Raw genomic sequence first — 61,925 nt, 5'->3', positions numbered from 1 at the left:
CGGACTGGGGACACGCACTTCAGGGCGAGTGCAGGCACAGGACATACCGGACTGGGGACACGCACTTCAGGGCGAGTGCAGGCACAGGACATACCGGACTGGGGACACGCACTTCAGGGCGAGTGCAGGCACAGGACATACCGGACTGGGGACACGCACTTCAGGGCGAGTGCAGGCACAGGACATACCGGACTGGGGACACGCACTTCAGGGCGAGTGCAGGCACAGGACATACCGGACTGGGGACACGCACTTCAGGGCGAGTGCAGGCACAGGACATACCGGACTGGGGACACGCACTTCAGGGCGAGTGCAGGCACAGGACATACCGGACTGGGGACACGCACTTCAGGGCGAGTGCAGGCACAGGACATACCGGACTGGGGACACGCACTTCAGGGCGAGTGCAGGCACAGGACATACCGGACTGGGGACACGCACTTCAGGGCGAGTGCAGGCACAGGACATACCGGACTGGGGACACGCACTTCAGGGCGAGTGCAGGCACAGGACATACCGGACTGGGGACACGCACTTCAGGGCGAGTGCAGGGTGCAGGCACAGGACATACCTGAGTGGGGACACGCACTTCAGGGAGAGTGCGAGGAGGAGACACAGGACGTACCAGACTGGGGACACGCACTTCAGGGAGAGTGCGAGGAGGAGACACAGGACGTACCAGACTGCTAACCGGATCCTCTGGTCGGATGTTGAGCAGAACACACTTGCACAACATCGCTCTCATCTCACTCTCTCCCAACTTCGCCATTCCCTTGGTATCAAGGAAGGCTCCTGCCATGGAGCGGAACTGGACACCAGATCTGGACTGGACATCAGTGCAGAGGAAGGCTCTGGCCTTGGAACTGGACTGGACGCCGTGCTTAGACTGGGCATTGGCGCAGGGGAAGGCTCCCGCCATGGAGCAGGACTGGACGGTGTGCCTGGACTGGGCACCAACGCAGAAGAAGACTCTGTCCTTGGAGCTGGGGCCGGCACAGGTGGCACCGGACTGGGGACACGCACTTCAGGGAGAGTGCGAGGAGCAGGCACAAGACGTACCGGACTGGGGACACGCACTTCAGGGAGAGTGCAGGGTGCAGGCACAAGACGTACCGGACTGGGGACAGGCACTTCAGGGCGAGTGCAGGGTGCAGGCACAGGACATACCGGACTGGGGACACGCACTTCAGGGCTAGTGCAGGCACAGGACATACCGGACTGGGGACACGCACTTCAGGGCGAGTGCAGGCACAGGACATACCGGACTGGGGACACGCACTTCAGGGCGAGTGCAGGCACAGGACATACCGGACTGGGGACACGCACTTCAGGGCGAGTGCAGGCACAGGACATACCGGACTGGGGACACGCACTTCAGGGCGAGTGCAGGCACAGGACATACCGGACTGGGGACACGCACTTCAGGGCGAGTGCAGGCACAGGACATACCGGACTGGGGACACGCACTTCAGGGCGAGTGCAGGCACAGGACATACCGGACTGGGGACACGCACTTCAGGGCGAGTGCAGGCACAGGACATACCGGACTGGGGACACGCACTTCAGGGCGAGTGCAGGCACAGGACATACCGGACTGGGGACACGCACTTCAGGGCGAGTGCAGGCACAGGACATACCGGACTGGGGACACGCACTTCAGGGCGAGTGCAGGCACAGGACATACCGGACTGGGGACACGCACTTCAGGGCGAGTGCAGGCACAGGACATACCGGACTGGGGACACGCACTTCAGGGCGAGTGCAGGCACAGGACATACCGGACTGGGGACACGCACTTCAGGGCGAGTGCAGGCACAGGACATACCGGACTGGGGACACGCACTTCAGGGCGAGTGCAGGCACAGGACATACCGGACTGGGGACACGCACTTCAGGGCGAGTGCAGGCACAGGACATACCGGACTGGGGACACGCACTTCAGGGCGAGTGCAGGCACAGGACATACCGGACTGGGGACACGCACTTCAGGGCGAGTGCAGGCACAGGACATACCGGACTGGGGACACGCACTTCAGGGCGAGTGCAGGCACAGGACATACCGGACTGGGGACACGCACTTCAGGGCGAGTGCAGGCACAGGACATACCGGACTGGGGACACGCACTTCAGGGCGAGTGCAGGCACAGGACATACCGGACTGGGGACACGCACTTCAGGGCGAGTGCAGGCACAGGACATACCGGACTGGGGACACGCACTTCAGGGCGAGTGCAGGCACAGGACATACCGGACTGGGGACACGCACTTCAGGGCGAGTGCAGGCACAGGACATACCGGACTGGGGACACGCACTTCAGGGCGAGTGCAGGCACAGGACATACCGGACTGGGGACACGCACTTCAGGGCGAGTGCAGGCACAGGACATACCGGACTGGGGACACGCACTTCAGGGCGAGTGCAGGCACAGGACATACCGGACTGGGGACACGCACTTCAGGGCGAGTGCAGGCACAGGACATACCGGACTGGGGACACGCACTTCAGGGCGAGTGCAGGCACAGGACATACCGGACTGGGGACACGCACTTCAGGGCGAGTGCAGGCACAGGACATACCGGACTGGGGACACGCACTTCAGGGCGAGTGCAGGCACAGGACATACCGGACTGGGGACACGCACTTCAGGGCGAGTGCAGGCACAGGACATACCGGACTGGGGACACGCACTTCAGGGCGAGTGCAGGGTGCAGGCACAGGACATACCTGAGTGGGGACACGCACTTCAGGGAGAGTGCGAGGAGGAGACACAGGACGTACCAGACTGGGGACACGCACTTCAGGGAGAGTGCGAGGAGGAGACACAGGACGTACCAGACTGCTAACCGGATCCTCTGGTCGGATGTTGAGCAGAACACACTTGCACAACATCGCTCTCATCTCACTCTCTCCCAACTTCGCCATTCCCCCCCCCCCCCCCCCCCCAAAAAAAAAACTTGGTTGTCCTTGGGCTTTCTGTAGCCGCGAGTTATACCAATATAGGACTCATTTTGCTGTGGATATAGATACTTTTGTACCTGTTTCCTCCAGCATCTTCACAAGGTCCTTTGCTGCTGTTCTTGGTTGATTTGCACTTTTCGCACCAAAGTACGTTCATCTCTGGGAGACAGAACGCGTCCCATTCCTGAGCGGTATGACGGCTACGTGATCCCATGGTGTTTATACTTGCGTACTATTGTTTGTACATATGAATGTGGTACCTTCAGGCATTTGGAAATTGTTCCCAAGGATGAACCAGACTTGTGGTCTACAATTATTTTTCTGAGGTCTTGGCTGATTTTGATTTATTTTTTCCCATGATGTCAAGCAAAGAGGCACTGAGTTTGAAGGTATGCCTTGAAATACATCCACAGGTACACCTCCAATTGACTCAAATTATGTCAATTAGCCTATCAGAAGCTTCTAAAGTCATGACATCATTTTCTGGAATTTTGCAAGCTGTTTAAAGGCACAGTCAACTTAGTGTATGTAAACTTCTAACCCACTGGAATTGTGATACAGTGAAATAATCTGTCTGTAAACAATTGTTGGAAAATGTACTGTGGAGTGGTTGAAAAACGAGTTTTAATGACTCCAACCTATGTGTATGTAAACTTCCAACTTCAACTGTATGTGACCCAGACCAGGTTCAAACACTGTCAGACACACATATCTATGATGCACTGCTTACTCTTTGAGGAAAAGAGACTAGTCGAAGACGTCACTTTAAACTACAAAGATGCAGCCCTGCTTTGGGAGATTCTCAGTTGGGAAAAATTATGTCCTCCCCTTGACCCCTCCGTCCTCCTCTCCTCCGTGTCCCGGAAACCGATAAGTGGCCGAGTGGTTGAGGAAAGTATCAATTCAAAGGAGAAAAGCATATGCACACATTTCAATACGGTATTTTTGGTTTTATCTAAAACATGTCTTACACAACTAGTTACATTTGATATAATCACTTTACACGTTTATTTTGGTATTCCACCCCTGTAAACATCATTTGCTTGATAATGTGGGCGTGGGGAAGGAGAGTCTCATTTCATACAAGCACATTTGTTTCTATGTTTACTGTCCTCGCCTTTGCTCCTTGATTACCTTTGAGGAGAGGAGGCAGGCAAAACCCATTGAGATTCTCCCCTTGACTTCTCTCCAAAGGGTAACCGTCTCCCTCTCTGGTGGTCTCTGGCTCAGTGTCTGTTAGAAAGCACTCCACTAGATGTCACCCTCCAGCTTGACTTGTAGCAGATATCTTGACAATTTTGCTATGAACAGCTGCCACAGGCCCCTTGCTGCATTAATAAATCACAACATTCACATAATGCCTGGGAAAAGCTTTCATGTGTAAAGGAGAGAAAAAAGCTTTGAATGCTCTGAGGGAAAAGGAGGAACATTATTAGTTAAGGTACGTATGTCATTGCTTCTTGAAGAGCACTGGTTGATGAGTGCATTCTTTTTTTCAGTCACACTGTATTTAGCCTACCGTATGAATCTTTAACCCACATCTCACCTATCCAAACCTATTGGATCTCATCCCATAACTGCAAAGGAATGGCACACCTAAAAGCAGTCATCATTTTGAGATAAAATGGCCAGGTGACAAGAAGTGGATGTGTAGTTAAACAATAAGGCCCAAGGGGGTGTGGTATATAGCCAATATACCACAGCTAAGGTCTGTTCTTAGGCATGACGCAGAGGTGCCTTATTGCTGTTATAAACGGGTTACCAATGTAATTAGAGCAATAAAAATACATATTTTGTCATACCCGGCTGTCAGCCAATAAAATTTGTTTTGATTTATAAGCAGTTTCAATGACCTGTCAAGAAAGAAAGCTATTAGCAAGTTTCACCTTTTTCCCCTGTGCTAGAAGAACTCATCATTGAATGGCCATGATCTACAGTATCTCTATATACAAGCCATGGGTTTAGATACATAGTGATCACCTTAGCTCTGTATAAAATATTATACACTGCCTGATCCAATGCACAATAGAAGCATCCCTCTCAATTGTTGTGGGCTGCGCAGGGAAGCCATCTTCCCATCTGAAATGAGATATATCTGAAATATGGAGTTCATGGACAGGTTTCTAGGAAGGAAAATTTGACGTGGATGCTTTTTGAACTTTTTCCCAGTGATATTTCAATTATAGAGTTGTATTATTTTCTCTGTGGAAAATCTTGACATCTTGACATAGGGAAATGTTGACTTTATCTACACTAAATTAGTCTCCTTGTTGATTTAATATATTTCAGACTTGAAAGTATATTAATTTGTTCTGTAGTTTTATTTCATGCAATGATGGCACCTGAAAGCAGACATCATGTATTCACATGGAACTAAAAGGTGTGTAAAAGAAGGAGCAAAAAAAATCTATAAAAAAAACCCAGACAGTAAAACGTCAGGTGAATGTTCTGTTTTTATATAATACGATATACTTGATTGTCCAATTACATGGAAATGAATTTGGTGACATCAGCATACAAATACTCAAAACAAAGTATCACGTGCTGTACGGAAAACTGGAAAATTTGTACACAATTTACTTTCCACATATTCAAAGTGTCTGTGGCCTACTGTCCCACTGTTCCACTGTTCAGCAGCCAGCTGGCTGATGGAATGAAACTTGCCCTGCTCCTATTCTTACTCAACAGTGGGACCCTTAATCTCCTTCCGGAGGGCAGCACCTCAAAACATTCGGGCAAGATTGTGTGTGGGGTCCTCTGATGTGTTTGGCCGTGTCCCTTGCCCGTTTTATCATAGAGGCCCTTAAGCCCCCTGCAATGCAGCCTGCAGAGCTTGGACCCCAGGTTCACAGTCTGCCTGAGGATACCCTTATCAGCAACTGACAGCCTACTGTACCAGGCAAGGAAACAGAAAGTCAGCACACTCTCTATATGGCAGGTGTAATAATTGGATCCGGGTGTTGGTATTAATTTGTCTCAGTCTGCGCATAAGGTACAGTTGTGGTTGGCATTTTTGATTGATGTTCTCTGAGTGTTGGCATTAAAAGAGAGTGGGCTATCCATGATAGTTCCCATACACTTAAAGCTCCCCACTCAGTCTACCTCTTCACCACCCAGGACTAGGTGGCTCACTGGGTCTGCCTTCCTCTGGAAATTAATGAGCAATTCTTTTTTGGGGTTGATGTTGAGTGTGAGGTAGTTGTTATTGCACCAGACATGAATCCTGTTTACTTCTATTTGGAAATGCATTGTGTCATCTGAGAGGTTGACATGGGTAGTGTCATCTACATATTTCGTTGCCAAGCAGTCTCTGTCGGAACATCTCAGGTCATTGGTGTATATGGAGAATAGCACTGGAGCGATGACCGTTCCTTAGGGGTAACTGGTAGGAATGTTGTGCTGTTGAACTTGACATATTGTCCCCAATCAGCAGGAAGTCCAAGACCCAAAAGGTAATACTGGGGTCCACCTGTAAGTGGGAGAGCGTGTCACAGAGAAGGTGAGGCTGCATGCAGGTAAAAGCCAAGGAGAAGTCCAGGAAAAGGATGCACACCAATGGAGGCTGGTGCGAGGACCAATAGAAAGACTGACTCATTGTAATGGCTGGATAGGAATGAATGGAATAGTATCGGACGTATGGAAACCACATGTTTGACTCTGTTCCACCAATTCCATTCCAGCCATTACAATGAGCCTGCCCTCCTGTAGCTCCTCCCACCAGCCTCCACTGATGCACACACAAGAGTGAGGCCTCTCCATGTGTGTCAATGCACTGTGCACCTCCATCAGGACTGCATCCTCCACGGATCTGTTCTTTACGTATTCAAACTGCATTGGGTCAAGGGCTCCATCCACATGAGATCTGAGATGTGTGGGTATGAAGCGCTCAAGGCACTTCACAACGACTGACGTTAACGCCACAGGACGATAGTCATTCAGCTCCGCTGGATTGTTCTCCTTTGGAAATAGTCGGATCTCAGACGTCTTCCAGAGTGAGGGAACCATGTGTTCTGATAAGAAGCTGTTAAAGAGCACGGGGAAGATGTCTGCCAGCTCATCTGATCATTCCTTCGGTAGCTGTCCCTTGATGTTGTCTGGTCGGGGTGCTTTGATAGGTCTTCAAGAGAAAAATCCATCTCACCACCTCTTCTCGATGGTTGACGCCTCCCCTCCATCCAGAGCCTGGAACTCCAGATGTTCCCTCACGCTTCTGTTACAGTAGAGAAGTTGTGATTATCAAAATGACAGTAAAAAAGTGTTGAGTTCATTGACAAACTGTCCCTAGTCATTTATGTTTTTTTTTTGGCTTGCCCTGTGAGGGTTGCCAGACCCTGCCAGGGCTGCCTGAGATTCCCAGGATTTACACTTTTTTTTTGTAGTTGTCCTTAGCCTGATCTATTTGTTCTTTCACTGTCCTCTGCAGGGTTTTCACTTCCTCTTGGTTGCCAGCAGAAAAGGCTGTCTGTTTCATCTTAAGTGTCTGTTTAAACTCTGCAGTAATCCAAGACTTGTGGATAGCATTTAACCATCTTTGTGGAGACTAATATGCCCTCACAGAAATGTATATTTGCAGTCACTGCTGATACTGACTCCTCAAGGGTATGGTCCACTATAAAAATGTCCCAGTTTATACAGGCAAAACAGCCTTGCAGGCTTTCTACAGCTTCCTATGACCATATAAGGACTGCCCTTTCCTTAATATTTTTCTGTTTCAGTTTCAATGTTTTACTATCTCCCCCTATGCTACAAGTAACATACTGTTCATAGTTTGGTAGGACAGTGAGCGAGAGTTAAAATAAACGGGTATGGTTTTGGGTGCATCAGGGGACATCTTCCAGCATGTTGATGCATTGGTAGATGGTTTGAGCAGCAGTTGTAGTATCTGCTGTGGGTGGTAAATAAACAGCTGTGATAAACACTTGTCCAAATTCCCTTGGGAGATAGTGCATAATAGTTCAACATCTTTTGTGCAGATAGTGCTCTTGATGGTAATGGAAGAAAACCAGCATTTGTTTACGTAAAAACACACCCCTCCTCCTGTTGCTTTGCCGGTGATTGACGGGTCACGATCCGTGCGAATGGGACCATAAAATCCATTCAATTTCAGCACATCATTAGAAATGTCATCAGATAACCAAGTCTCTGTAAAACAGAGAATGCAAGAGTCTCTATATTCACTCAGAAAGCGGGAATTGGCACTGAGCTCATCATTTTAGTTTCTTATTGATCTCACGTTGGCAAAAAGGATGTTGGGGAGTGGCGGATTGTTCTTATGTTTTTGAAGTTTCCTTCGCAATCATCCTCTTGTCTCCTTTCCTTAGTCCTCCTTTTAGTCTCTTCCATTGAACATTCCATGTTGTATTGATCTCCTGCGGCAATGCGCTTGTGCCATAGTTTTCTCTGCTGGTCTATGATGATTTGATATCAACAAGTTTGTGTCTGGTGTACCTGATACTCCATCGATGTATTCCACCTGCATCTCCAAACTTTAAGTGGACCTCCACAAGCAGATTCAAGCATGTGATCAAAACAAAAGCCAATTGTAAATCCATCTTATGTAGGCTACTCCCCATGAAATACGTTCAAGAATCATTAACATGGGAATGATGAAATATTTGTCTGTGAGTTCAACTGAGCAGGCCTCTAAAGCAAACCATCAAACACCTATCATTCTCAAATGTATATTTGAATACCTCTATCAGCTGGAAAAAAATAAATGTATCATACTGTGTGTGTGTGTGTGTGTGTGTGTCTTTCTCTCTCCCTCTCTCCCTGTAAGTAAACTCAATCTTTTCCTTGAAAATAACTCATTAATTCAATATTGAACATTCTCTGCCCTTTTCATTTGTGCTTTATCTATCAATTTCACATTTCTTTGTAAAATCAAATTCATAAATTGTGCCCATGTACTGCAATGGACTCTCTGTTTGTCTTCATCATGATCCTAAAGCCTTGAATCTGAGTGCAATTTAAACAAAGTGGGGGAGGGGGGAGGGGTGATGAGCTGAGAGGCATCCGATTGGTTGTTTGCAGGTAAAGCAATCTGCAAATGCATTAATTATTAGGGGGCTATCTCCTGTCTTTTCATACTAGAGAGGCAGAGTGGGAAGGGGGTTGGGATGTAGCGTCTCACACTCACTGACAGAGGGGGAGGTCAGTTTGCGGTGTGTTATGGGGGAGGGGGCACAAACAGAGGTCCATGGGCCCCTTTTTAGGTCTCTGTGGAATGTAATTGAGGCTCACTCTTTAAAACACAAGCAAACAACCAGGAAAACAGATAATTCATGATCGCTGTGTTGGTTTTCTGGCTGTGGTGATATCTGTTATAAACATATCATCTCAGTTGAATGCTGTTTATCAAATGCAAGTGAACTCTTGTAGCATAATATTATGGGAAAGAGTCCATATCAAACTTTCTCTGTCAAGACTAAATGTCTGTCTAGTGTCACAAATAATACTTCCTTTTGTGTTTTGAGTTCATGCGGATCAATAACCGAAATAAAATTGCTATGTTTGACGTTAAAATCTGTATACAATTGGCTGGACTGCATACATCTCTTTGAGCTTGAAACTTGGGACTCAGCTGAGGCAATGAACTTCACAGATTTTTTTCAACAACACCCCTTTGAAGGTGACATCAAAGAGGCCTTGCATGTAAGTAAAACTTTTAAGAGACACACTGTGTATCAGGTGGGCTATTTTTTCCATTATATATTATTTCTGTCAATGTTTCCCCTTTCATTTGTAGACTGATTAAGGTCAAATATGCCCAGACAGGAAACAGCAAGCAAGGAGCTAATTACCAAGTGGTACGCCAAAGACAGTACAGTATGAAGATAGGGCTAAAACTGCTTCTCCAATAGAAATCCCTGATCAAACTTATCATGTTCCCTCTAAACTGAGCATGTGTGCAGGCACGCAGCTCCCTGGGAATGCTCTGCTAAGCTAAGCAAAAGAGAACTTTACTCAACGTTCTAGAGTTTTCCCCGTTAACACTATCAACGTTTCCCTTTAATGTGGGAATAGTGATCGAATCAACACAATTTTAGCCACTTTCAATGCATTATACCACAACAAAACAAGCTTTGCATACTAAAAGTCTTGCATAGTTAACTATGTAAGGGATTTTGTTGTAGGCAGGAAGCATCTGAGTAGGATTATATTGCATTGACAGGCAAGACTCTACAGTCTACACAGACCGGTGTGCCAGAACCAATCAGAGCTGCAGTAGGCCTATATGCATTCACTTTGAACTGGACTGTTTTTACAGCATGAGCGGTCGTGAGTACATGTACTTATTTTAAGATCAAAGGGAGAGCTACATGTAGCGACATTTGTACATTTTGTTCATATCTTTCGCTAGTTAGTGAGTTATTAGCCCAGTTATAGATCATTTGTAGACAGCAATAGGGGAGTGATTGCTTCCCACAAGAGCACAAAATGTGTGCATTTTTAGACATTTTTGAATAGTGAGTCAGGCAAAGAGTTATTTTTTTTGTATTTCTTAAAGGGTCGATGTATTTTGAGACAGGCTTGAATAAATTGTGTAGCCAATAGGCAGAGGGTAGCGTAGTTTGTCTGATTCTCTGTAATAATGGTATGGAAACAATTATGCATTTTATTTTGTAAAATGGTTTCTTGCATCACACATTTTCAGTCACCTCCTTGTCTGCAGGACAAGTGGATTATTAACAGGTTAATGTCAGGCCCTGTATGTTTGTTTCAAAAGTTCATGGAATGTTGGCGTACATTGAACACCACACATTGGCTGCTACTGTAGACTGAACAATAGAACAGCTATTTCCATGTTAAAATGTTATGGGATGTATTTTCTCCATTGTTTTTGATGGTAGGCCACTCTGGTAGGCCTACATTATGATCAAATAGCCACAGTAGTCTACTTGACCACTTAAAGCGGGTACAGCCTCAGTGTCGACAGGAAACACACCGGAAGTTGCACAGAATTTTCATAACATTCAAGTTTGTGCTCAGCAGACCTGAAATTTGTTCAGTGCTGAATTTTTTTTCAGGGAACATTGCTTTTAGGCGATGTCATGGTGACGTTGGCTAGCTAAGCTCATGCATAGAAACAAGTCATCGGGTTTAACAGTTGTCTCGAGCTGAACTTCGCATGTGCAGGCCATCAAATCGAAGGCACTCCTTCGATATAGTTATTTTTGACAAATGAAAATGTGTCAGTGTCAGTTTGTCACTTTCATAAGGTTGGAGTAATAACATGTTCAACTACTTAAGTCATTTGAATATATAAAATTAACCACTAACTAAAAATGTTTCGCTTGACCGGTTTGGTCTGTTTCGCAAACATTCCCGGAAGTCTCACGATGATGCACCTCTGCGTGGTTAGACTGTTTCTCACTGGCGCTATCCTCCAACCATTCCCTCTTTCTACCCCTTCTCCTTCCCCCCTTCCCTCCCTCCATCTTTAGCCCTGACTCCCTCCGAACAGTTGAAATTCTACACTGGTGTGCTGAGAGATCACCATAGAGACAAATTCGTCACTATCTTCTGTGGCTCTTCTCCAGAGGGCAGTTGGGCCTCCCGAGTCACTCCATCCTCCTATAGGGCGATTTGACTTCATAGTGTTTGCTACATAATTGCAAATTGTACCCTGACCACCGCTGCTCTCCAATCCCAATGTGGCATATGGATATTGGCCAGTTTGTGTGTCAGTAGATAACATGCATGTTTTATATCCCCCTCATAATTGAAATAGTCATACTTGGAAACCCGCAATGGTTACAACGGACCATGTTGAAAAATTTAACCAACAATCATACAATCAAAGAAAATATGTAGAACTATATGAAATTTGGGGGGTTAATTCTAGCCTTGTTACAATTGCAGACCGAAACATTAGACCTGTCAATATCAATTTGAGACCTCATAGAATGATGTGTCTATAAAAGAAAATAGTTTGACTTGGTCTAATGGAAAATAGCATGTCACAACGGCCACGTGCACCGTTATCATGCATATCTCCATGAGCTACTTTGGTGAGCTATAAATAAATGCATTGCTGCTGCCTGTCTCATAGGTAGGTTATTTAGTGTACGTGTAGTCCATATTTAGAAAAGCCCATACATCTTTACGCTAATAGAGGAGGAAGACAACTACCCTACCCAGAATCCCCGTCGCTCTGTTGCAAGCTGGGTTGTATAAGTCAGTACTCCAAACAATTGCTAAATGTTCCGTTTTGCAACGAAAAATAGCGTTTCTATTGGACAAGTGCAGCCAATGGGAAGGTACCTACCTAAATATGTCCAATAGAAACACTAGTGTTCGTTGTAAAACAAAACGAGAGTTTCTATTGGACAAATTCAGGTAGGTCCCTCCCCATTTCGTTCCGTTTGCTTTCGTTTAAGAAACGTTTTGCAACATAATCGGCATAATGAATATGCCCCTGGCTTCTTGCGCTTTGGGAGTGTTTCCCATTTAAACAAGCACAGTGGTGAAGATGGCGGAGAGTTAATAGTGGCAAAAAAGAAACTGGTGTGGTGTACTCAATGAATGCATTGAAGCGGGTGAGTTTTTCTGCTAATAGTCGGTGTTTTCTTTTCAAGTTTTTAAAGTGTTTTGTTGGTAACACTGATTTGGGGTTTAAACATGTGGCAAATGTTCCTGTTGATCTGATGTGCCGAGTTACTTGGAATAGGTAGAGGTTTCACCCGTCTTAGTATACCTCAGTGCAACCAACCAACCTACCTTGTAACGTTAGTTCCGATCGTGTTCGTTTATTTGCGGAATTTTAGGTTGTGTGAAGTGTTCTTTCTACCTGCTGATGCGAGACCAAATTTGTCGTTTCGAATGTGCATTCCTCGTGGAGGTTTCGGACTGCTTTCATACCACCTACTCTTTTGTTACAAAGTTTATCCGAGGGGCAATTGATGGGCTACGTTCAGAACGAATTCTATTTAATTTCGACTGTGAGTGAACTCTTCTATTTGTATAGTCTAGCAGGTTAAGTATCTCTGTGATTGTAACGGTTAATGACCCAGCACTACTATGTACAACGGAAAGGGGAGGGTTGGATACGGACGTCAGGCCACCCGTGAAACCCTCTAGTCTATGCTACATGTCACACATCGGGACAGAATAGGCCACTTATGACACTATATGTCTCAAGTTCACAGGCTACATTTTAATTTACTGTAGTGTAGACATTTGATGGGACATGGTGTTAGTATCAATTCGTGTGTGTGTGTGTGTGTGTGTGTGTGTGTGTTAGCGAGAACGTGTACTCAGCAGTGCAAACTCCTCATTGAGTTTTGGTTTTAAAAAAAAGGTTAACAACTACTGATTTCTGTGTATGCTTAACATTCACTTTCGGAGGAGGTAAGGGAGCATTCTTCCGAGAGCTTGCTCATGTAACTCGACAGACAATGGAGCGTGAGTCATGTCGCTTGGATTTGTAAGGTTCAGGTCTAGGTGTGTGCAGTCAGTCTTTGCTTGCTGGCAGAACACGTGAATCACAAGCACCTATACGCACACATATACAGGAGGAGGACCTACCCATCTCGTCTTGCAAGACTCAATGCTCTGTGACTGGCTTCAGACATTTTTATTTTTTTGAGGGTGGGGGGGGGGCAAATTAAATGAAATCTGCAGAATAACTATTCAATCACATGCATGCTTTGGGTATTGGTTTAGAAGATGGGGGTTGTGTTTATAAGCCATGTCTATCTGTCAGTTTTCTAATTAGGGCCTGGAGTTTTTCCTAACAATGTGACCTGACCAAGAAAAGCTTGAGGCCTGAGTTATAACACATCCTTTCTCCTCCACACTACTACCCACACATGTGACATGTAAGGCTGGCGAGCATGGTATCAGGTGAAAGTGTGTGTTTTTTGGGCTTGTTGGCATGGAGTATGGATAAGGCCACTGAGCTAGCCTATTTACTGGGTGGTCTTCATGGTCTCTTAATTTTGAGATGATTTATTCATGATAAATAACTAGGCCTAATTAAACGTAATGCACACTTACATCTTTAGCAGTGTAGGCCTATATGTGTTAGTATGTTTGTAGGAGGGGAACTGTGGCCACTGTGGGAAATTACCCAATGAACTGCTGCTGCTACTCATATTCTTAACAAATGGAGCCCCCTGTATCCCCCTTTTTTCTCTCTCCCTTTCTGTCACACACAGGGTGTCAGGCTGCATTAACAATGAATCAATCTTCTGGGAGATTCTTTGACTACAGATGGGCTGAAGTGACTTGGATGCATTGCTTTTGCTCTTTGTCCGTTTTGCTACTGTGTTCTCATTAACGGGCTTCGTCTCATGGGAGCGGGAACATCTCTCTATGTGGTGTCAGAGCTTTGTAGCAGATGAACCAATCCAATGATTTCCATAGCATATTGATTGGATACTGTTGGTGTGTTTTTTAGTTGGTGTTTGTCAGCAGTTAGACTTTAGGATTTGAAATAGCATTTTTGGCCTTATTTAATTGTTAGTATAAGAAAATTGCCCTCATCCTTGCCAACTCTGAAAGCGTGGACTTTTACTTCCATCAATGAGAATGAGCGGGAAAATAAGCGAATGCCTCATCACCTTTTGTGTGGTGGCGAAGCCCTTTTTGATAACTACCTCCACTCTGTCTTTGTCACGCTGCATTTTTGCTCCATTGATGTCTGAATAGATGGCATTCTTTTAGTGTGTCGTAAGGGGTGTGTGTGTTACTGAGAGAGGATGTTAGATCAAAGGTATTTGGTGTGTGTGTGTGTGGCATTAACAAGATGAATAGTGGGGAGAGCGGAGTAGTGGCTGCGGAAGGGCTCTTGATGACACAGCGAGCTGAAAGGAAAGCCTGATTGTTTTCCTAATTGGAATTTCGATTCTTTGGCCTGTACCTTTTTTGGGGGGGGGGGGGGGGGGGGGGGGTAGTGAGGAGCTTAAATGGAAAGGCTACATTGGGATTTGGGCAATATTTCCCCAGTCAAATTAACTCATGGATAACATTTTTGTCTCTGCATCCAGTATGAAGGAAGTTGAAGGTAGTTTCGTGAGCCAATGCTAACTAGCGTTACCACAATACCTGGAAGTATATGGTATCTACTAGCACACTAGCAGTTACCATAGACTTCGTCATTGCGCTAGTTAGCAATTGTGCTAAACAAAGGCGCTTTAAGCATGTAAATCTTGGTTTGGTAACAAACAAAAACAAGTGGGATGCATGCCAGCAAAGCCACTACACAAAACGAATCGATACATGAATTGCACTATAACGGTGACAAATGGTACCCACAAACGGCCTGCATAAAGCTGTCCCAACAGTAGTCCCAACATTTTACCACCTATACACTTTCAGCAAAACAGTTAATTCTGCATCATTTACTGCCTTTAAAAAAACATAGCTGATATGGCTGACTTGCTTAAACAAATGTGGTTTCTAATGACAATTGAACTATGGCATAAGGGGACGACAAGCGAATAAGAGGCAATCCGTAATTTAGATTTAGACATTAATGAGCGAGCTAGGATGGACGTAGTTATATTGACTTTGTTTAGCACTTTTGTAATGCACAGCAACAGAATATAGAACATGGGCCGTTCTTAGTGTTCTCCCTGTACACCAAGTCAGAAAGGGGAGGATAAATAAAGGGGGCATATAAGCAGACAATAAAAGCTCCTACAATATTCAATGGTTACATTTCTCTAAAACAGGTTATAGGCTACATGTGCGCCACCAAGTCAGAACAGTAGGTGAAATTAAGAGGGGTAAACAGACCAAATTATTAGGGTGAGAGAAATGAGGTTGAATCATGATGACATCATTGATCTTCAGGTCATAGCTCCAGAAAGTGGCTGGATTTACAATTCTGAATTGGATGACTGTTCAAAATGTATTTTCGCAGTCGGAGCTCGTTTATTACTGACTTCCCAGTTGTCTTGCACTTTGAGCACGGCACAAATCATGCTTCATTGACAGCATGGCCAATGTTGAATGTTTATCATTAGTGATGCACCGATATATTTTTGGCCAATACCAATATCCAATATTTCCCTTGCCCAAAAAAACAAATGGGATATTTAAAACTTGAGCGGCCTTTTACGCATTCTAGTATAGTTAACACACAGCGGTCTAAGCCACTGCATCTCAGTGGAAGAGGCGTCACTACGGTCCCTGATTCAAATCCAGACTGTATCACATCTGGCTGTGATTGGGAGTCCCATAGGGCGGCGCACAATTGACCCAGCGTCGTCCGGGTTTGGCTGGGGTAGGCCGTCATTGTAAATAAGAAGTTGTTAACAGACTTGCCTAGTTAAATTAAGGTTACACACACACACACACCACACTGACCAAAAGTTATTTTGTTGTCATTTACGTATGTCCCCATTACCAGTAAAACATCACCAAACCTATTTCTCTCACTTACTTGCTGTGCCGTTTTGTTTTTCAGTCGATTTCATTCTCAACCAGGATTTTTTGGGGTCTTTGCATGTCAAAAAATATAATATTTGTTGTGTCAAATAACACTATTTGACCAATCAGGACCTGAATATGACTACACGTCAAACATTTTTGTATGTAGTTATTACACTCACTTGTATTTCATATGTCACGGCGATTCATCGATACGTATGCTATGATGCTGGTAAAGGTGCCTCGTGCACCTACAGTGCTGGCAATAACAAAAGCTAGCTAGCTCATGGATGCAAACAACGTTCTTCCCCAAAAACATAGCAATACGACAATCTGTTTCAGTAGCTATAGTTAGCTAACTATATAGGTAGGTACCATCATCTAAAATATCCCACATTTATAAGACTGTTCTTATTTGATTAATGGTGGTCTGACATATCTTTGAAGCTAGCCACAATAAGGATTAGCCACAAAAGTGCTAGCTAGGTACCCCAGAAGTTGCGGTCGAACAAATTATGCTTTATTACCAGTATTGTAAACATCGTTCATGGCCGGTGTTTGCTGACTTGTTGTACTGCTTTGACAGTGTTAATGTATCTTTTTTGACACGCAAACGACGTTCCATACTATGCATGTCGGGATGCTAATAGCATTACTGTGTAACTCCGGTAGGGCAACATCGGAAAAATAGCGCACTTGGTAGTGTTAAACGGTGCTCGACCAGTTGGCGAATGCCAACATCACCCACGACAGAGAACAGTTGACTTTCAAGGGCAATGAATTAAATTTTTGGCTTTAATGGATTTCGCCCTTGAGTTTTCTCGCTGACATTTTGTTACTCTTTCAAATGACTGCTTGTCTTGTTGACTGCTCGATCCACACAGCAGATATTGTGGGCTAGTTTAGGAATGCTGTGTTGCACGTATAGAGCAAAATATTATGCCATGTACCTTCGTTATGTACGTACGCACATCAGCTTTGACATCGGTTTTGCACATCGGACGTTAAGATGGACCTGGACGATACATCGGTGAACATATTGGAATCAGACGATATTAGCTTAAATGCCAGCATTGGTATCGTCCATCCCTATTTATAATTTTAAACTTGGAAAAGAGTCCCTTAATCCCAGATTTGGGACCACACAGCCACTCCACTGAATGGCATGCTAGTGATTGCTTTGCAAACGACTCATTGTTAAATTAGCAATTTCCAATTTGGGTCATGTTTATGGCCGATGAGCACCGATACGTTTTAGCTATAGTTTCTCTTCATTACTTCTTTTCAAAAAAACAAGGAATAAAAAGGATTTGCCAGTAGATTGTCGACTTGATTCATGATGTCGACTGCTAGCTAAGATTTTGCAAGTATGATGTTGACATGATCAGTCCAACCAAAGCTGCCGTACATATAACTTGATTTGACGTCCTTTTATCTGTGGCCACTGACCTTGAGCCTTCTTGGGTGGGCACTTCTAATGTAGCTCTATGGCAGCACCGACGGGGATAGAATTTTCTAGCTCTACCCTTAGACTTGGCGACAACGTAGTGTCCCCATGAGTGACAGAACACTGACCCAATCACGGCGCAACGCTCTATTTTCTGCTGTTTTGCCCCATGACAGAAAGCACTGAGCTAGGCTGAAACACCTGCATTTTTGGAGCTGCCTTACTCAAGAAAGCAAAAAATAGTGTTTGTTTGCGGCTTTATTAACTAAATTATATATATTTTTACATTGTTTGCAAACTGATATGTGACACGTATTAATGCAAAACAGGCAAGCCCCTCCCCCAAACTGCATGCAGAGACAAATGAATCTTACTCTGGGGACGTAGATAAAGGGTTTCATTGTCAAAATCCTGAATTATCCCTGTAGGTGATCCTTATTAACTTGGAATAGGTAGGCTTTTTCTCTTGTGGAGTTAAGTGTAATTTTCTTCTTTGGTTTAAGTCACACTTGGGTTACACAATGTTTACACAAATTCTCAAAGTTCTACAGCTGCATCATTTGAGAGTGTCTTGACTGGCTGCATCATTGCTTGGTATGGCAACAGCACCGCCCTGGATTGTATGGGCGAACAGATTGTGGTGCAGACAGATCAGTACGTCACTTGGGTTGAGCTCCCTGCCATCCAGGACCTCTATATCAGGCCCAGAAATCATTAGACTCCAACCACCCAAGCCATAGACTGTTCTCTCCGCTTCGAAATTGCCGGTGCATCAAGACTGACACAAACAGGCTCCTGAACAGCGTCTATCCCAAAGCCATAACTTTGCAAAATTGCTAACAAATTGGCTGCACAGACAATCTTAGTTTACGCTTGTATTTTATTTAAACGTTTACATGCCCTCTTCACACTCACAGGACTCTATGCGCGCGCGCACACACACACATACTGACTCCACACAATCATAATTTACACTTTTGCTACTCTTTTTATCGTACATCCTGATGCCTAGTCACCTTATCCCTATATGTACTGTATCTACCTCTATCACTCCAGTATCCCTGCACATTGTAAATATGGTACTGGAACTGACCCTGTATATAGCTTCTTGCTTTTCTGTGTTCTCATTTTTATTTCTCATGTGTTTTTGTTCTGCCTTGTGTTTTTTGTTAGTGCTATATTGATGTTGATTACTGCATTGTTGGGTTTGGAGATTGCAAGGAAGGCATTTCGCTGTACTTGTGCATGTGATCATTAACTTGAAACATTTAAATATTAGTAATTTAGTAGACACCCTTATCCAGAGTGACTTGCAGTAAAGTGCTTTCATCATAAGGTAGCTAAATACGACAACCACATCTCAGTCATAGTATATTGAACAAAAATACATTTTGAAACAATTTTACTGAGTTACAGTTCATATAAGGGTAATACATTCATTAGGCCCTATTCAATGGATTTCACATGAATATGAAGGGGCGCAGCCATGGGTGGGCCTGGGAGTGCATCGGCCCACCCACTTGCTAGCAAGGCCCTCCCACTGAATGGGCCTGGCTCCCCAATCAGAATTTGATTTCCCCTGCAAAAGGGCTTCATAACAGACAGAGATACTCCTCAGTTTCTCCGGGTGGCTGGTATCAGATGATCCTGAAGCTGAATGTGGAGGTCCTGGGCTGGCGTGGTTACTCGTACCCTGCGGTTTTGAGGCTGATTGTTTTAGAGAATTTGGCAGTACGTCCAATGTTGGAAGCAGCTTATGGTAGAGAAATGAACATTAAATTCTCTGGCAACAGCTCTGGTGGACATTCCTGCTGTCAGCATGCCAATTACACACTCCCTCAGCTTCTTTTATTTCACCTCATGAAACATGGGACCAACACTTTACATGTTGCATTTTATATTTTTGTTCCATATAAGTCAACTTAAAAAAAAATATATATATATATATATATAGTTTTACACTTTTTTTGAGTTAACATTTTACTTCTGGTTCTTCTTTGGCGAGAGCGCTAAAGTAGCATCCAGTTGTATGACGCTACATTTCCTTGACGATACAGTCCTACACAACAAGCTCAAGGTCAGTCATTCATGTGGTGACAGTAGACTGTATCACTGCATGTCAACACACACCTGAGGGGAACCAAAGCCCCACATCTCAACAAATACCCGTAACAGGTTAGCTGGTTGAAATATTTAGGACTACATTTCTGACAGTGAGTTAAATACCGGATGTGTAGGAACTGCAGAGCAACTTAAACGGCAGAATTTCCTTCAATGGAAGCCACCAAGCCCTAGTCTCTATCACTTCGTGCAGTCTGGCTCTACTACTATCACTTCATATTAAATCATTCCCCCATTCACCTCTTGTTCAACTCTGAGGTAGTACCCAAATGCAGGGGTAATTCTGCCGAATGTGAGCCATCCACACTTATGAAGGCTAAATGTGCAGCCTGAAGCAATCATTGCACCAAATTCCAATTTATAACCAGCAAGGCTTTGTAACAGTTTTATGTTGTAAAGGAGGGGGGGAAAGGGGTTGCACAGCGCTCTTCCACCCGTCTCTACTTTCTCTCCCTTGCTTGTAAAACTGGTTCACCTGAACAACCGAATGGGAGGGTAGCTCCCTGCCCTGGTTTTGTTACCATTGTAAATTGTTAGCAAGACTATTTGTGTTGTTTAGGGCCCCCTCTTTCTAAAGTTTGGGAAGAAAAGGGGGGGGGGGGGAAATGTTACCAGATGCTTTTTCTCATGTGGGCAGAGAGGAGTAAGTTCTGAATTAACTGCTACACTGCCACCTTGCCCGCCCCACGTCTGCCTCCACAGCTAGAAGTAGAGTTAAGTTTTGAGTGACACAGAATTCCAACCTGAAGTGAGAAGGCCCCTGCTATTCTGGGGTCGATCAGCAAGCATACTGCAGATTAGCAACACTGTCAACATCAAATCCTGACCACATTTTATTGTAACTTTTACATTTGTCCAACTACATACAGTGAGGGGGAAAATATTTGATCCCCTGCTGATTTTGTACGTTTGCCCACTGACAAATGATAGACTAATCATTTTAATGGTTGGTTTATTTGAACAGTGAGACAGAATAACAACAAAGAAATCCAGAAAAACGCATGTCAAAAATGTTAAATGTTATAAATTGCATTTTAATGAGGGAAGTAAGTATTTGACCCCCTCTCAATCAGAAAGATTTCTGGTTCCCAGGTGTCGTTCATACAGGTAACGAGCTGAGATTAGGAGCACACTCCTAAAGGGGTGCTCCTAATCTCAGTGTGTTACCTGTATAAAAGACACCTGTCCACAGAAGCAATCAATCAGATTCCAAACTCTCCACCATGGCCAAGACCAAAGAGCTCTCCAAGGATGTCAGGGACAAGATTGTAGACCTACACAAGGCTGGAATGGGTTACAAGACCATCGCCAAGCAGCTTGGTGAGAAGATGACAACAGTTAGTGCGATTATTCGCAAATGGAAGAAACGCACAAGAACTGTCAAACTCCCTCTGCCTGGGGCTCCATGCAAGATCTCACCTCGTGGAGTTGCAATGATCATGAGAATGGTGAGAAATCAGCCCAGAACTACACAGGAGGATCTTGTCTATGATCTCAAGGCAGCTGGGACCATAGTCACCAAGAAAACAATTGGTAACACACTACGCCGTGAAGGACTGAAATCCTGCAGCGCCTGGAAGGTCCCCCTGCTCAAGAAAGCACATATACATGCCCGTCTGAAGTTTGCCAATGAACATCTGAATGATTCAGAGGACCAGTGGGTGAAAGTGTTGTGGTCAGATGAGACTAAAATGGAGCTCTTTGGCATCAACCCGCTGTGTTTGGAGGAGGAATGCTGCCTATGACCCCAAGAACACCATCCCCATTGTCAAACATGGAGGTGGAAACATTATGCTTTGAGGATGTTTTTCTGCTAAAGGGACAGGAGAACTTCACCGCTTCAAAGGGACGATGGACAGGGCCATGTACCGTCAAATCTTGGGTGAGAACTTCATTCCCTCAGCCAGGGTATTGAAAATGGGTCGTGGATGGGTATTCCAGCATGACAATGACCCAAAACACACGGCCAGGGCAACAAAGGAGTGGCTCAAGAAAGAAGCACATAAAGGTCCTGGAGTGGCCTAGCCAGTCTCCAGACCTTAATCCCATAGAAAATCTGTGGAGGGAGCTGAAGGTTCGAGTTGCCAAATGTCAACCTCAACCTTAATGACTTGGAGAAGATCTGCAAAGCGGAGTGGGACAAAATCCCTCCTGAGATGTGTGCAAACGTGGTGGCCAACTACAAGAAACGTCTGACCTCAGTACTTGGTGGCAAAGCCCTTGTTGGCAATCACAAAGTAATGTTTTGCAGAGGGGTCAAATACTTTTTTCCCTCATTAAAATGCAAATTAATTTATAACATTTTTGACAAGTTTTTCAGGATTTTTTTTTTTGTTCTGTGTCTCACTGTTCAAATCAACCTACCATAAAAATTATACAGTGGGGCAAAAAAGTATTTAGTCAGCCACCAATTGTGCAAGTTCTCCCACTTAAAAAGATGAGAGGCCTGTAATTGTCATCATAGGTACACTTCAACTATGACAGACAAAATGTGAAAAGAAAATCCAGAAAATCACATTATAGGATTTCTAATGAATTTATTTGCAAATTATGGTGGAAAATAAGTATTTGGTCAATAACAAAAGTTTCTCAATACTTTGTTATATACCCTTTGTTGGCAATGACAGAGGTCAAATGTTTTCTGTAAGTCTTCAAGGTTTTCACACACTTGCTGGTATTTTGGCCCATTCATCCATGCGGATCTCCTCTAGAGCAGTGATGTTTTGGGGCTGTTGCTGGGCAACACAGACTTTCAACTCCCTCCACTGTAGGAGTATAATTTCCTTGTCAGTGGGCAAACGTACAAAATCAGCAGGGGATCAAATACTCCCCCCTGTTTTTGGAATATATTAACATATTTCCACCCTTGCCACTTCTGCTCAGTTGTTACCGTGATGTCACTCTTCATGTGGTTTAAGGCAACACCCAATCTAAGGGTTGCTTTCCGATACCTGTCGATCCATGTTTTAAGAGCAGGCCAGCACTGCTGTCATTTTCCCCACAGATGTAGAGCAATGAGATGAAACACAGGAGCAAACCCATTTGGGTGGTCTTGGCTCTGCATTCATGCACCTCAACTGATGATCTGTACCAGGAGTCTGGACTCTACTAGTGCTTTGACAGGTCCCTATTGTCAGAGGTTAATGGCTCAGATGTGCAGATAGGGATCCTATTGCAGAGGAATAATCTCCTGTTTAGTCTCGAGTCTATTTTTTCCCGTTCCCGTATTGCTACTAGCCTGGCAAATGAAGCTTTCTTTCCCTATGCGCAAAAGAGGCCCCCAACATCGGGAGGCTCTGCCATCATACTTTACATTAAGATGCCTGATGAAACACCAACATGTAGAGACACCTTTTGAACTAAACCCATGTCAGAGGTTATATTTTAAAGTGCAAGCCAGAACAAATGCCATTTGACACTTCACTATTCTAAATGGGTGGTGAAAGCTGAATGTTGCTCAGCTGCCTTTTTGTAGAACATTAATTAATTCATCCTGCCATACTTGAATGGGCATTTGCACAGAGGTGCAGTTGAGAAGATTTGTAATCCTGTGTAGTTCTTAGAACCAACATGATAGGTGGATTTTATGGTCATTTCCATGTAAAAGGACCTATGAGCACCAACATGTGAAGTCATAGGTGCACGTCAATTGAAAGCAGAAAGTCAATTTTTGGAGGGGAAATTAAGGCAAAGCTATAAATAAATAAAAATCTTTTTTAGATGTGAAAAATAATTACAATTTCACATTAATACTGGAGTGATATATGTGCAAGTAGAGATACTGAGGTGCAATAGGGTAAGTAACAATATGGGGATGAGGTAGTTGGGTGTGCTATTTACAGATTGGCTGTGTACAGTGATTGGTAAGCTGCTCTGACAGCTGATGCTAAAAGTTAGAGGGAGAGCTAAGACTCCAGCTTCAGTGATTTTTTTTAATTTATTTATTATTATTTATTTTTTTTCATTCCGGTCATTGGCAGCAGAGAACTGGAAGGAAAGGCAGCCAAAGGAAGTGTTTGCTTTGGGGATGACCCGTGCAATATACCTGCTGGAGCACGTGCTACGGGTGGGTGTTGCTATGGTGACCAGTGAGCTGAGATAAGGCAGGGCTTTACCTAGCAAAGTCTTATGGATGGCCTGAAGCCAGTGGGTTTGGTGATGAATATGTAATGAGGGCCAGCCAATGAGCGCATACAGGTCGCAGTGGTGGGTAGTAATTTGGGCTTTGGTGATAAGACAGATGGCACTGTGATAGACTGCTTCCAATTTGCTGAGTAGAGTTGGAGGATATTTTTATAAATTACATCGCCGAAGTCTAGGATCGGTAGGATAGTCAGTTTTACAAGGGTATGTTTGGCAGCGTGAGTGATGGAGGCTTTGTTGCGAAATAGGAAGCCGATTCTAGATTTAATTTTGGATTGGAGATGCTTAATGTGAGTCAAAGGATAGATTACAGTTTAACCAGACACCTAGGTATTTGTAGTTGTCCACATGCTAGGTCAGAACCGTCCAGAGTAGTGATGCTAGTCGGGTGGAAGGGTGCAGGCCGTAATCGGTTGAAGAGCATGCGCTTAAGTTTACTAGCATTTAAAAACCGTTGGAGGCCACGGAAGGAGAGTTGTATGGCATTGAAGCTCGTCTGGAGGTCTGTTAGCACAGTGTCCAAAGAAGGGCCAAATGTTTACAGAAAGGTGTCGTCTCTGTAGAGGTGGATCAGAGAATCACCAGCAGCAAGAGCGACATCATTTTTATATATATATATATATACACACACAGAGAAAAGGGTCGACCTGAGAATTGAACCCTGTGGCACCCCCCCCCCCCGCCCCATAAACTGCCAGAGGTCCGGACAACAGGCCCTCCAATTTGACACACTCAACTTTATCTGAGAAGTAGTTGGTGAAACGGTCGAGGCAGTCATTTGAGAAACCAAGGCTATCGAGTCTGCCGATAAGAATGCGTTGATTGACAGATTTGAATGCCTTGGCCAAGTTGATGAAGACTGCTGCACAGTACTTCAATCGATGGCGGTTATATCGCGTAGGACCCTGAGCGTGGCTGAGGTGGATCCCATGACCAGCTCGGAAACCAGATTGCATAGTGGAGACTGTACGGTGGGATTCTAAATGGTCAGTGATCTGTTGATTTTAACTTGGATTTTGAAGATTTTAGAAAGGCAGGATGGAGATGGGTCTATAACAGGTTGGGTCTAGAGTGTCTCCCCCTTTTTGAAGAGGGGTATGACCGCGGCAGCTTTTCTCTTTTGTATCGTCTGAGATCCCCAGAGGTTGAATAGGCTAGTAATAAGGGTTAGAATAATTTAGGTGGATAATTTTAGGAGGGGGTCCAAATTGTCTAGCCCATCAGATTTGTAGGATCCAGATTTTACAGCTCTTTCAGAACATCCGCTGTCTGGATTTGGTTGAAGTGGGGGTTTGGGCAAGTTGCTGCAGGGGGTGCTAAGATGTTGGTAGGGGTAGCCAGGTGGAAAGCATGGCTAGCTGTGGAAAAATGCTTATTGAAATGATTGATTATCGGTGGTGAGTGTTTCCTATCCGCAGTGCAGTGGGCAGCTGGGAGGAGGTGCTCTTATTCTCAAGAAATGTGGGAGTTAGTGCTACAGGAAGCAAATATCTATTTGAAAAAGCTAGCCTTAGCTTTCTTAACTGACTGAGTGTATTGGTTCCTAACTTTCCTGAAAAGTCGCATATCGCGGGGGCTATTAGATGATAATGCTGAACACCACAGGATGTTTTTGTGTTGGTCAAGGGCAGTCAAGTCTGGGGTGAACCAAGGGCCTTATCCGTTCTTAGTTCTACATTTTTTTTAATGGGGCATGCTTATTTAAGCACTTTTGAAGAGCAACCAAACATCCTCTACTGACGGGATGAGGTCAATATCCTTCCAGGATACCCGGGCCAGGTCGATTAGAAAGGCCTGCTCGCTGAAGTGTTTTAGGGAGCGTTTTAACAGCGATGAGGGGTGGTCGTTTGACCGCGGACCCATTACGCATGCAGGCAATGAGGCCGTGATCACTGAGATCCTGGTTGAAGACAGCAGAGGTGTATTTAGAGGGCCAGTTGGTCAGGATGATATCTAAGAGGGTGCCCATGGTTATGGATTTAGGGTTGTACCTGGTAGGTTCCTTTGATTTGCGTGAGATTATGGGGATCTAGCTTAGATTGTAGGACGGCCAGGGTGTTAAGCATGTCCCAGTTTAGGTCCCCTAATAGTATGAACTCTGAAGATAGATGGGGAGCGATCAATTCACATATGGTGTCCAGGGCACAGCTGGGGGCTGAAGGTGGTCTATAACAAGTGGCAACGGTGAGAGACTTGTTTCTGGAAAGGTGTTTTTTTTTTTTTTTTTTTTTTTTTAAGTAGAAGCTTGACTTGTTTGGGCACAGACCTGGATAGTATGACAGAGCAGTAGAGCGCAACTCTGCCCCCTTTGGCAGTTCTTTCTTGTCGGAAAATGTTATAGTTAGGGATGGAAATTTCAGGATTTTTGGTGGACTTCCTAAGCCAGGATTCAGACACGGCTAGGACATCCAGGTTGGCGGAGTGTTCTAAAGCAGTGAATAAAACAAACTTGGGGAGGAGGCTTCTAATGTTAACATGCATGAAACCAATGCTTTTATGGTTACAGAAGTCAACAAATGAGTGCCTGGGGAATGGGAGTGATGCTGGGGGTTGCAGGGCCTGAGTTAACCTCTACATCACCAGAGGAGGAGTAGGATAAGAGTACGGCTAAAAGAACTGGTCGTCTAGTGCGTTCGGAACCGAGTTAAAGGAGCAGGCTACTGGGCACGGAAGAATAGATTCAAGGCATAATGTACAGTAGGAGTCGACCGATTTTATGATTTTTCAACGCCGATACCGACTATTGGAGGACCATAAAGCCAATAACGATTAATTGGCCGATATTAAATAAATAAAAATGATTTGTAATAATGACAATTACAACAATACTGAATTAACACTTATTTTAACTTAATATAATACATCAATAAAATATATTTAGCCTCAAGTAGATAATGAAACATGGTCAATTTGGTTTAAATAATGCAAACCCAAAGTGTTGGAGAAGAACATAAAAGTGCAATATGTGCTATGTAAGAAAGCTAACGTTTCAGTTCCTTGCTCAGAACATGAGAACGTATGAAAGCTGGTGGTTCCTTTTAACATGAGACTTCAATATTCCCAGGTAAGAAGTTTTAGGCTGTAGTTATTATAGGACTATTTCCCTCTATACCATTTGTATTTCATTAACCTTTGACTATTGGATGTTCTTATAGGCACTTTAGTATTGCCAGTGTAACAGTATAGCCTCCGTCCCTCTCCTCGCTCCTCCCTGGGCTCAAACCAGCAGCACAATGACAACAGCCACCACATCGAAGCAGCGTTACCCATGCAGAGCAAGGGAAACAACCACCCCAAGCCTCAGAGCGAGTGAAGTTTGAAACGCTATTAGCGCATGCTAACTAGCCAGCCATTTCACTTCGGTCACACCAGCCTCATCTCGGGAGTTGATAGGTTTGAAGTCATAAACAGTGCAATGCTTGACGCACAACGAAGAGCTGCTGGCAAAACGCACGAAAGTGCTGTTTGAATGAATGTTTACGCGCCTGCTTCGGCCTACCACCGCTCAGTCAGATACTTAGATACTTGCATATAATCTGACTGAGCATACAACACAGGACACGCTAGATAATATCTAGTAATATCATCAACCATGTGTAGTTAACTAGTGATTATGATTGTTTTTTATAAGATAAGTTTAATGCTAGCTAGCAACTTACCTTGGCTTACTGCATTTGCGTAACAGGCAGTCTCCTTGTGGAGTGCAACGAGAGAGGCAGGTCGTTATTGCGTTGGACTAGTTAACCGTAAGGTTGCAAGATTGGATCCCCCGAGCTGACAAGGTGAAAATCCCCCTGAACGAGGCAGTTAAACCCACCGTTCCTAGGCCGTCATTGAAAATAAGAATGTGACTTGCCTAGTTAAATAAAGATTAAATAAAGGTGTAAAAAATTAAATAAAAATTGGCGCCCAACAATACCGATACCCGATTGTTATGAAAACTTGAAATCGGCCCTAATTAATCGGCATTCCGATTTAATCGGTCGACCTCTAATGTACAGAAAAGGGTATGGTAGGATTTGAGCCAGGTGCGGTCACATAAGGGCTAGCTAAGGAATATTGATCAGGGCTGGAGGCTCTACAGTGGTGTAAGACACAAATTACTAACCAAAACAGCAATAGACAAGGCAGGGAGAGACGTGTAGCCGAGTGATCATAGGGTCCAGTGAGTAGCTAGGTGAGCAGACAGCTAGCAGGCCGGTGCTAGCAGATGGGCCTGCGGGGGACGCCTGTAGAAACCCCCTCAGATGGTTACGTCGGCAGACCAGTTGTGATGGCTCGGCGGGGCTCCATAGCAAAAGAGGTATTGTAGCCCAGGAATTGGCTGATGGATCTCTTCGGCTAGCCGGGAGATGGTCCTAGCTCCAGGCTAACTGGTGCATTTTTCGGGATGGCGATGTTAGCCAGGAGTAGTCACTCGGATAGCAGTTAGCTAGCTGCGATGTTCCGGTGTAAAGGTTCAGAGTTTGCTGTAGGAATCCAGAGATGTGGTAGGGAAAAACGGTCCGATATGCTCTGGGTTGATATCACGCTGTGCAGTAGGGAAAAACGGTCCGATATGCTCTGGGTTGATATCACGCTGTGCAGGAGTTGACAGGGCTGAGGCTGACTGATGTCCGAGTTGATGATGGTGATGACCGCTAGCAGTGGCTAACTGACTAGTAGCTAGTTAGCTGGCTAGCTTCTGAAGAGGGTTCCAGTTCTAAAGTATAGAAAATAGCAGATCCATACCACATTGAGTGAGGCGGGTTGCAAGAGTATGTTCAGTCCATAGATGGAAATTGAGATAAAAAATATATATATACGAAGAAAAACGATATATACAAGAGACTGGACAAGACCATCAAAACAGACATCCCACTGCTACACCATCTTGGAAGCTTTAATTTCTGGTCAATCAGATGGAAAGGGGCTCTTAGATTGTTGAAGTAAAGACCCCTGCCAACTAATATTTTATATTTAGTTTTTTTTTTAAGTTGTGTTCTGTAAGTTTCGGAAGCATTGTCTTGTACCTTGTTATTCGGTTACCAAAAACCCAAATATTTTAAAGATAATAAAAATAAAAATCTCCCACGTGAGGGAGGATAATGTAAGTTCACAAAGTAACAAGTAAAGGTCGAACTACCAATCGTATTGTTTTAACAGATATAAAGATAAGTGATTTTAAAACTGTAATTCTGTTAAGAAGTTAAATGGAATTATTAAAAAATGTGTAATGGAACTACTGCAATTGAATTGGCTACATTGGGAAATCATAGTAGTCACATCAGTTTGGTCACGGGCTAGTGTCCTCCCTTACACTGGCATACTGTTATGTTAAGCTCATAACTCTTTCTTTCTGTCATCTAGTGTTCAAAGCAAGCAGTGTGCACCGACTCGCTCCTGAGTCGCTCGAGCAAATCCCCATCGGATAGCCCCCCAAAATGTTTGGATATTATTTGAATAGTGAAATAATTTCAAATGTCCATCCCTACTACCATGAAATCTACCCTCTTTCAATTTACTGTAACAAGCACCGACTGACACCGAATGTCAATGGACGCTGAAAAGTAGTTAAAATTGGGTCAGTCCGCCCTGGCCGGACAAAATCTGAACCAATCAGAGGTCTGTTTCACAAGTTTGGACAGTACAGTAGACCACAGTGTAATGTATTCGATTGTGCCCATTCCGTGGAGATAAATGGATTGACCTAATTTGACACAGTTGATCAAGTTCACCACTTGCAGCTATCAATGTAGTGGTTCTTTTTAATTATGGGATTTCTGTGAGGCATAATGTACAGTAGGAGTCACCTGATGTAATATTATTATCTGTGATGAAGACAAATCGTCCTCTTATTTGAAAACTACTGCGTGTGCTTTCTCTCTGCACAGTCGGAAATGCTCTTTTCCCCATAAATTCTCAAACAAACCAAATTGGCAGAGTAAATAAAGAAAAGGAGTAGTAAGAGGATGGGGGGGGGGGGGGTAGTGGTGAAACTGGCATCAGACCTTTTTGACTGGAATTATTTGCAGGTGTCATAGTTCAGCTGCTGCGATTGGCTGAGGAAAGGTAACATTTAAACCACGTTAAACTTTTGACCCTGCAGGAGCTACACAGGAATGCCCCAGGTCTGGCGTGGAACAGAGCCTGCTCTCTTCCTGTGTTTACTCCACAGATCCATGAGGGAGGAGCCAGCGAGGAGGAAATCATGTGCCGTGCTCTGAAATGAAAGTTGGCTTTTCAGCTGAGCCACACCGTTAACACTTACACACTGCTCCTGCCTGGGTGGTGGAGGTATAAAGTTAACCCTCCTCTCGCTGTAGACTGGTGTGTTTTCATTGTTCATATTATTTAACCTCGAGTTGAAACTTGTGGTAGAGATTTTATATTGTTCTTCAAATTATTTTCCTCATGAGGTTGATAAATTACCATGTGTTTTGCTTCTTCAATAGGAGTCTGAGAAGAGCTGGTATGTTATTATCTCAATAGGCAGAATGGAGGCATAGCAGGCTTGGCGCTCTGTGCTGTCAGATAAAAGGCTCATTGGCCATTGATTAATGAATCCATTAGCATAATATTAGACCTGCGTGATCAAATCACACACACACACACACACACACACACACACACACATTTGTTTCGGCCATGGTCGGGTTTCTATCGGTTGCATGATGGTGTGTGGGAGGGTGGGTGCCTTCTCAAGAAGAGAAGCTGCTGTGCTCTGAATGCTCTTTCTGCTGTGCCTCTTTCTGCTGTGCCTCTGCTGTGCCTTTCTCTTTGTGTATTTCTCTTCCCCTGCACTGCAGCACGCACCACCAATTCCCTCTAATGTTCATGTGCACACACTCGCACCTCGTCAGAAAACAGCACGCAGACAGACAGGCAGAGAAGACCCACATGCTGACTGTGGGTCCTATGTAGTTGGATTGTATTTAGAGTGGCATATCCCTTTTACCGTTGCACCTCTCTGAATAAGCCCAAGGAGCCCATTGGCTGTTACACGGCCTGGCACTTTGAAGAGGTACAGGTATGGTTGTTTTCTTGTCCCGAATCTCTGCCCTCCTTTTTCATTTCTTACCTCCCCCTCTTTCTTTGTCTCTTCATACTGAGTGAGAGAATAGGAGTTTGTGAAAGGCTTGTTTTATTCTAATGTGAGCTGTTTCTCCATGAGGCTGGGGGTGTGTTTGAACTCTACTGTAAACCTTAGCTACTGCTGTCTCCTGTCTGACGGAGGGTGCTGGCATTTCACTGGATAAGATAAAGCATTTTTGGATGATGCTTTTACATATCTTTGTGTACTGAAGCTTCTTTCTCCTCCATCTCACTCAGTCATATTGGTTGCAGAAATGGGCAGGACTGTGGCGAACGGTACTATGGGGCTGGTTTTGATGATCTGAATACAAAAACAGTATGTTTATCTACACTGACCAAAATGCATACGCAACATGTAAAGTGTTGATTTCGTGAGCTGAAATAAAAGATCCCAGAAATGTTCCATATGCAGTGTCCCCCCCCCCCCCCCCCATTTTTTTTTTTTAAACACATGTGTTTATATCTCTGTTAGTGAGTGTTTCTCCATTGCCAAGATAATCCATCCACCCGACGGGTGGCATATCAAGAAGCTGATTTAACTGCATGATCATTACACAGGTGCACCTTTTGCTGGGGACAAAACATGGCCACTCTAAATTGTGCAGTTTTGTCACACAACACGATGCCACAGGTTTCTCAAGTTTTGAGGGAATGTGCAATTGGCATGCTGACTGCAGAAATGTCCAGCAGAGCTGTTGTCAGATAATTGTATGTTAATTTCTTTAGCTGCCTCCAGTTATTTTTGAGAATTTGTCAGTATGTCTAACCGGCCTCACAACTGCAAGACCACGTGTATGGCATTGTGTGGCTGAACGGTTTTCTGTTGTGAACATAGTGCCCCATGATGGGGTTATGGTATGGACAGGCATAAGCTACGAACACAATTGCAATTTGAATGCACAGAGATCCCTCGATGAGATCCTGAGGCCCATTGTCATGCCAAATGGGGGTCACATCAGTCAGTATCAGCTTTTTTTCTGATCCACGCTCCTATTTAATTTGTTTTAATGTGTCTGTGACCAACAGATACATATCTGTATTCAGTCTCGTGAAATCCATAGATTAGGGCCTAATGAATTTATTTCAATTGACTGATTTCCTTGTTGCGTTTTTATAATGCAACTCTCTTGGGATGGACAGAGGGAACGTCTCCAGACTGTCCTGCCCTCAAGTGCAGACTGCGAGAACAGTTCCCCCCCCCCATGCTCAGGGCTTGGTTGGAATTCCGAACTGCCAGTCTGCTTCCGACTGGATAATGGAGTCTTTCTTACAGTTTTACAGCGGAGCTTTTTTAGAAGTCTGCACAAGTTTTCACATGCTTGGCATGTCTGCCTCGCTGTACTTCAGTCCCATTTGTGAATCATATTTCTTTCTTTATCATAAGTCATAGTTCTGTCTCAACGACCCACTATTTTCATGAGAATCATGTGTTTTCACATGGATAAAACTGTTCAGATTCTGTAGCTAACTCGGTCACCTGTTTACATGGATGCGACAACAAAACAGAAAGGATTTGTTGATGTGCACGCTGTCAACTTCAGCTATATAAAATAGATATGACACGGGTTGAGACGGGAGAAAAGCTCCTGTAGTGTGAGCAGCAGCTATTGTAGTCGTTGTCATCCCAAAGTGGCTGAAAGATTTGTGTTTTGCTGGGGTGGAGGTGGGGCTGGTCTTTGAAGAAAAACAGGAAGTCATTCTGTCCTCTTGTTTCCTTTTGCACTTGACGTCCCAAACTCTTGTAGATGCCTTTTTGTTTCTTTATGACTGTGGGGGTGGGGGGTTGGTTGAATACAGGGTAATTGCGCCAAATGTATCTGCCACTGCTTTCATATTTGAAGACCAAAGACAGGTGGGTCAGTTGGTGATGGTTTGTCTGCTTACGATGTTGCGGTTATGTTTACGTGTGGAGAGATGTGGTCTGGTCAGTCCGTAGTGTGTGGTGTCTTTGTTGTGCTAGCCTGCGTCTCACAGTTCAGATTACAGGCTTTAGTTCAAGCGCAGCTAGAATGTCCTCTTCTGATCCTGACTTAGTGACACTGCAGCTCTTGAGCTCAGCTCAACACTCTTCCTCCCTTTTCCACCCCTTCCTTTCTCTCTTTTTACAGTACCTCCCCTATCATATTCATGTCTTCTGTTTTTTTATATGAAAAACGTGTGTGTGTGTGCCCCTTGTCAGACTTGTGTTACCAGTTTATCGGCTGCCGACCTGAAGTAATGCATGTCTAGAAGGGAGATGCAAACAATTTAGCCTTGGTGCTTGACTTGAAGTGGCACACACTCTCTGTCTGTCTGCCTCCCAACATCTCTCGTTCCTCATCCATTCTCTCTCTTTCTCCCTCGCTCTGTGTGTTTTAATTATTCAGCTGCACCTTTAGCTCAGTTGCTGTGAACCTTTTTTGGGTTTGATCTGTGTGGAAGATCCCATAGGAACACACAGGTGGTGCATCGCTCTACTTTTTTTGTGTGCGCAGTGTTTCCCCTATATGCACCACCGCTGCTAAATCGTGGCTGCCACTGCAAATCAATAAGAAAATATTTTTGGGACCCCATTGATATTATTATGTTTTGAGTCACTCAGATGGCATAAAAACAAGGCATAATCAATGACAAATGTATAGTATAGCAGGACATTTTGCTGTTTTAAAGCTAGTTGTCTCTACAGCCAAGAGAAGGGCCTCTTAAACCTTGCCATTGGTACATTTCTCAAATGGACTGTAAATAAAAATCTTCCCTGTCATGTTGTCCGGTGCCACATTTTCCTAACGGAAACCTGTGAATAATGTTGAAATTAAGTATGTAAGACACCAAGGGAACTGACAGAGGATAGCTAAGCTTAGCGTTGGAAAGTTGCTTGGTACTGCAGTGGTGGACTCTGACAGCCAACTGAGGCCAGATAGTCTGTATCGGTCCCTTTCCCCACTATGTAAATGTCGTGGCTGGGAGGCCATATCCAGGAAGTGATGACGCAGGGGACCGTGAGAGAGGATGCAAATAGGATGCTGTCTTCTGTGGCTTCCTGTATCTTTTTTAGAAATAATGGTTCCATTAAGTTCTACCAAAATATTAAACTTTTCCACGGGAAGTAGAGAAGTGTGTTCTGTTCCATCCTGTATCAGCCAGCCAACTGGATGACTCTTACTGGCGTGCTTCGGCGGGACATACTCCACATGAAAACCTCTCCAATAAAATCAAATCATAAATCAAATTTTATTGGTCACATACACATGGTTAGCAGATTGTTAATGCGAGTATAGAGAAATGCTTGTGTTTCTAGTTTCAACAGTGCAGTAATATCTAATAATTCCCCAACAACTACCTACTGTCTGTGTGGGTGGACCATTTCAGTTTGTCTGTGATGTGTACGCCGAGGAACTTCCCATCTTTTCCACTACTGTCCCTTTGATGTAAATAGGGGGTGCTCCCTCTGCAGGTTCCTGAAGTCCACGATCATCTCCTTTTATTGACGTTGAGTGAGAGGTTGTTTTCCTGGCACCACACTCCCAGCGCCCTCACCTCCTCCCTGTAGGCGGTCTTGTTGTTAATCAAGCCTACTATTGTCTGCAAATTTGATTGTGTTGGAGGCGTGCATGGCCACACAGTCATGGGTGAACAGGGAGTACAGGAGGGGGCTGAGCACGCACCCTTGTGGGGCCCCAGTGTTGAGGGTCAGTGAATTTCACCACCCGTCAAATTCCAGGACCCAATTCCACAGGGCGGGTTGAGACCCAGGGCCTCCAGCTTGAGGATGAGCTTGGAGGGTACTATGGTTTTGAATGCTGAGCTGTAGTCAATGAACAGTGTTTTTTTTTTACCCCTTTTTCTCCCCAATTTTGTGGTATCCAATTGTTTTAGTAGCTACTATCTTGTGTCATCGCTACAACTCCCGTATGGGCTCGATACACAACCCAACCAAGCCACACTGCTTCTTATTAACACAGCGCCATCCAACCCGGAAGCCAGCCGCACCAATGTGTCGGAGGAAACACCGTGCACCTGGCAACCTTGGTTAGCGCGCACTGTGCCCGGCCCGCCACAGGAGTCGCTGGTGCGCGATGAGACCAGGATTTCCCTACCGGCCAAACCCTCCCTAACCCGGACGACGCTAGGCCAATTGTGCGTTGCCCCACGGACCTCCCGGTCGTGGCCGGTTAAGACTAAGCCTTGGCGTGAACCCAGAGTCTGCTGGCGCTGCAGTACAGCGCCCTTAACCACTGCGCCACCCGGGAGGCCCATGAACAGCATTCTTGCATAGTTATTCCTCTTGTCCAGATGGGATTGTGCAGTGTGATGGCGATTGCATCGTCTGTAGACCTGTTGGGGCGGTATGCAAACTGAACTGGGTCTAGCTAGGGTGGCAGGTAAGCTGGAGGTGATATGATCCTTGACCAGTCTCTCAAAGCACTTCATGATGACATAAGTGAGTGCCATGGGGCAGTAGTCATTTAGTTATCTTTACCTTCTTGGATACAGAAACAATGATTGCCATCATGAATCATGTGGAGACAACAGACTGGGATAGGGAGCGATTGAATATGTCCTTAAACACACCAGCCAGCTGGTCTGCGCATGCTCTGAGGACATGGCTAGGGACGCTATCTGGGCCAGCAGCCTTGCGAGGGTTTAAATGTTTCTCACGTCAACCTTGGAGAGGGGTGGAGGTGCGCAGTCCTCGTTAGCGGGCCAAAAGTGGCACTGTATTATCCTCAAAGCGAGCAAGGAAGGTGTTTTATTTGTCTGTCACGTGGCTGTTTTTTGTGTGTAGTCTGTAGTTGGTGTGTATTTTTGTATTTTTTTCCTGTAGACCCTGCCACATACGTCTCGTGTCTGAGCGGTTGAATTGCGATTCCACCTTGTCTCTGTACTGGCATTTCGCTTGTTTGATTGCCTTGCCTTTGATTGCCTAACTACACTGAATATAACAACAGTAATATTCCCAGACCTCTTTCCATGGTTGAATGCAGTGGTTTGCGCTTTCAGTTTTGCGCAAATTCCGCCATCCGTCCACGGTTTCTGGTTAGGATAGGTTTTAATAGTCACATTGGGTACATCTCCAATGCACTTCTTTATAAACTCACTCAGAGTCAGCGTATATGCCAATGTTGTTCTCTGAGGCTTGACCGGAACATATTCCAGTCCACATGATCAAAACAATCTTGGAGCGTGGCTTCCGATTGGTCGGACCAGCGTTGAATGGTTCTCGTCACTGGTACATCCTGTTAGAGTTGCTGCCTATAAGACAGTAGGAGCAAGATGGCGTCGTATGCATCGCGGAAGTTAGAGTAGCAGTGGTCGAGGGTATTGCCCATGCGTGTAGCGCAGTCAAAATTCTTGTAGAATTTAGGTAGCCTTGTTCTCAAATTTGCTTTGTTAAAATCCCCAGCTACAATAAATGCAGCCTCAGAATATATGGTTTCCAGTTTGCATATAGTCCAGTGAAGTTCCTTGATGGCCGTCTTGGTGTCTGCTTGAGGGGGAATGTACACAGCTGTGACTATAACTGACGAGAATTCTCTTGGTAGGTAAAATAGCCAGCATTTGATTGTAAGGAATTCTAGGTCGGTTGAGCAGAAGGACTTGAGTTCCTGTATGTTATGATTACACCACAAGTCGTTAATCATGAAGCATACACCCCCCCTCCGCCCTTCCTCTTCCCAGAGAGGTGATTCTCTGTCGGTGTGATGCATGGAGAAGCCCGGTGGCTGAACAGATTCTGACAACATATCCCAGAGAGCCATGTTTCCGTAAAACAGTGAATGTTACAATCTCGGTCTCTCTGGAAGGCAACCCTTGCTCGAATTTCGTCTACCTTGCCCACCATCAGTGAACATAAAGTAAACGGAGCCAAAAATTTAACGTATGGTTTGTGTTGAGTTACACATTTCAGGCGGCACATTGGGCTTGGTTATGTTTGTTCACTAACTCATGTCACAGTCCTGTCTGTCTGACTCCAGTAGCATTCATTGGCTCGTAACTGCTGTAGTCCGTGCTTTGGTCAGCGTGCATGATATGCTGCAGACCTGCTAATGTGGTCTCTTCTGTCTTTTATAACAGGCTGTGCTAAGACATTGAGACCCTAGACTGTGAATGGATTTTGATTGGACACAATCAGGTGAAGGTGAGTAGACCAGTGCGCTAGAGTCCATGTCACTTACACTGCCCCTCACTCTCAAGGGGCCTCATTTATCAAAGGTGACTGCGCACAAAGTTTTCCCGCAAAGGTTGGTATTTATCAAACGGGACGGGAAAGTGTGTATCTCCACGCACAGCTCAAACCATGCACCCGCACAGCTTCTAGTGGTTGATCAATTTATATTGCGGGGGGGGGTGAAGGTGTTTGGTGCACAGGACTTATAATAATGGTAGGCTAATAAACATTTGACCATTTTAATGATAAATCTGCATTTGCCGTTGGTAAGGAGATCGCATAGCAACATGTAGTCTATTATATTATCTTACTTTTATTATATAGGCCGCAAGCACAAGCATATTACAGGACATGTCTCTCCTTTCTGACATGACCAGCTATTCCTGCTACACAAAGCCATGCTCAAAAGTAAATGGACCTGTGGTCTATTCAAAACGGTTGACAATACAGGTAAGCAACAGTATTGATACGAGTGCAACACCATAGCATATTTAATCTTAATATGGACGAACAGTTTGTTTTTTGTATAGAAGTGAGGGCCGTAGTATTTCCTTTTTAAATTGCTTGACTAGACAATCATTTCAGAATGCACAGCCAGTGTTTCGGACTCGCTAAGCATTTTTGGATTGAAAAAGTCACTGCAGGAGTTTGTAAAAAATTAAATAATAATAATAATCTGCCCACACTTCTACAGGTGATTTGAAATTAGACATTGCGCTTTCTTTTAGAAACTGTCATTGCCCAGTTCTAATTTCTCCAAATTATACAGCAAATTATTTATATATATATTTATTCTTTTTTTTTCTTCTTTTTGCCCTCCATTCACTTTTTCCGGTGTTTTCCAGTTGGGGTTGTAACGGTCGTTCACGAGCGCACACACATAGTATGGCTCTGATTTATTTGTATTTTTTATAAATCCCAATTTGTTGAGCATGCAAGTCTTAGAATCTCCATGTACGCTAGAATTTAGTGAGGAATGTACACACGGTTGATAAATGAAGCCCCAGATCTTCATTCATCTTGGTCTCCATTAGTTCAACAAACTGTGTAAGCCTATGCTGTCTTGTACAACCAACTGCTTTTCGGTACCTATCACTTTAAAATCTGCCCCGTATCTGATGGATCAAACATCTATCTATCTCTGGGCAAGTTTCACATTGTCAGAAGTGTCTGCTTCAGGATCATTTGCATAATGCCAGGCCTGTTGTGACTCATTTGTGGTGCGCTGGCTGCTGTTTTCAGTCGACGTCTCTCTGAAATAGAAAGGGCACAATGTTTGCGTTCTCTCCAGAGTATAGGCCTACTGTCTCTCCCTAAGCGTGATTCACTGCAAGGTTTCAAAGTCAACAAACTTACTGGGGAAAAAGTTGAGGAATAAAGGCGAACAACAAATAAATGAGGCATGTTACAAACATGCATATACTGCTTGATGCCATGGTAGCATGGTTGTCAAAATACTGTAGAAAATCATTTCTTATGTTCAAATGCTTTACCATCACCACAGTATGATTGGCAGATTCTATACAAGGGGAAAGATTTCTACAAGGGAATAAAACATTTCACTACGGTCACCTATAGCAGAGTTTCCCAAACTCTGTCCTGGGGCCCTCCCTGGCACTATACAACTGATTTCAAATAACCAAAGCTTGATGATCAATTAAAATATCATTTGTCACATATGCCGAATACAACAGACCTTAGAGAAATGCTTAGACGCCCTTAACCAACAATGCAGTTTTAAGAAAGTGTTAAGTAAAAAATAGAAAATTAAAAGTAACAATTAAACAGTAGCAGTAAAATAACAATAGCGAGGCTATACACAGGGGGATGAGTTGATTATTTGAATCACCTGTGTAGTGCTAGGTCAAAAATCTAAATGTGTACCAAGTTTGGGAAACCCTGATCTATATAACCACTTCCTTGTTATTTTCCACCGATATACTGTACACGTGAGCTACATATTCTGCCTTCTCTATTAATACCAGCAAGCAGCACTCTAGCATGTGTTTGTCTTTCAAGATGTGAAGCTGACTGAGGTTTGTTGTCATCATTCTCCACAACTGCAGAGGTAAAATCAAATCTAATCAAATGTATTTATATAGCCCTTTGTACGTTAGCTGATATCTCAAAGTGCTGTACAGAAACTCAGCCTAAAACCCCAAACAGCAAGCAATGCAGGTGTAGAAGCACGGTGGCTAGGAAAAACTCCCTAGAAAGGCCAAAACCTAGGAAGAAACCTAGAGAGGAACCAGGCTATGTGGGGTGGCCAGTCCTCTTCTGGCTGTGCCGGGTGACGATTATAACAGAACATGGCCAAGATGTTCAAATGTTCATAAATGACCAGCATGGTCAAATAATAATAATCACAGACAGAACAGTTGAAACTGGAGCAGCAGCACGGCCAGGTGGACTGGGGACAGCAAGGAGTCATCATGTCAGGTAGCCCTGAGGCATGGTCCTAGGGCTCAGGTCCTCCGAGAGAAAGAAAGAGAGAATTAGAGAGAGCACACTTAAATTCACACAGGACACCGAATAGAACAGGATAAGTACTCCAGATATAACAAACGGACCCTAGCCCCCGACACAAACTACTGCAGCATAAATACTGGAGGCTGAGACAGGAGGGGTCAGGAGAAACTGTGGCCCCATCCGAGGACACCCCGGACAGGGCCAAACAGGAAGGATATAACCCCCCCCACTTTGCCAAAGCACAGCCCCCACACCACTAGAGGGATATCTTCAACCACCAACTTACCATCCTGAGACAAGGCCAAGTATAGCCCACAAAGATCTCCGCCACGGCACAACTCAAGGGGGGGCGCCAACCCAGACAGGAAGATCACATCAGTGACTCAACCCACTCAAGTGACGCACCCCTCCTAGGGACGGTATGAAAGAGCCCCAGTAAGCCAGTGACTCAGCCCCTGTAATAGGGTTAGAGGCAGGGAATCCCAGTGGAAAGAGGGGAACCGGCCAGGCAGAGACAGCAAGGGCGGTTCGTTGCTCCAGAGCCTTTCCGTTCACCTTCCCACTCCTGGGCCAGACTACACTCAATCATATGACCCACTGAAGAGATGAGTTTTCAGTAAAACCTAAAGGTTGAGACCGAGTTTGCGTCTCTTACATGGGTAGGCAGACCATTCCATAAAAATGGAGCTCTATAGGAGAAAGCCCTGCCTCCAGCTATTTGCTTAGAAATTCTAGGGAAAATTAGGAGGCCTGCGTCTTGTGACCATAGCGTACGTGTAGGTATGTACGGCAGGACCATATCAGAGAGATAGGAGCAAGCCCATGTAATGCTTTGTAGGTTAGCAGTAAACTTTGAAATCAGCCCTTGCCTTGACAGGAAGCCAGTGTAGGGAGACTAGCACTGGAGTAATATGATCAAATTTTTGGGTTCTAGTCAGGATTCTTGCAGCCGTATTTAGCACTAGCTGAAGTTTATTTAGTGCTTTAGCCGGAAAGTAGAGCATTGCAGTAGTCTAACCTAGAAGTGACAAAAGCATGGATTAATTTTTCTGCATTTTTGCAATGTTACGCAGATGGAAAAAGGCTGTCCTTGAAACCGTCTTGATATGTTCTTCAAAAGAAAGATCAGGGTCCAGAGTAAAGCCGAGGTCCTTCAGTTTTATTTGAGAAGACTGTACAACCATTAAGATTAATTGTCAGATTCAACAAATAAAATAAAATAAAATTTATTTATATAGCCCTTCGTACATCAGCTGATATCTCAAAGTGCTGTACAGAAACCCAGCCTAAAACCCCAAACAGCAAGCAACGCAGGTGTAGAAGCACCGTGGCTAGGAAAAACTCCCTAGAAAGGCCAATACCTAGGAAGAAACCTAGAGAGGAACCAGGCTATGTGGGGTGGCCAGTCCTCTTCTGGCTGTGCCGGGTGGAGATTATAACAGAACATGGCCAAGATGTTCAAATGTTCATAAATGACCAGCATGGTCGTATAATAATAAGGCAGAACAGTTGAAACTGGAGCAGCAGCACGGTCAGGTGGACTGGGGACAGCAAGGAGTCATCATGTCAGGTAGTCCTAGGGCTCAGGTCCTCCGAGAGAAAGAAAAATAATTAGAGCATATGTGGGGTGGCCAGTCCTCTTCTGGCTGTGCCGGGTGGAGATTATAACAGAGCATGGCCAAGATGTTCTGAAAAGGTCTCTTGGGACCTAGAACAAGCATCTCTGTTTTGTCTGAGTTTAAAAGTAGAAAGTTTGCAGCCATCCACTTCCTTATGTCTGAAACACATGCTTCTAGCGAGGGCAATTTTGGGGCTTCACCATGTTTCATTGAAATGTACAGCTGTGTGTCATCCGCATAGCATTGAAAGTTAACATTTATGTTTTCGAATGACATCCCCAAGAGGTAAAATATATATTTTGAAAATAATAGCGGTCCTAAAACGGAACCTTGAGGAACCTTGAGGAAATTTACAGTTGATTTGTCAGAGGACAAACCATTCACAGAGACAAACTGATATCTTTCCGACAGATAAGATCTAAACCAGGCCAGAACTTGTCAGTGTAGACCAATTTGGGTTTCCAAACTCTCCAAAAGAATGTGGTGATCGATGGTATCAAAAGCAACACTAAGGTCTAGGAGCACGAGAGGTGAGTTGGGGGACAGAAAAGAGGACTGAGAGGGAAGGGATGGAAAAAGAGCGAGACTGGGTGGGGAAAGACCGATTTGGGAGCATGCAGTGGCGACAGGACGGGGAGCGTGCAGTGGCGACAGGACGGGGAGCGTGCAGTGGCGACAGGACGGGGAGCGTGCAGTGGCGACAGGACGGGGCGCGTGCAGTGGCGACAGGACGGGGCGCGTGCAGTGGCGACAGGACGGGCGCGTGGGTAGGAGACTAGGACTGTGTCAAAGAGGTCGCGCTATACAAGTCCATGCCTGCAGTTTGGACTGGGGTTGCATAACCACTCCCATCCGTTCTGCAGTATTCCACTCCGAAATGATGCGCTCATAGCTGTGTGTGTGTGCTCTTGTTAGAAAGCCAGTGTATGTCTGTGTGTGCCAGTGTGCTTGCCCACCCTGAGATGTGTGTCTGTCATTGCCTACGTCTCAAGTGCTGGAACAATGAACTCCAGTGTTTTTTTTCTGTGTGGAAATGAAAAGAGCAGTGGCCTTAGTGTCTACCTTCCTCTGGTGTGAACCCTGAGGGGTCAGACGCAGTGCAAGGCTGGGCCAGGGGAGGAAAACAAGGGCAGGATCGCCCGGCCGGCCAGCAGCACGCTCAGAGAGCGGGGGGGGTTGGGCAGGACAGGAAGAGGAATGGCCAGAGAGTGTAGGAAGAAGGGGAGAGCGGATATAGAGAGGATTCGGGGTCAGGGAGCAATTGGAAGTTGGAAATGTGAATGTATCTTGCGGTTCAGTAAGGTTAAACAGAGCAGTATAGCCTAACCTTGGGACATCTCTGTTCTGTAGGAACGCAATCCAGCTTGTGCTTGTCCCTGTGCTGGGGGTTTATTGACCGTACTGTACTATTAGAGCACGAGGAGTGGTGCAGGCACAGGATGAACGCAGGATGACCCATTTTCCCCAGAGGCTCTAAATCACTACATCATTGTCAGTCTCTCCTCACACCGGAACAGTGTGCAATGAAGGGAGACTCATGTAGCTACTAGTGCTGAGCGATTAACCAAAATTTGTTTTAGTTTTTTTTAAACAACTAATTGTTCAATTCAGTTCAGTTTCTCTAGAGATAAATCAGATCCAGCTTGAACTGTGCGATGTAGGGAGTTGTAGTTTCCAACAGGCCAATATTCTACATAGTTTAGAGCATAAAACGTGGTAATTAACTGCAATGCCTATCATCCATTGCGTATTTACTTGTCCGGTCTGTGGTTCTTTTAATGCCTTCTACTGAAGAGACCAGAATGCAAGATCATGAAGGGATAAAGAGAGCAGCTGTTGCTTCGTGACTTCTCCACCTGCAAATACATGATCAAATTGATTTGATAGTTTGTATTCAGCAGTCATAAAAGTATGCCTTATTTCAGTTGAGCTTCCAAAATAGTGATTTTTGTCAGACAGCAGCTCTGTAGAGATGAGATGACTTGAATTAAATAAGTCATCAAATTAAAATAAATGTAATATACATACTGAGGTAATTTATTAAGGTAATGTGAATAAGCAGTACTGGGCAGTCACTACCATGAGACTTTTATTAATTGTTTCAGTTATAGCATTCAACCTGAAAATCGAAAACCTTTTCTATTTATTTTTAAATAACCGACCTCAGAAAGCACTCGCTCAGCACTGCTCCAAACCTCCAGCTTTCTCCCTGAAATCAGCGTTGAATTGAAGTATTAATCAAGGGATTATAGTCAGTCAGTGTCTGGAATAATAGTTTTAATGGACTATCCTCTTGGACGAGACGCCAGAAGACCTTCTCTAAGTTCTAACATAATAGACCAAGCCATGTTTGTCTCAGAGGTCTGGATCCAGTGTGTCTCTGTCTCCTAGGTGCTGACATGCGCTGAGGATGAGTGAAGTGGCAGACAACTCGCTGGAGCCCATGTGCTCCGAACGGAAACGCAAGATCTCCACCTGCGATACACCAGGCATGGGGTGAGTCACTGTCGGGAGCGACGTCTCCATCTTCCTTTCTGTCGACCGTTGTGTGTGACACTGTCTTATGGGCAAAGTGTGTCCTTTTCTCTCTAGCCTCTGTTAAATTCCCTCAGCTTCAAATTCTGTTTTTCATGTTGAAGATTTCTGTGGTGTCAGCATTTTAACTCAAGTATACAGCAGGTCATTATGGAGGGAGAGGTGTGGTTGCCATGGTGACATATCTGACTATCTCCTATTTTCTCCCCCCACCACTCCCTTTCCCTGCAGATGTGACAAGCGCAGGAAGGAGCAGGAGAGTAACTACATGGAGGAGCTGGCCGAGCTGATCTCTGCCAACTTCGGCAACATGGACAGCTTCAACGTGAAGCCAGATAAATGTGCCATCCTCAAGGAGACCGTTCGGCAGATCAGGCAAATCAAAGGGCAAGGTACCAGCTCCCTAACAGGCTGACTACACTGCTCGTGTCGTGTGCTCGAGCGTTGCAAAATAAATGTAGATATCTAGATTATTCAATTATTGCACCCACACTGCTCGCGTGCGCCAATGATCGTCTGCGTTGCCAAGGGCTAAAATAGAAGTCCTGCCTCTCCCATCTCCTCGTTGGTTTATAGAAGCAGGTACCCATGTGCCATCTCCACATTGGTTATACCCACGTGGGTGACTGAAAGACGAACGAGGTCAGTGGCGGTAATGCACCTAATTTATGAAAGTTGCCAATCGCAATCTAAAGTCAAGAGAAGAAAAAGCCTGGACAAATTATCCCAGGACAAATTAGCTAGCAACAGCAAGCTAGCTAAATATGACAAATTAGCTAGCAAGTGCAAGCTAGCTAGCTAAATTGGCATAAATGTTTCATGCTTTTCGACCTGTCCCCAACTTAATATAATTGGTTCAGAGTTGTTTAAATATTTTAACCTGCGTGTTGTGATCGCGTTTGGGAACAAAATACATTTATGCACGATGGCACACGCGCGCAGCCGGTTCCGTGTAATGCTAACGCTAGCAGTCATCTGAATATCAGCATGTTATCGCCATTGGATTTAGCAAAAAGAGGAAGTAGGAGAACATGATTTAGCATTCGTGAAATCCTTTCTGTAGTATTAGCTCAGTGTATGGTTGCATGGTGAGGAGGATGCCTCTGCCAACCAGGGATGTAGAGACTAGGTGGTGGGTTCATGGCCCTGTGGCCTGCCTGGCCTCTGTGTTTGGGGGAAATTAACACCAGTAGTTGAGTTGTGGTGCTGATGGCTCAAGGCTGTGGTGCTCCAGGCTCATCTGTCTGTTTGCACTGGAGTAGCAGGCCCCAGACTGTGACGGATGGGACTGGAGAGCAGGGTGGGAGGGCTGGGACAGGTGAGGGACCCCATAAATCACTCAACCCCCCCCCCCCGCCTCATTTCACTGTTACCGATCTGAAGTGGTTGGATCGGTATAAGCTGTATTAACTCCACCCAGCCTTCTGGTAGGTTATATGCAATCTTATAACTATGCAGTCCAATCAGATAAGATCAGTGAGGAGGAAGGAAGGAAGGAAGGGAGGGAATTATTGGATTGGAATCCACCCCAGGGCCACAGATGGCTGCTGCTGGCAGGAGCTTTGTACAGCTAGGTTCCCATAGTTACAGGAAGTAAATGATGAAGGCTGTCCTTCTCTCACCGGTACTTTTTTAACCAGCTCTCTTTCACCTATCCATTTACTCCTTAGGTCATCTTATTTAGGCAGACTCTATCCTCTCGTCCCTTACATTAGTGTTAGCCTTGAAGCAGCCTTGAAAACCAGAAGCATTTTTTTGTCATTCTCTTCGTTGCAAGTGAATCTCTTCCCTCAGAATCTGACTCATAATTCCATTTTAAATCATGATATAGTTACATTTTTAGAACTGTAAAATCATTGGTAATGCTGCCTCCTGGTGGCGGACAGTAAGTAATTTTTACAGTAACATGGTTGGCTGGATCACTGGTGTCTCTGTATTGTATGCTAATTTTGGCCTCCAGTAAAACTGTTTTGCAAGTGTAATGTTTCTAATTTCTCCTCAAATTTCCACAATGTATATCAAGCTGCTTGTTTACAGACGGTGTACATATCCTGCTGTGTGTTGCATTGTTACTAGATTTACCTTATCTACTGTGAAGTGACTGGGGGTCCTTGTCCCTCTGCAGGGAAGAGCTCGTGCAGCGATGACGATGTCCAGAAGGCAGATGTGTCATCCACCGGTCAAGGGGTCATTGACAAGGACCATCTGGGACCGCTGCTGCTACAGGTTAGCCTAAGGACAGGGTGGGGGTCAAAGGGCAGTGGAATTAGCTTCACCTTATGTTGAATGGGGGACATACAAGACTCTTGTATGTACAGGGGTACAGCTGGTCACACATTTAGTATAGTTAATGATTGATAATAGAATTTTGTGCATCTCCCCTCTTTCCTCTGGCTCAGGCCCTGGATGGCTTCCTGTTTGTGGTGAACCGGGAGGGCAGCATCGTATTTGTGTCTGACAATGTGACCCAGTACCTGCAGTACAAACAGGAGGAGCTCATCAACACCTCCGTCTACAACATCCTCCATGAGGACGACAGGGAGGAGCTGCACAAGAACCTGCCCAAGACCAAGGGTACGCAGACGCTCACAAATGCAGTCACAATAATACATGTGCCATTTGACTTGGATTTAGTGGTAATGCAGAACGGTAATCTTCCCAACCCACAGCATGAAGGCAATTACTGTGTCCCCTTGCCCCTTCTAGCACCCAACGGTGGGTCATGGGGAGGAGAGGCACCGCGGCAGAAGAGCCACACCTTTAATTGTCGTATGCTGGTGAAGTACGGTCACGGGCAGAGCCATCAGAACCATGGTCCGTCTGAGGGGCCCAACAGGCAGCGCTACGAGACCATGCAGTGCTTCGCCCTGACTCAACCCCGTACCATAATGGAGGAGGGAGAAGGTAGGGGAATCCTCCTCAGTCATGTCACAGTTAGATGTGTTTCTATTTATGATGCAGACTTGCTGTACTCTTCACATTGAGTTGCTGTAACTTGATTATGGGAAGTTGGACTAGTGTTGTCAAGCCTGATATACGTTCATTAGAGAAGGATTGTGGATATGTTCTGTGTGTGTGTGTGTGTGCAGACCTGCAGTCGTGTATGATCTGTGTGGCCCGGCGCGTCACTGCAGTGGAGAGGACCGAGAGGTTCAGCACCCGCCATGAGCTCTCAGGTGAGATGACTGTAAACACACTGCATTCACATGTTCATTCTCTTCAAATGCTCTTTCCCTTCATTCAATCTGAGCAAAATAACACACTCTTTGACTCTTCTGGGATTGTCTATTGATCTGCAAAAATGTAGGAGTATACAGTTTAGTTTGACTAGATTATAACATTGAGATGCAACATTTTGTTGCTCAAAATTAAATAAGAATATAATTTTTCAGGACCCTGTCTATCAAAGATAATTTGTAAAAATCCAAAACTTCACAGATCTTCATTGTAAAGGGTTTAAACACTGTTTCCTGTGCTTGTTTAATGAACATGCACCTGTGGAACGGTCGTTAAGACACTAACAGCTTACAGACGTTAGGCAATTATGGTCAGTTATGAAAACTTAGGACACTAAAGAGGCCTTTCTACTGACTCACCAAAAGGAAGATGCCCAGGGTTCCTGCTCATCTGTGTGAACGTGCCTTAGGCATGCTGCAAGGAGGCATGAGGACTGCAGATGTGGCCAGGGCAATAAACTGCAATGTCTGTACTGTGAGACGCCTAAGACAGTGCTACAGGGAGACAGGATGGACAGCTGATCATCCTTGCAGTGGCAGACCACGTGTAACAACAATTGCACAGGATCGGTACATCTGAACATCACACCTGCGGGACAGGTACAGGAACACACAACCCCTCCATCGGTGCTCAGACTGTCCGCAATAGGCTGAGAGAGGCTGGACTGAGGGCTTGTAGGCCTGTTGTAATGCAGGTCCTCACCAGACATCACCGGCAACGGCGTCGCCTATGGGCACAAACCCACTGTTGCTGGACCAGACAGGACCGTGCTCTTCAAAAGTGCTCTTCACTGATGAGTCGTGGTTTTGTCTCACCAGGGGCGATGGTCGGATTCGTGTTTATCATTGAAGGAACGAGCGTTACACCGAGGCCTGTACTCTGGAGCGGGATTGATTTGGAGGTGGAGGGTCCGTTATGGTCTTTGGCAGTGTGTCACAGCATCATCGGATTGAGCTTGTTGGCATTGCAGGCAATCTCAGTGCTGTGCGTTACAGGGAAGACATCCTCCTCATGTGGTACCCTTCCTGCAGGCTCATTGTGACATGACACTCCAGCATGACAATGCCACTAGCCATACTGCTCGTTCTGTGCGTGATTTTCTGCAAGACAGGAATGTCAGTGTTCTGCCATGGCCAGTGAAGAGCCCAGATCTCAATCCCATTGAGCACGTCTGGAACCTGTTGGATCGGAGGGTGAGGGCTCGGGCCATTCCCTCCCCCAGAAATGTCCGGTAACTTGCAGGTGCCTTGGTGGAAGAGTGGGGTAAAATCTCACAGCAAGAACTGGCAAATCTGGTGCAGTCCATGAGGAGGAGATGCACTGCAGTACTTGGTATCTGGTGTGGCCACCAGCTGCATTGACTGTTACTTTAGATTTTGACCCCCCCTTGTTCAGGGACTCATTATTCCATTTCTGTTAGTCACATGTTTGTGGAACTTGTTCAGTTTATGTCCCAGTTGTTGAATCTTGTTTTGTTCATACAAATATTTACACAAAAAATTTGCTCATTTGACCCTTGCCCTTTATGCTGTAATGTTGTCTGATAGGTAAACTGATAGAGATCGAACAGCAGAGTTCTCTCCACACCACCATGCGGCCAGGATGGGAGGACCTGGTGAGGCGCTGCATGCAGATGTTCCTCCATCGCAGTGAGGGCCATCCCTGGTCCTACAAACACCACTACCATGAGGGTACTTCTCTCTCTGCTAAACCTTCTTCTCTGGCTCCGTGCTCCCTGCTATATCACCATGTCTTCTCACCAATGTTTCACCTTGTTACTCTGCTATAAATGCACAAGTACAATGCATCTCTGCTCCTAACGAAGGCTACTACTCGGTGATGAGCACGTTGGTCGGTCGGTCAGTCTAATTTTTTGTCTTCATGGTTTTCTCTCTGTCCTCTCCAGCCTTCCTGCATGGCCGTGCCGAGACGCCGTCTTACCGGTTCTCTCTCTCCGACGGCACCCCGGTCACTGCGCAGACCAGGAGCGAGCTCTGTCGTAGCCGCGCCGCCAATGAGCCACCCACCTTCCTCTCTACCCATCTGCTACAGAGGTTAGTCTGTCAGCTTGGAGCGCTCTGAGACATGACATCAATATCACTCACTCTGTTTAGGATTTTACTGTTTTCTTTTCCCAGCTGGAGTAGCTAAGATTGAACTGAGTTTTTTTTTTAATACTGTAGAGTAGTGTTTTAATGAACTTTTTCCACACCTGACCCCTCATTCTCTTTCTTTCTGTCAGGGAGCAGAATGGTTACCAAACCAACCAGGGGGGAGTGATGAGGCCCCAGGGCATGGGCGTCACCAACCCCAACACTCAGATGAACATGGCCCCTGGAGGGGGCAGTGGTGGCATGAACAGGGGCTACGGTATGGGGGCAGAGCAGGGGCACATGGGACAGAGAGGCAGCCCCTCGTACACAGGGGGAAATGGGATGAACTCCATGAATCCGATGAATCAAATGAACCGCTCGTTGCATCAAATGAACTCACAGACGAATTCAATGGGTCAACCGATGAACAACATGAGTCAGATGAATTCCATGAATCAAATGAACTCCATGCGTCCAATGAACTCTCGGATGAATTCCTTGAACCAGATGAATTCTATGAGTCGGATTAACCAGATGAATCAAATGAACCAGAGGAATCAGATGAACCACCCTGGAACGCAGCAGCAGTATCCACAGCAGCAGCAGGCCCCATTCCATGGAGTGGGATACAGCATGGGGGGCATGACCAGCCCCCCACAGAGCAGTCCAGGGATGAACGCCCCCCAGCAGAACATTGGCTCCCCTAGAGTAAGGAGGAGCCCAAAAATAGGTGCTAGCCCCTTCTCCCCAGGAGGTATGCATTCTTCCATGAGCTTGGGTCACCCAGGTGGTCCTGGAGGCACAGGTGGTAGCACCAGTTTCTCCAGCAGCTCCCTGAGTGCCCTCCAGGCCATCAGTGAGGGGGTGGGCACCTCTCTACCCTCGGCCCTCCCCACGCCCCTGAACTCTCCCCCCACACACAAGCCTGACAGCTGCCTCGGCGCCAACTCCACCCAGCAGGGGCAGTGCCACGGTGGAACCTGTAAACAAGGCAGTTCAGACTCCAAGAGCCCGGGCAACACACTGGCCAGTGGAGGAGAGCAGCAGCACACCCCCACCACAGAGGTGACCCCAGACAGCCAGGCCAACAGTGAGGGCCCAGCCGGGGGAGAAGCCAACCGACCGAGCCATGACAACAACGGGGGCCACAAAAAGCTCCTGCAGCTCCTCACCTCCCCTACGGAGGAGCTAGTGCCCCCTAACCACCAGGCCGGCCCTGGCAACACTCCCATGGGCTTTGAGTCCAAGGAGGGATTGGGGGGTTTGACCAGCCCCTCCACAGGCGTATCCTCTTCCACGGCTGCAGTAGGACAGCAGGGCCTAGGAGCAGCTGCTGCAGCAGCACACTTTGCCAACCAGTCCCTGCAGGAGAAGCACAAGATTCTCCACAAGCTGCTGCAGAATGGCAACACCCCAGACGAGGTGGCCCGCATCACAGCCGAGGCCACTGGGAAGGTCACAGATGGTGGGGGTCCAGAGGCTGGGCCAGGAGATCCAGAAGAGGGACCAGGGGCGAGGGGGGCTGAGGTGAAACAAGAACTTCACAGCCCCAAGAAGGAGAAGACCCACGCCCTCCTCCACTATCTTCTCAAAAAAGATGACTCCAAAGGAGCAAGGGGTGATGTCCAACCAAAGGGCAGAGGAGCCCAGGGAGCATCCTCAGTGGTCACGACGTCTGAACCCAACCCCATTGTGGAGCAGGTCAAGACTGAACCACCTGATGAGGTAGGGACATTGTGCCTACGGTCAGGGCTCTAAAGTGCAACCAGTGTGACAAAATACGTTTAAAAAATGGTATTATTGTTGTAGTGATGAGGCTTTGCTGTACCATTTGTTTCCCACGCACATTCATTAGCGTCATGCTTGCACCATTAATGCAGCAAAAACTGCTTGTTTCTAAACCAAATACTTCAAAAGATCTGACCCAGTTTTCTTCCTAACAACCTGGTAACTTGATCAGTATATCCAAACATTTGGGGGCACAGAAAGGAAGGAAAGGGATAGCTTCTTTGGGAGATCAATGATCATTGCGTTGAATGAATGACAGATGTCATCAAGAACTTGACACTCTTAAGAGACACAATTTTTATTGTAATGCATCTCAATAGGAAAATAGTGCTTCTACATAATGTAGAAACCTAATATTACTGGGACCTCCTGAGTGGCAGAGTGGTCTAAAGTACTGCATCGCAGATGCTAGCTGTGCCACTAGAGATCCTGGTTCGAGTCAGGCTCTGTCGCAGCCGGCTGTGACCGGGAGACCCCATTGTCCGGGGTTAGGGGAGGGTTTGGCGAGCAGAGATGTCCTTGTGCCATCGTGCTCTACTGACTCCTGTGGCGGGCCGGGCGCATGCACGCTGAGACGGTCGCCAGGTGTACGGTGTTTCAACCCGACACATTGGTGTGGCTGACTTCCGGGTTAAGCGGGCAGTGCAGCTTGGTTGGGTCGTGTTTCGGAGGACGCATGGCTCTCGACCTTCGCCTCTCCTGAGTCCGTACTGGAGTTTCAGCGATGAGACAAGACTGTAACTACCAATTGGATGTCATGAAATTGGGAAGAAAAAGGGGTAAAAGTAAAAAATTACTTTATAATTTCAATTATTGGTATTTGTATCAACATTTTTTGCTTTTCAATAATAAACGAACGCACAACATGATTCAGAAGTAACTAAAATTCATATCTATATCAATTCTAATTTAATAAATTCTGGTGCTCCTAACTTTTTACAGTTGTGAGCACCAGTGCTACCAATTGAAAAAGAAATGTGTGCCCTGCCTACGGTTAATTACTTTCTATTATTTATTCAGCAAAGAGCAGCTTGTTCATTAACAGTAACATATTTTTTTTCTTCCCAGTTGGAAACTCTGGAGACAATTCTCGGAGGCCGCAGGAACTCTAGCTCCGGGTTTAATCCCGAACCGGACTCCAGAGCAGGAAAAGAAGGGGGAAACCAGCAGGGAAATGGCCCAGGCAGTTTCCATGGTATACTAGCATGAGTGTATTCTAATTTAAATTATGACTAGATCAGAAGTGCTAATATGTTGGCCATTTAATTGACTGTTATACAGCAAACCAGACATCCTTACTATAGAGTGTTTGTCCTTGGCCTGTACTGACCCTTCTGCTGTGTCTTCCAGATGTGGAGAGAGGAGCCATGCTGCCTGCCCGGCGTGGGCCCCTCCAGAGGGCTCTGTCAGTGGACGCTAAACCCCTGGTTGGTGGTGGATGCCTGGCGGGGCGGAGGAACGTTCCCTGCCCCATGCTCATCAAACAGGAGAACGTGGAGGCCCACATCCGGCCAGGCATGACCAACGGCTTCCCTGGACCAGGAGGCATGGGTGTGTGTCCACTACGGGGCGGTGCCGGCACAAGTAACTTACCCCCCAGTACTACTCTTCCCAGCTGACTGGAACAGTGTGCATGCTACAGTTACTAGACTGTGTCTAGTTCATGGATAATAACTGCACTGTTTGTGTTCCCCTGGAGGTATGAACAGGGGTATGGGGATGCCACAGGGGCCTCCCATGGCAGGGCAAGGTGACTGGGGGATGCCCAGGTCCAGTGGAAGTCCTGTGGGGGTGCCAGGTCACCCCTCAATGGGCCGGCCAGGGATGGACTTCAACTCCAAGGGCATGATGAGAGGCCCCATGGTCATCAGGTCCAACAGTTTACCTGGCAACACCAGGTCTATGCTGCAGCAGCAACTCGTAGAAATGGGTATGTACTGACGCGTCTGTGTAAATATTACCAGCTGTATGTGTGTTCTTCCTGTTGGTAGATGTTTGATTGGTTCATGCTGAATTCTACTGCCTCTACAGGTTCCAGTGAGGTGAATATGGGGATGAGTCCCTTCAGTGGGCAGGGTCCTCCACCTCTGTCCCCCTCCTGGCCTGACAGTGCAATGGGAATAGACGGACCACCAGCTACCACAAATAGGTGAATAAGCATCATCATCATCCACACACACTTGTACACATTCATCTGTTCGCTCTGTCTCCTATTAACCCACACATCAATAACACGCGGTGTGGGGTACATTGCCTCCTCGGTATACAACAAGTGCCTGCGCTGACCCCCCTCCCCCTTGTTGTGTACCAGGCGTCAGTTTGGGAACCCCCTGGATGAGCTCCTGGTGCCGCCCTCCACCAGCCAGGGGCAGAGTGATGAGCTGGCGCTGCTGGACCAGCTGGACTCTCTGCTCAACAACACTGATGTTATTGCCCTTGAGGAGATCGACCGGGCCCTGGGCATCCCCGACCTCGTAGGACAGGTACCTTATGAGGACATTCGGATAACATGGAGCGTCCTCTATCTACAGTCCCTATAAACCATGTGACAAGAACCACACTGTTATTTTGATCATGTCTGACTTCTCCCTCCCAGAGTCCTGGTCCAGAGCAGCAGCCAGGTCCTGTCCCAGGACCAGACACCTCCATGGGGATGGAGCAGAAACCCATGTATGGCCAGGGGTACCCAGGACCCCCCTCCATGGGCATGCAGTCAGCCTATGTGGCCAACCCCATGCAGGGCCAGTCCCCTTCTGTCTTCAACCCCATGAACCAGATGGGGGCTCAGGCAGGCCCAGGGGGCTTCCCTGGCATGGGGGGCATGAGTCACCCCCGCGCCAACATGAGACCCCGCATGATGAGTGCCACCAAGCCCCTCCGACTGCAGCTGCAGCAGAGACTACAGGGCCAGCAGGTATTAGCATATGACACACATGACTTAGAAGTTGCGGAAGAGGCTATATTTGATTGTGATAGGTCTCGATACAGAGCCACGTATAAAAGCAGGCAAGTGGGTGACCTATATGGATGGCAAATGGGAGTAACTTTTGTTCTCTCCCGCTGTAGTTCATGAACCAGACCCGTCAGGCCATGGGCATCAAGATGGAGAATACCCCTACAGGAAACCCTGCGACACGGCCTGGGATGGAGCCCAGCATGAGCGGTCAGGTACACACCTGCCACATCTTGCTCCATTTAAAATCAACATCTGCTAGGGCAGACCACCGCAGACACACACTGAAACCCATGCAGTACTTGCAGTCATTTCAGTGTTTTCCCCTGTCTGCTTGGTCAGCCTGGCTTCTTGAATGCTCAGATGATGGCTCAGCGCAGCAGAGAGATAATGACTATACAGATGAGGAGACAGCGGATGATGATGCTAATGCAGCAACAGCAGCAGCAGCAACAGGCTGCAGCAGGAGGCTTCAGCCCCCCTCCTAACGTAACGGCCCCTGCAGGCATGGACAACCCCATGGCAGGCCCACCCATGAACCAGCCAGGACAGCAGCAGTTCACCTACGGTGGAAACTATGGTGAGCTATCTGACCTAAATTCATATCCATTTATTTACTAGCCTTGATGAGTCTCATACGTTGACTATTCTCTAAAATAGAAGGCTATGTTCTCACAACTCTTTCCCCTTCTGACCAGGAGTTTTTCCATTCATAGGTTATTCCTAACAGACTTTACAATGCAGACATGAAATAAGACTTGTTTCTGGCTGTGCATACAGGAATGAACCAGCAGGGAGACCCCTCATTTGTAGGCGCAGGCAGCAACATGATGCCAGGTCGCATGGGAGGGCCTCAGAATCCCGTGATGCAACAACACCCCCAAGGCAGCCCTATGTACCAGTCAGCAGACATGAAAGGCTGGCCACAGGTTGGCATGGCACGGAACAAGTATGTCTGATATACACTGATGTAATGGCAAAAAACACTCCCATTACTTCCTTCTCTATCTCCTCTACTTTGTTCTTTATACCTCTGTGTTTCAGCTCATACCCCCAGCAGCAGTTCACCCAGCAGGGGAACCCAGGCCAGTTTGGGGGGCCCATGATGATGAATGGCTCCATGGGCGGGCCAGGTCCGGTCAGTGGTGCTGGTAGAGCACAGATGGTCCAGATGCAGGGCCAAATGTCTGGGCAAATGCAGGGGCAAATGCAGATGGGCACGAACTCCATGGGAATGGGCAGAATGCCAATGGGACCTGAACAGGTAAATAGTTTGTCATTTGTAAGTAAATGAAGATGGTTATAAAGGTCACAACTTAACTTAACTGAACTGTGTGAATGTATTGTAACAATAGCCTACATTTTTTGTCATTTACAGAAATATTGCTGAAAACGTATGTAATCAATAAGAGCCTTCACCAGGAAGGCAGCAGAGACTACAGTGCACCACCTGGGTGGGTGGGAGATGGCCTGGCCAGGGGCCACCAGACACAGCGCCAAGATCTGCTCCCGCCACTGTTCTCAGACCTGTGTGTAGAGAGACTCGAAAGAAGCCTCAGTGAGAATGAGAGACTGAAATAAAGACACCTCATACCTAATGCAGCCCCTCAATGTAGGTTTCTTCTCTCTGGAGGAGTATATGAGTGGCTTAGTTCAAGAAGACGCCATGCTTTCTCTTCCTCTAACCTGTGGGAGTGTGATCGGCGTCCTGCCTTCTACACCAGAGGAGGCCTCATCGTGTGTGTTAGTCGGGTTCCGTTGCAAAACATTTTGCAACAGATACCGTTTACTCTTGGAAGCAAATGGAACAGAACTGAGGTACCTACCTGAATTTGTCCAATAGAAACCTGTTTTTGTTGCAAAAAAATTATCCATTTGGAGTAAACTGTTTCCGTTGCGAAATGTTTTGCAACGGAATCCGACTAACACCTCTTGACCCCTGGAGCTAGCTGTCATGCAGTATTCAGCATCAACACTGGGAAACAGAATCTATTTGGGAACAGGATGGGATACGGTACAACTAGCTATGGCTGCACTTTACCAGAACGCTTCTATGTAAAAGGATTGTTGCAATATTTCTTAGTCATTACAGCCTTACCAGCGATTCAATGCATTCACAGCATTGGGTTTCTTTTCCTTTTATCCTTTGGATGCACCTCGTTTTATTTTTAAATCATCAGGAGCTATAAGCACAGGTTATTTCTATATATTATGCAGATTCAAGCAATAAAAACTCTGCTTTAAACGTGAACTGAGCGTCATGAACTCCTAAGCAAACGGTACTCCAGTATTAGATCAAATTAGTCACGAATGTATTCTATGTGAATACAAATTGTAAATATGCTATAAATGTATCATACATGCTTTTTATAGATCACTTTTTTTTGCACAGTGTAAGACTTGGTCAAATTCTAACTCATCTTTGTCTAGAAGGTCAATACACTTTTAGTTTGCAGTTAATTTGAACCTTTTGGAACATCAGTGAGGGTGTGTGTTTCCCATTTTCCACTTGATCCTTGTCTTCTGAACATTTTTTTTTTTTACGTGATAAAAGCCATCTTTCTTTTTAGAAGCACTTTTACTTCTGATTTGGTGTGTTGACTGTTTGGAACTTCTGAAATAATCAAAAGGTTTGATGGTGAATGAAGAAAGGACAGTCCCTCAAATGAGCAGATGGTTGGCAAGCTGATGTGTAGGATACAGATATGTAAACATTGTACAAAAAGATGGGATGGGGGGACAGTTTCAGGAGTTAACAAGGGACTGTTCCTAAAGTAGTTATTGTTCCTTCCCTAGCTCTCGCCTTCATCATTTCCTTTGACTGTTACTCTTCACTCTGAGAAATCTACCTTAACTGTGCGCAATCCAAAGATATTTTTCCAGTTCATTGTATAGCTTCTGACGTTGACGGTGTACATTTTTTATCTATGCATTGTATATGCAGACAGTTACCGGGTACATTTTATGAAATGATAAATGCATATTTTGATTTTGTACTGAAAGCATAGGGGACTGCGTATTGTTCAGAGGCCAGTGGGTAGTTAACAGTAGCAGTAATGTGTGGATCTATAATTGACTGGCAAAGTCCTTTGCTGTGGAAGAGGAATACCATATGGATTTTTTTTTCTCTCAAAATATACATTTTCAATGTCCTGTTTTTAATCACTTCATAAAATTACCTAGGTAGAATTTAAATAAAGAGCAAAAACAAAGGATCTTTTCACCTGGGTATTCTTATTTTGTTTCCTTTTTTATTTCATAGGATGTATATGACAGTTTGTCCTGATTTTGATGTAAATGTTTATTTAAACTCATGACTCCCAACTGTAGTTTTTTTTTGCCCGCTGTTCATTAATAAAGAAGAATTGAGGGGAGTGCTCCTAATCTCAGTTTGTTACTTGTATAAAAGACACCTGTCCACAGAAGCAATCAATCAATCAGAATCCAAACTCTCCATCATGGCCAAGACCAAAGTGCTCTCCAAGGATGTCAGAGACAAGATTGTTGACCTACACAAGGCTGGAATGGGCTACAAGCCCATCGCCAAGCAGCTTGGTGAGAAGGTGACAACAGTTAGTGCGATTATTCGCAAATGGAAGAAACACACAAGAACTGTCAATCTCCCTCTGCCTGGGGCTCCATGCAAGATCTCACCTCGTGGAGTTGCAATGATCATGAGAATGGTGAGAAATCAGCCCAGAACTACACAGGAGGATCTTGTCTATGATCTCAAGGCAGCTGGGACCATAGTCACCAAGAAAACAATTGGTAACACACTACGCCGTGAAGGACTGAAATCCTGCAGCGCCTGGAAGGTCCCCCTGCTCAAGAAAGCACATATACATGCCCGTCTGAAGTTTGCCAATGAACATCTGAATGATTCAGAGGACCAGTGGGTGAAAGTGTTGTGGTCAGATGAGACCAAAATGGAGCTCTTTGGCATCAACCCGCTGTGTTTGGAGGAGGAGGAATGCTGCCTATGACCCCCAAGAACACCATCCCCACTGTCAAACATGGAGGTGGAAACATTATGCTTTGAGGGTGTTTTTCTGCTAAAGGGACAGGAGAACTTCACCGCTTCAAAGGGACGATGGACAGGGCCATGTACCGTCAAATCTTGGGTGAGAACCTCATTCCCTCAGCCAGGGCATTGAAAATGGGTCGTGGATGGGTATTCCAGCATGACAATGACCCAAAACACACGGCCAAGGCAACAAAGGAGTGGCTCAAGAAAGAAGCACATAAAGGTCCTGGAGTGGCCTAGCCAGTCTCCAGACCTTAATCCCATAGAAAATCTGTGGAGGGAGCTGAATGTTCGAGTTGCCAAACGTCAACCTCGAAACCTTAATGACTTGGAGAAGATCTGCAAAGAGGAGTGGGACAAAATCCCTCCTGAGATGTGTGCAAACGTGGTGGCCAACTACAAGAAACGTCTGACCTCAGTACTTGGTGGCAAAGCCCTTGTTGGCAATCACAAAGTAATGTTTTGCAGAGGGGTCAAATACTTATTTCCCTCATTAAAATGCAAATCAATTTATAACATTTTTGACAAGTTTTTCTGGATTTTTTTTGTTCTGTCTCTCACTGTTCAAATCAACCTACCATTAAAATTCTAGACTGATAATTTCTTTGTCAGTGGGCAAACATACAAAATCAGCAAGGGATCAAATATTTTTTTCCATCACTGTACTCATTCAAGGGTTTTAATTAAATGTTGTACTATTTTCTACATTGTAGAATAATAGTGACTATGACATAACACCTATGGAATCATGTAGTAACAAAAAATGTTAAATCGAAATTATATTTGAGATGATTCAATGTAGCCACCCTTTGCCTTGACAGCTTTGCAGACTTGGCATTCGCTCAACCAGCTTCATGAGGTAGTCACCTGTAATGAATTTCAAGTAATGTGTGCCTTGTTTAAAGTTAATTTGTGTATTTTCTTTCCTTCTTAATGTGTTTGAGCCAATCAGTTGTGTTAAGACAAGGTAGGGTTGGCATACAGAAGATGGCCCTATTTGGTAAAAGACCAAGTTCATATTATGGCAAAAACAGCTCAAATAAGCAAAGAGAAACGACAGTCCATAACTTTGACTGACCTTCATGTCTTAATCTGTAGAATTTCACGAACTTTGAAAGTTTCAAGCGCAGTCGCAAAAACCATCAAGCGCTATGATGAAAATGTCTCAAGAGGACCGCCACAGGAAACGAAGACCCAGAGTTACCTCTGCTGCAGAGGATAAGTTCGTTAGTTACCAGCCTCATATTCGGCAATTAACTGCACCTCCGGTTGCAGCCCAAATAAATTCTTCACAGAGTTCAAGTAACAGACACATCTCAAGATCAACTGTTCAGAGGAGACTGTGTGAAGCAGGCCTTCATAGTCCAATTTCTGCGAAGAAACCACTATTAAAGGACACCAATAATAAGAGTCTTGCATGGGACAAGAAAAGCAAGCTATGGACATAAGACTGGTGGAAATATCTCCTTTGGTCTGAGAAGTCCAAATTTGAGATTTTTGGTTCTAACCACCATGTCTTTGTGAGACGCAGAGTAGGTGAACGTATGATCTCTGCATGTGTGGTTCCCACCGTGAAGCATGGAGGTGGGGGTGCTTTGCTGGTGACACTGTCCGTGATTTATTCAGAATTCAAGGCACACTTAACCAGCATGGCTACCACAGCATTCTGCAGCAATACGCCATCCTATCTGGTTTGTGCTTAATGGGACTATTATTTGTTTTTCAACAGGACAATGGCCCAAAACACACCTCCAGGCTGTGTAAGGGCTATTTGACCAAGAAAGAGAGTAATGGAGTGGAGCATCAGATGACCTGGCCTCCACAATCACCCGACCTCAACCGAATGGTTTGGGATGAGTTTGGACCGCAGAGTGAAGGAAATGCAGCCAACAAGTGCTCAGCATATGTGGGAACTCCTTCTGTTGGAAAAGCATCCCAACCTTATGAAGCTTGTTGAGAAAATGCCAAGAGTGTGCAAAGCTGTCATCAAGGCAAAGTGTGGCTACTTTGAAGAATCTCATAAACAAAATATATTTTGATTTGTTTAACCCTTTTTTGGTTAGTACATGATTCCATATGTGTTATTTCATAGTTTGTATGTCTTCACTATTATTCTATAATGTAGAAAATAATTAAAAAATAAACCCTTGAATGAGTAGGTGTGTCCAAACTTTTGACTTGTACTGTACAGTTGAAGTCAGAAGTTTCCATAAACCTTAACCAAATACATTTAAACTCGGTTTTTCACAATTCCTGACATTTAATCCTTGTACAAATCCCCCGTCTCAGTTAGGATCACCACTTTATTTTAAGAATGTGAAATGTCAGAATAATAGTGGAGAGAATGATTTATTTCAGCTTTTTATTTCTTTCAATTGCCTTTAAATTGTTTAACTTGGGTCAAACGTTTTGGGTAGCCTTCCACAAGCTTCCCACAATAAGTTGGGTGAATTTGAACCCATTCCTCCTGACAGAGCTGGTGTAACCGAGTCAGGTTTGTAGGCCTCTTTGCTCGCACACGCTTTTTCAGTTCTGCCCACAAATTTCTATAGGATTGAGGTCAGGGCTTTGTGATGGCCACTCCAATACCTTGACTTTGTTGTCCTTAAGCCATTTTGCCACAACTTTGGAAGTATGCTTCGGGTCATTGTCCATTTGGAAGACCCATTTGTGACCAGCTTTAATTTCCTGACTGATGTCTTGAGATGTTGCCTCAATCTATCCACAGAATTTTCCTGCCTCGTGATGCCATCTATTTTGTGAAGTGCACCAGCCCTCCTGCAGCAAAGCACCCCCACAACATGATGCTGCCACCCCCGTGCTTCACGGTTGGGATGGTGTTCTTCGGCTTGCAAGCCTCCCCCTTTTTCCTCCAATCATAACGATGGCCAAACAGTTCTATTTTTGTTTCATCAGACCAGAAGATATTTCTCCAAAAAGTACGATCTTTGTCCCCATGTGCAGTTGCAAACCGTAGTCTGGCTTTTTTATGGTGGTTTTGGAGCAGTGGCTTCTTCCTTGCTGAGTGGCCTTTCAGGTTATGTCGATATAGGACTCGTTTTACTGTGGATATAGATACTTTTGTACCGGTTTCCTCCAGCATCCTCACAAGGTCCTTTGCTGCTGTTCTGGGATTGATTTGCACTTTTCACACAAAAGTACGTTCATCTCTAGGAGACAGAATGCATCTCCTTCCTCAGCGGTATGACGGCTGCGTGGTCCCATGGTGTTTGTACTTGCGTACTATTGTTTGTACAGATGAACGTGATACCTTCAGGCATTTGTAAATTGCTCCCAAAGATGAACCAGACTTGTGGAGGTCTACTATTTTTTCTGAGGTCTTGGCTGACACATTATGTCAAGCAAAGAGTCACTGAGTTTGAAAGTAGGCCTTGAAATACATCCGCAGGTACACCTCCAATTGACTCAAATTATGTCAATTAGCCTATCAGAAGCTTCTAAAGCCATGATGTCATTTTCTGGAATTTTCCAAACTGTTTAAAGGCACAGTCACATTAGTGTATGTAAACTTCTGACCCACTGGAATTGTGATACAGTGAATTCTAAGTGAAATTATCTGTCTATAAACAATTGTTGGAAAAATTACTTGTGTCATGTACATAGTAGATGTCCTAACTGACTTGCCAAAACTATAGCTTCTTAACAAGAAATGTGTGGAAAGGTTGAAAAAACAAGTTTTAATGACTCCAACCTAAGTTTATGTAAACTTCCAACTCCAACTGTATATATTTTACTGCAACAAGAACTATAAAGGTTTTGGAGTGATCTTTGAACTGTAAAGAGTGGTGTAAATCCCAATAACATTGCACAGTGCATGTTTTACACATGACTCCTGTGGTAAGATTGAGACATATGATGTTCTTTGGGTGGTATCTGAGTTTCAAAGACTGTAGTCCAATGAGCGGCCACATGGG

At 45.3% G+C, this 61,925-nt stretch overlaps 1 protein-coding gene across 6 annotated transcripts; it reads left to right on the top strand.

The window, feature by feature from the left end:
• Positions 1–12,388: 12,388 nt before the first annotated feature.
• Positions 12,389–57,343, top strand: LOC109890968 (nuclear receptor coactivator 3). 6 transcript variants are annotated; one of them, XM_031824968.1, is made up of 22 exons: positions 12,389–12,501; positions 37,179–37,242; positions 43,752–43,856; positions 44,127–44,287; positions 46,021–46,121; positions 46,295–46,469; positions 46,602–46,799; positions 46,985–47,071; positions 48,680–48,823; positions 49,039–49,186; positions 49,375–50,950; positions 52,082–52,208; positions 52,364–52,564; positions 52,713–52,943; positions 53,045–53,162; positions 53,325–53,496; positions 53,610–53,927; positions 54,080–54,181; positions 54,309–54,546; positions 54,747–54,915; positions 55,011–55,230; positions 55,345–57,343. In XM_031824968.1, the coding sequence occupies exons 3-22, from the start codon at positions 43,771–43,773 to the stop codon at positions 55,354–55,356; spliced, it is 4,584 nt and encodes a 1,527-aa protein (XP_031680828.1). In that variant the 5' UTR covers positions 12,389–12,501; positions 37,179–37,242; positions 43,752–43,770; the 3' UTR covers positions 55,357–57,343. The 6 variants fall into 6 exon arrangements, with proteins under 6 accessions (XP_031680828.1, XP_020338758.1, XP_020338754.1 ...); XM_020483169.2 differs by having other exon boundaries at positions 52,364–52,597; positions 54,330–54,546; XM_020483165.2 differs by having other exon boundaries at positions 52,364–52,597.
• The last annotated feature ends 4,582 nt before the right edge of the window (positions 57,344–61,925 follow it).

This window comes from Oncorhynchus kisutch, linkage group LG5 (genome assembly GCF_002021735.2).
Source record: "Oncorhynchus kisutch isolate 150728-3 linkage group LG5, Okis_V2, whole genome shotgun sequence".
In the NCBI taxonomy this organism is placed as follows: domain Eukaryota; kingdom Metazoa; phylum Chordata; class Actinopteri; order Salmoniformes; family Salmonidae; genus Oncorhynchus; species Oncorhynchus kisutch.
The sequence above is the reverse complement of the archived record's forward strand: the minus strand, read 5'-3'. Positions and strand labels throughout refer to the sequence as shown.

Excerpts from the sequence above, each read along its gene's own strand:
- LOC109890968 (XM_020483168.2), top strand. The coding sequence starts at position 43,771 with ATGAGTGAAGTGGCAGACAACTCGCTGGAGCCCATGTGCTCCGAACGG. Across the intron at positions 44,288-46,020 it reads CAGGCAAATCAAAGGGCAAG|GGAAGAGCTCGTGCAGCGAT; the intron begins GTACCAGCTCCC and ends GTCCCTCTGCAG. Across the intron at positions 50,951-52,081 it reads AGACTGAACCACCTGATGAG|TTGGAAACTCTGGAGACAAT; the intron begins GTAGGGACATTG and ends TTTTCTTCCCAG.